Source organism: Delphinapterus leucas, chromosome 1, assembly GCF_059928025.1.
Source record: "Delphinapterus leucas isolate spDelLeu-1000000601 "Yukka" chromosome 1, BTC_Dleu_Yukka2, whole genome shotgun sequence".
NCBI lineage: Eukaryota > Metazoa > Chordata > Mammalia > Artiodactyla > Monodontidae > Delphinapterus > Delphinapterus leucas.
In genome coordinates this window covers 146,638,718-146,710,806 of record NC_143129.1, presented here as the reverse complement: position 1 = coordinate 146,710,806, position 72,089 = coordinate 146,638,718, and the positions used below count along the sequence as shown (strand labels likewise).

General features: G+C 43.3%; 3 protein-coding genes and 1 pseudogene across 11 annotated transcripts in view; 3 read left to right on the top strand and 1 right to left on the bottom strand.

The window, feature by feature from the left end:
- TUT4 (terminal uridylyl transferase 4) overlaps positions 1 to 723 on the bottom strand; it is a 149,590-nt gene extending 148,867 nt beyond the window's left edge. For 5 of the 9 annotated variants that reach the window (XM_089922638.1, XM_022575693.3, XM_022575696.3 and 2 more), the window contains exon 1: positions 579 to 723. The gene's annotated coding sequence lies outside the window, so the exon portion shown is untranslated. The remainder of the gene's footprint in view (positions 1 to 578) is intronic. The other 4 variants (XM_022575695.3, XM_022575697.3, XM_022575698.3 and 1 more) reach the window with 1 other exon arrangement.
- Positions 724 to 8,954: 8,231 nt separating this feature from the next.
- On the top strand, positions 8,955 to 9,982 carry LOC111175427 (HIG1 domain family member 1A, mitochondrial pseudogene; annotated as a pseudogene).
- A 36,570-nt stretch (positions 9,983 to 46,552) lies between these two features.
- On the top strand, positions 46,553 to 54,449 carry GPX7 (glutathione peroxidase 7). Its single transcript, XM_022575700.3, has 3 exons — positions 46,553 to 46,900; positions 51,192 to 51,453; positions 52,928 to 54,449. The coding sequence occupies exons 1-3, from the start codon at positions 46,607 to 46,609 to the stop codon at positions 53,089 to 53,091; spliced, it is 720 nt and encodes a 239-aa protein (XP_022431408.1). The 5' UTR covers positions 46,553 to 46,606; the 3' UTR covers positions 53,092 to 54,449.
- Positions 54,450 to 65,478: 11,029 nt separating this feature from the next.
- The window catches only part of SHISAL2A (shisa like 2A), a 23,118-nt gene continuing 16,507 nt past the window's right edge, over positions 65,479 to 72,089 (top strand). The window contains 3 exon segments of the mRNA XM_089911719.1: positions 65,479 to 65,492; positions 66,626 to 66,714; positions 70,446 to 70,569. Of these exon segments, the coding sequence (XP_089767845.1) occupies positions 65,479 to 65,492; positions 66,626 to 66,714; positions 70,446 to 70,569 (227 nt within the window).

Below are 72,089 nucleotides of genomic sequence, written 5' to 3'. Positions count from 1 at the left end.
GACCGGGGGGCGGGGGAGAGAGAAGGCGGGCGAGCAAGAAGCGATATCCTCACAGACATCTCTACGTTCTCTCCTCCCGACAAGGGCGAGCCCGGAAAAAAATGTTTATTATGTATTATATGCGTGTTTGTGTATTTACATGTTATATACGTACGTCTATATCTAAGCAGGGGTGAAAGAAAAGGCACACATGACAAGGAATCATACTGGACCCCAGAAAATGTTCACTCCTATCCCGTTAACTCAAAATCCGCTGCCCGGGTCTACAGGTTTCAGCTCAGGGGCCGAGCGCCCCAGCCTCGCTGTGGAGTTCGGCCCCAAAGCTCCCCGATGCCCTCCTCAGGAAGCCCAGGCCGCCGCCCCTACCTCCCTTATCTCTGCCTTCCCCTGGGACACCCGAAGCGCATTCCGGCAAAGAAAGAAGTGTCAGGCCCCAAGAGGACGGCTGACACGGGCTCGGGCCGGGCCCACGACACCTGCGAGCCGCAGCACCTGAGGGCGAAGAGGGGGCCGCCCGGCCTGCCCCGAGCACACCCCCTTGGGCGCCGGGTGCTGCGCCGCGGCCGGAACCTCCGTACCTGCGAGGCCCGCGAGCTACAGGCGCGCGCGGCGCCTCCTCATCTCAGTGGCTCCCGCTCCGCCTCCGCCTCCCGCTGCCGCCGTCACTGCCGCCGCCGCTGGAGGCCAGGACACGACGAGCTCAGGGCACCACCGCCATGTCCGCCGCGCCGCGAACTGCATTGTGGGGGGGAAGGGATGGGGAGGGGGAGGAGAGAGGGGGAGAGAAAGAGGAGGACCCGCTGAGGGGAGGGGGCCGAGAGAGAAGGGGAGCCGGGGGAGAGGGGGAGGGGAGAGAGGGACGGAGCCCCGAATGGAGTCTTGACCCGGGCAGGGGTAGGGAATAGATGCGCAGGAAACCCCGGAGAAGAGGCGCAGAGGGAAGAGTTTGGGGGTGCCCCCTCCCTCCGTTTTGGGGTCCCCTGGGCACTGGTTAAACCGGGGTGGGGGGTAGTAAACACCAATGGGGGTGGGGCTACGTTCGGGGCCTTGTGGTAGAGACGGCGAACAATGGGGAGGAGGGAAACAACGCCGAGGTGAGAGGGCAGCGCACTCACACTCACGCTGAGGGAAGGGGCGAGCGCGCGAGGACACTCTTTAGCCCGCGGAGAGGGGGCGGGGCCCTCTAGCGCTGGGGGAAGGTTGAAGTCACAACGGGCTCGCAGGGAGGGGCGGGGCCACCGAACGAGGGTCGCGAAGTCCATCTCCCCCGCTGGGCCCTCCTGGGGAGCGGCGCGAGGACGCTGGCGTGCTTGAGGAGGCCGGGGTCGCGGGCACTGCCGCGCCGCTCAGGTTGGCTTCCTGGGCTGTGGACCTCCCTACGGAGGCCCCCAAGCGGGAAGAGGGCCCGAAAGCCGTCCCCCAGGGGAAGGAAGCCCCGGCCTTGGACGTGCACCTCTGAGCCTGGCTTACGGAACTGACCCGGCCCGCGCCTCCGCGGACCCTTGGCGGCTAGAGCGGGCTTCTGAACACCAGCGAGTAGGTAGACAGGGGAATCCTCCCGGGTCGCCCCACCATTCCCCGCCTATTCACTTTGCCACCAGCCCACCGAAGCTGGAATCCTTTTCTTTTAAAGTGCAGCCAATTCTGGAGTTAAGGAGCTCGAGAGAAATCACAAGAGTATCCCACCCTCCACCCCGGTAAAAGATTTAAGAAATCATTTATTTAGTTTCACGTGGGTTTGGAATCAACTACCATCCATGAGCCTTCTCCCCCTCTTGCTTTTAATGTAGGTTCCTCCACATAGTAATTAAAAGTCCCGATCGGAAAGGATAGTTTGGTTAATTTTTTTTAAGATCCCAGCCTTGGAGATTATTCAACCACCCTCTAACCTCAAAGCTGGTCAAGTCACACAACTACAGTCCTTGCATTTGACACATGCTGAGGCAGGAAAAGGATATGATAGGTTGGACGTGGGGGAAAATGCAAAATCTTAAGTCTTTACAAGATGCTGCCTTATAAAATTTCTCATGATGTGACTCAGAGGCTGGGGCCTGTAAAAGTTTACAGAAGGCCTCTCTGCAGAATCCGTCTTCTTTGCACCCCAGAACTGGATATTTCTTATTTGTGTATTTATGCCTACATGAATCTGAAGCTTGGTGAGAAGGGACCACTAAGTGCTAGTCACTGAGCTAGGGAGTTCACATATTTTACCATTTAATTCTTATAACAGGGAATTCCCTGCCGATCCAGTGGTTAGAGCTCCGCTTCCACTGCAAGGGGCTCGGGTTCCATCCCTGGTCAGGGAACTGGGATCCCAAAAGCGGTGTGGCCAAAAAAAAAATTAAAACAATCCCATGAGGTCCGTGCTACTGCTCTCATTTATAAATGAGAAAATTAGAGCTCTGAGAATTAAGTATCAATACATTTTACTCTACCTGTCTCATGCCAGGGCGCTCCAGTGTAGTGCGTACAGTAGTGGATTTCAAGTCAAAAGAGCTCTACCTGGCTTCAGCACTTATCAGTTGTTTGACTTTGGCCAAATACACCCTCTGAGTTTCTTTATCTGTAAGTTTTCAACGGCAGAATACCTACTTGACAGAGAGGATGTAAGGAAAGTAGCAGGTCCCAAATTTAAAGCCTGTAGAGACATTAAGATGATACTAACATCTTAGTTGCAGAGGAGAGCATGTTAAATTCCACTTGAGTGAGGGTTTAATGGAAGAGGTAGAAGCTGAACCTTGGAGGTTTGCCTACTATGTGCCGGACACAAGTCTGTGATTCGGAGAACATCATTTTGTCTAGAGTGTACAGAAGATAATGAGTCTGAAAACAAAGGCTGGGGCCAGACTGAGAATCCCAGTGCCTCTCTGCTCTTATCCCTTCCAGCTAATGCTCTTCTACCACCTTTCCTATTCCTCAAGATCCAGCTCAACTCCTACCTCCTTTATTAAATCATCTTGATCACCACCCCTGCACACATCGCTGAATGTGATTCCTCCATTCTCTGAATCCCTACACATTACTTTTATGAGTCTGACTCCAATAAATTATCAACCTGAGTGCAAATACTTAGCATGTGTATTCCTTATAATGCCTACGTACTCATTGAATGGAATTTTGGCAACTATACTCTTGCTTATCATCACAATAGAACACACGTATAGAGCAAGTATTTCTACGCAAAAAACGAGGGAACTTAGGGTATAAGAGACTTAATTAGTGGCCAGGGTCATACAGTAAGTCACAGGCAGGCCTAGAATACCAGTTCTGTGTTCTTTCCATTGAATCACCAACATCTTAATGAGAAATTAAATGGTAAATATCTGACGGCTCTGTATAAATACACTAAGGACTTGTATCTGATACTGCGCTGTATATATATACTAAGGACTTATATCTGATACTTGCAAGGAAGACCTCATGATTGTGGTTAAGTCTCCAAATTTAGCCTTCCAGTTCAGAAGTTCGGGGAGCTCAATTTCACCCAAACTCAGGTGAAAATTACTTACAGCAAAAATCTTATTTCATCATATGTAATGAGGACTATAATTGCCCAATGGATCAGTATTCATATTCTGTTCTCTTCCTCGGTGATAGGAAAACGCAATCCAAAAATCATCATATTGGATGAAAAGGTGATTTGGTGAGTAAATTAAATCAGAACAAGAAAGGTACCTTAGAGATAAGTCTGCTGAAACCAAGATCTACTGGTAAATCATAAAGGGAACAAATCATAAAAGGCCATGTATGTTATTCAAAAAAACAGGTTTTATCCTGTAGTTAATGGGGAGTTACTGAACATTCATAAGTAAGGGAGAGATATGATCAGATCTGCTAAAGTTTTTTTTCTGAGGCTCCTTTTTTTTCTATATACCTGACTTCTTCAAGGAGAGAGACTTCAGTGGTTGGTAACCTTTTACAGACCCTGACTGATGATAAGCTCCAGTCAAAAAGAGTCTCATAATGTGGTCCTAACCATGTCTTCTTCACCTGTGTATTCCCAGCACCCAGAACAATTCTGATGCTCAGAAAGTACCTGGAAATTGCTTGTTGACACTCTAAGTTGTCTGTAAAGCAGATGATAAGTTCAAAGTTTAAAATTATTGTGATTCTTAAAAATAGCATGCATGCGGGCTTCCCTGGTGGCACAGTGGTTGAGAGTCCGCCTGCCGATTCAGGGGACGCGGGTTCGTGCCCCGGTCCGGGAAGATCCCCCATGCCGCGGAGCGGCTGGGCGCGTGAGCCATGGCCGCTGAGCCTGCGCGTCCGGAGCCTGTGCCCCGCAATAGGAGAGGCCACAACAGCGAGAGGCCCGCGTACCGCAAAAAAAAAAAAAAAAAAAAAAAAAAGAAAATAGGCAATACCAGAGCCTCTAAGGCTCACCTCAAAGATAGTGTAAAGGATCGATTTCTTTTTGTCTTTTTGCATTCTTAAAATTAAATAAGCTAAAATATGTTTAAATGCCTATTTCGTAGTAAACATTCAACAAAAATTAATTCCCTTTCTCCTTAAAATCAAGTTTCTTCTCAGCTGCCCCAGTGTGGATTTAATGTGCCCACAGACTCACACTAGCACATGTGAGTACTTGCTACCCATTGATTCCATTTAATTTGTTCTGAGGATTCATTGTGTGGAATTTTTAACTACAGCCATACCCTTTAGTGTACTTCCTTGAAGTGTTAAAAACGGTCTGTTGGGGCTTCCCTGGTGGCGCAGTGGTTGAGAGTCCTGCTGCCAATGCAGGGGAAACGGGTTCGTGCCCCAGTTCGGGAAGATCCCACATGCCGCGGAGCGGCTGGGCGCGTGAGCCATGGCCGCTGAGCCTGCGCATCCGGAGCCTGTGCTCCGCAATGGGAGAGGCCACAATAGTGAGAGGCCCGCGTACCGCCAAAAAAAAAAAAAGGTCTGGTTTTTTTTTTTCAAGGAGGCTTTTTCTTTAATGTGCATAAGATCTGAGAGTTAGAAAAGACATTAGAGTTCATATAGTTGGATATATCAAGAACATAGATACAGGCCAGGAAATGATGCTATAATTGTAGCCTAGGACCACATTATAAGAGCCACATATGCCATTTTTAAAAATGGCCTTTTTCCTGAAGTTAACGTCACAGAACATTTGCAAGCAAGGCAGAGAGATGATCAGACCTGCTTTCTACAGCAAAATTTACATGCTATGCAGCCCAGGTCCCAGGCACAGAAACTTGTTTTGTTATTTTTATTTTTATTTTTTAACCATACAAGCTAGTTGTATTTTATCAACAGGATGCCACAAAGGACCACAGTAAAACCAGACTGAAAAGGCTAGATCCAAGATGGTGGGCAAAGTAGGCTAAAGGTCACGCTTTCCTTGCCTTGATTTATCTCTGTGTTTCCATACCAACCCCTGAGAGCTGAAATACACTTGCCCTGATTTATCTCTGTGTTTGTTTCAAAATACCTCCTGGTATTGGCAGAGATGCTTTGCAGCTGTATTTTAAGAGATACGTGCTTTGAGAGATATACAATGGTCAACTGCTCCTAACCAGCTTTGACTTGATCACAGGAATGTTCCTGCTCAGATGAAACATGGAGGTATCTGAAAGTTACCTTCACTTCATTACGATGCTAAGATCTCCACCCAAAGTGGGGATTTGTACTCTTCTAGGGACAGTTGGTGCATGAAAAGGAACATGAAAGACTGTGCATGCCCCAGCTGTCCATGAAAATCTCTGCTCCTTTCCTAGAGCTCTGTTGACCTGTTTGCTTAAAATTCCCTTACTCCTCTCCCTTTGGAGAGAGGTGCTTTTAGAGCATGAGCTCCCCTTCTCCATTCTCTGGCCATTGAATAAAAAAGCCTGTCTTGCTTGTACCAACCTCAGTTTCATTATTGGCAGTGTGAAGCTGAGTGAGAAAGAGCTCCCTGATAGAGCCAGGGGATCTTCAGTTCAGCTAGGGCCCCAAGAGGGGGGCCTCGAATCTAATTCGGTAACACAATTTCTGTTTGAATATTTGTACTTAATAGAGAGCTCATTTCTCCCCACATTTATCTATGCTAGATGTTAGAAGTTTTTCCTTTACTGAGCTGAAATCTTTCTACTATAATGTCTTTTTTTTTGGTAATTCTTACCTCAAGAGTAACACCATGTCTCTTTTTCTTCATATATAAAAACAAGGATGTGAACTAGATGAACTAGGGCAGGAAAAGTGTCTAAAGGTCTTTAATTCTGACATGAACTCCCTTTAAGTCAGCTATTTTACTTTCTCTAAATCAAATCTTCTCCCCCCTTTTTCTCCAAAACAAAAATAAGATCCAACTCCATTCTAACAATTTCCTTATGACCAATTCTAGTGTGTTAGGACAATCTGCACTCTGATTCATCGTTGTATCCTATAAAATGTCATGCATTCTGTCCAGAAGTAAATCTTCACATATATGGTCAAATGATTTTTGATAATGGTGCTGATACCATTCAATGGGAAAAAGTCTTTTTGACTGGGAAAATGGTGCATGGATAGTCACATTGCAAAAGAATGAAGTTGGACCCTTACCTAACACCATATGAAAAAATTAACTCAAAATGGATCTGAGACCTAAGTGTAAGACCTAAAATAATAAAACTGTTAGATAAAAATATAGGGCAAAACCTTCACAACATTGGATTTGGCAGTGACTTCTTGGATATCACACCAAAGGCACAGGCAACAAACAAAATATGGACAAATTGGACTTCAAGAAAATTAAATTTTTGTGCACAAAAGACAGTATCAACAGAGTAAAAAGGCAACCCACAGAATGGGAGAAAATGTTCACAAATCATATATCTGATAAGGAATTAATATCTACAATATAGAGAGAACTAAAACTCAACAACAAAAAAACAAACAACCTGATTCAAAAACAGGAAAAGGACCTGAATACACATTTCTCTGAAGAAGATTTACAAATGACCGGTATGCACATGAAAAGATGTTCAACATTGCCAATCATTAGGGAAATGCAAATCAAACCTATAATGAGATACCATTGTATCTCACACCCATTAGGATGGCTACTATCATAAAACAAAAAACAAAAAAACTAGAAACTAACAAGTGTTGGTGAGTATGTAGAGAAATTAGAATGCTGTACACTGATGGTTGGAATGTAAAAAGATATAGCTGCTGTGGAAAACAGTATAGTGTTTCCTCAAAAACTTAAAAATAGAATTACCATATAGGAACTTCCCTGGTAGTGCAGTGGTTAAGACTCCGCCTGCCAATGCAGGAGACATGGGTTCAAGCCCTGGTCTGGGAAGATCCCACATGCCATGGAGCAACTAAGCCCATGTGCCACAACTACTGAGGCTGTGCTCTAGAGCCCGTGAGCCACAACTACTAAGCCCGTATGCCACAGCTACTGAAGCCTGCGTGCCTAGAGCCCATGCTCCACAACAAGAGAAGCCACTGCAATGAGAAGCCCGCACTTTGCAACAAAGAGTAGCTCCCACTTGCCACAACTAGAGAAAGCCCACATGCAGCAACGAGGAACCAATGCAGCCAAAAATAATTAATTTAAAAAAAAATAAAAAGACTCCATGCTCGCGATGCAGGGGGCCCAGGTTCAATCCCTGGTCAGGGAACTAGATCCCACATGCATGCTGCAACTATGGAGTTGGCAAGCTGCAACTAGGGATCCCACCTTCCACAGCTAAGACCAGCACAACCAAAAACAAAAATTCTAGAAACACTGACTCCTTCTTTTAAAACAAACAAACAAAAAAGAATTACCATATAATTCAGCAATTACACTTCTGGGCATATACTCCAAAGACTTGAAAACTGGGTACCAAAGAGGTATTTTACACCCATATTCATAGCAGCATTATTCACAATAGCTAAAAAGTGAAAGCAACCCAAGTATTCATTGACAGATGAATGGATAAGCAAATGTGGTATATACATGTAATGGAATATTATTCAGCCTTAAAAAGAAAGGAAATGCATACCTAGGAATAAACCTACCTAAAGAGGAAATGACATATACTCAGAAAACTGTAAAACACTGATGAAAGAAATCAAAGATGACATAAACAGATGGAGAAATATACCATGTTCTTGGATTGGAAGAATCAATATTGAGACAATGACTATACTATGCAAAGCAATCTACAGATTTAATGCAATCCCTATCAAATTACCAATGGCATTCTTCACAGAATTAGAACAAAAGCTTTTACAATTTGTATGGAAACACCAACAACCCCAAATAGCCAAAGCAATCTTGAGAAAGAAAAACGGAGCTGGAGGAATCAACCTCCCTGACTTCAAACTATACTACAAAGCTACAGTAATCAAAACAGTATGGTACTGGAACAAAACCAGAAATATAGATTAATGGTACAGGATAGAAAGCCCAGAGATAAACCTGCACACATATGTTCACCTAATTTATGACAAAGGAGGCAAGAACATACAATGGAGAAAAGACTGCCTCTTCAATAAGTGGTGCTGGGAATACTGGATAGCCACATGTAAAAGAATGAAATTAGAACATTTCCTAACACCATACACAAAAATAAACTCAAAATGGATTAAAGACCTAAATGTAAGACCAGACACTATAAAACTCTTAGAGGAAAAAGTAGGAAAAACACTCTTTGACATAAACCACAGCAAGATCTTTTTTGACCAACCCCCTAGAGTAATGAAAATAAAAACAAAAATAAACAAATGGGACCTAATTAAACTTAAAAGCTTTTGCACAGCAAAGAAAACGATAAACAAGATGAAAAGACAACCCTCAGAATGAGAGAAAATATTTGCAAACGAAGCAACAGACAAAGGATTAATCTCCAAAATATACAAACAGCTCACGCAGCTCAATATCAAAAAAACAACCCAATCCAAAAATGGGCAGAAGACCTAAATAGACATTTCACCAAAGAAGACATACCGAGAAGCCAGTAGGAGACTGTGATGTCGTGCCGTTGTCTGAAGATTCTTCAATCACTATGTCAAGTGACACAGATGTTTCTCTTTCTTCATACGATGAAGATCAGGGATCTAAACTTATCCAAAAAGCTAGAGAGGCACCATTTGTCCCCATTGGAATGGCAGGTTTTGCAGCAATCTTTGCATATGGATTATATAAATTGAAGAGCAGGGGCAATACTAAAATGTCTGTTCACCTGATCCACATGCACGTGGCAGCCCAAGGCTTTGTTGTGGGAGCAATGACTCTTGGTATGGGCTATTCCATGTATCAAGAATTCTGGGCAGAACCTAAACCTTAGAAGAGGAGATGCTGTCTTGGTCTTGGTGGTGCTTGCTTTAGTTAGACATCTCATATTGAGGTTATATGTTTATGTTGAAAATAAATTCTGTGGGTCGGACAATAACATGATAATTTGAATATTGGCTTCCTTTCTTGCAGGCTTGATTTGCCTAGTGACTAGTTCACTAGCTAGGTCTTTCAGGGGAGTCAGATTAGCACAAAAACATGTCACTTTTAAATGCACTTGATAGTGGTACACTGTCCACCTTCTTAAACTCTTCTGATAAAATTAGTTGTAAAGAGGACAACATGTCAAACCTGAAAATGCTCCCAGTTGCTGCAGAATATCATATGCTTTTGATGTAATGTAGGAATCCTATTTACCCCAGTTAATTTAACTCTTTCTCACTGCCTTGTGGACTGAGTACTGTTTTTAAGGTCTGGTTGGCTCTTGAAGAACCCTTTCAGAACAGTGCACGGAATACAACATTATAAACCTCCCAGCAACTATGTGTGTGTTTTTAAACCAAACCTAAAGAGCTGGTAACAGTTGCTTTGAAGTAGTATCTGTTTCAGAATCATAGTTGTAAACATGAGAATAACTTAACTGTAGATCCCCGTTTAGCTGTTTTGTAATTGCAGAATTATAGTTTGCTGCTGTTATCTTAGAATAATTTTTAAATGGCATTTTGAAATAGAAGTGTGTATTTTAAGTGCTAATGCAAAGGTAAATGAAAAATACTTTTTAAATGTGTGCAGTCTGTTTATTTTCTCTGAAAGAATCATAAATGTTAAACTAAATAAATTGCCTGTAATGGAAGTGATTTATGAGCAAGCTGGATTGGTCAGACATTATACAAACTTTGGTATACTACAGAATGCTTTGTTGTACTTGTGAGATTCTCTTGTCTAACCCGAATTTACATTCCATGGTGATAACATGGTAAATGTATTGTTATTAAAGTAAGTGAACACACACACACAAAAAAAGAAGACATACAGATGGCCAAGAGGCACATGAAAAGATGCTCGGCATCACTAATCATTAGAGAAATGCAAATCACAACTACAATGAGGTATCACCTCACACCAGTCAGAATGGCCGTCATCAAAAAATCTAGAAACAATAAATGCTGGAGAAGGTGTGGAGAAAAGGGAACCCTCTTACACTGTTGGTGGGAATGTAAATTGATACACCGACTGTGGAGAACAGTATGGAGGTTCCTTAAAAAACTAAAAATAGAACTACCATATGACCCAGCCATCCCACTACTGGGCATATACCCTGAGAAAACCATAATTCAAAGAGTCATGTACCCCAATGTTCACTGCAGCTCTATTTACAATAGCCAGGACATGGAAACAACCTAAATGTCCATCGACAGATGAATGGATAATTACTCAGCCATAAAAAGGAATGAAATTGGGCCATTTGTAGAGATTTGAATGGACCTAGAGTCTGTCATACAGAGTGAAATAAGCCAGAAAGAGAAAAACAAATATCATATATTAAGGCGTATATGTGGAATCTAGAAAAATGGTACAGATGAACCTATTTGCAGGGCAAGAATAGAGGCATAGACGTAGAGAACGTACATGTGGACATGGGGGGGAAGGGAAGGGTGGGACAAACTGGGAGATTAGGATTGTCATATATACACTACCATGCATAAAATATATAGCTAGCGGGAACGTCCTATAAAGCACAGGAAGTTCAGCTCGGTACTCTATGATGACCTAGATGGGTGGGATGGTGGGAGGGGGGACAGGAGGTCCAAGAGGGAGGGGATATATGTATACATATAGCTGATTCACTTCATTGTAGAGCAGAAACTAACACAATATTGTCCTCCAATATTGTACTTTTAAATTATACTCCAATTTAAAAAAAAAAAGGGAAATTCTACATATGCTACAACATGGATGAACCTTAATGACACTGTGCTAAGTGAAATAAGCCAGTCACAAAAAGACAAATACTGTGTGATTCTACTTACATAACGTACTTAGAATAGACAAAATCATAGAAAGTAGAATGGTGGTTGCCAGGGACTGGGGAGAGGGGAGAATGAGGAATTACTGTTTAATAAGTATAGCGTTTCAATTTTGCAAGATGAAAAAAGTTCTGGAGATGAATGGTGGTGATGGTTGCACAACAATATGAATGTATTTAATGCTACTGAACTGTACACTTAAAATGGTAAAGATAGGGCTTCCCTGGTGGCGCAGTGGTTGAGAGTCTGCCTGCCGATGCAGGGGACGTGGGTTCATGCCCCGGTCCGGGAGGATCCCACATGCCGCGGAGCGGCTGGGCCCGTGAGCCATGGCCGCTGAGCCTGCGCGTCCGGAGCCTGTGCTCCACAACGGGAGAGGCCACAACAGTGAGAGGTCCGCGTACCTCAAAAAAAAAAAAAAAAAAAAAGGTAAAGGTAGTACATTTTATGTTTTGTGTATTTTACCAGAACATTAAAAAATTGTTAAAAAAAAAATGACATGCACTCTGATGAGTTCTGGAGCTGCAAAGCTCTTTTCCCTCAAGGGGCTCTCAGAAATGTAAACAGGTACTGATAGAACATGATAATTGCCATAAGTTTATGTATGAGAACGCAAATAAGGGATAACTAATTTTGTCTGGGAGAGAATAATCTTTTGTTAGGAAAGAATGATCAACAAAAGTTTGGATAATAAATATTCTTGAAATATCCTTGAAGGGTGAGTGAAACAGCCATCTAAAGGAGAGGAGGAGCATTCAAGATGTAGAGAAGGAAAAGGGCAGGACATGTTTCAGGAATCTGCAAGAAGCTGGAATACTGGAGGGCAGGGTGCAAGAGATGATACTGGAGAGATGGGCAGGGACAGATCATGAGGCCTGCAATACCATGCTAAGCCCCTAGCCTTAACCTGAAAGGTAGTCCTTAAAGGGTTTCAACCAGGAGAATGATGTAGTCGTATTTCAATGTTAAAAAAATTAATTAGCAGTGGGTAGATAAGAATAGAGGAGCCAAAACTGAAGGCAGGGAAAACAGTAAGGGGATATTGTAGAAAATCAGGTGAGGGATTATGAAAGCTTGAAATAAGCAGAAGCAGTAGGAATAGAAAAAAGGACAGACCAGAGAGATGTTACAGTGATAGGATAACGAGACTTAAACGACTTATTAACTGTGTTGTGAATGGCAGAGATAAAAGCTCTCATGTAGAAGAGGTTATTCTTATCCAGGGAGGTTTCACTAGTGCCAACTCTGAACAACCAGTAGTGACTGCTGGTATGCAGTTTAGTAAAGGAGCCTAAAACTCAATCTAGGCGCAATAAGAAGGAATGATGAATTAGTAATTTCTGCCACGGATGCTGAATGGGAGAACACTAGCACATGACAGATATTCAACATTCCTATTCTCAGAGGAAACATTAAGATATACTGTGTGTTTTAAGGAATGTATATGGTGTGTTTCCATTTTTTTAAATTCAAGAACAGAAAATTAATTTTTGTTGATGGAAGACAGAATAGTTGTAATCTCTGGGTGGGGATGTAGATACAGACTGGAAAGTGGTACAGGGGAGTGTTTTAGAGTATTAGAAATTTTCTAGAGCTTGATCTGGGTGGTGGTCACGCATGTATACATCTGTGAACAACCACTGAGTTGTGCACTTAAGTTTTGTGCTTCTTGCTATATGAATCTTATATATCAATTTAAAAAAGTGAAAAAAGTTAATATGTGTTTAAGGAATGGCAAGTAGTCTGATATAGCATAGGGTAAGGAAGAAAGAAAAAGGTTAGCAGATTACTGGGATATAAAAGTTGGAGAAGTGGAATGGCAATAGATTGTGAAGGGTTTCGGGAGCCATATTAAAGAGTTTTGACTTGTTCCTACAGCTGTTGGAGAGTATCTAAAGTTTTAGATAATCCCATATCTCTGTTTTGGCTGTGCAGAGTCTACTTTGGAGAGAAAAAGGTGAAGAACAGTTTCTCTGACCCAGCTAGGATCTCAGACCCAGTATCTTCTTAGCTAAAGGTTTATCAATTTTATATCCATCCTTGTAAATCACGAAAGGGAGGGGAATTCAATAATTACCTGTGAAAGTACTTGGCAAGTGACTTTAATTCAAACTTTAAATAATAAACCTAACATAACCACATTGCAAAAATCTCAAACCTAAAGAAAAGTGGCATAAACTATGGATAATCCTACTACAGTACTATTAGTATTTTGGTATACTGGACTTCCTACCAGTCTTTCTCCTTTTTTTTAAAAAAAACAGTTCACTCTTCAGGATAAGGTAGCTGGCCTATGCTGATAGCAGAGTACCAGGGACTAGGTCAGATATGGAGAAGCATAACTAAAAGTAGTCTCTGAACATATTTTGGCAGGAGCAAGGCAGAATCTAAAAGAAAACCAAATCAGAAATATGCGTCTAAAATGAGACACAGACCTACTAGAGAACGGACTTGAGGATATGGGGAGGGGGAAGGGTAAGCTGTGACAAAGTGAGAGAGTGGCATGGACATATAGACACTACCAAACTAGCTAGTGGGAAGCAGCTGCATAGCACAGGGAGATCAACTAGGTGCTTTGTGACCACCTAGAGGGGTGGGATAGGGAGGGTGGGAGGGAGGGAGATGCAAGAGGGAAGAGATATGGGAACATATGTATATGTATAACTGATTCACTTTGTTATAAAGCAGAAACTAACACACCATTGTAAAGCAATTATACTCCAATAAAGATGTATAAAAAAAACCCAATAAAATGAGGAGGCAAAGGGCAAGAGTGCAAAGGGTGGAAAGGTTCAGGTGCTAGCCGCTGTAGGAGGGCAGTGTGTATACAGAAGTCCCTTTTACTGGGTGCCTACTGCACATTGTGAGCTGAATGTAGTTGCTTACAGTGTTGGACTGGATAGTTGTAATCTTGATGATTTTGTCTCATTTTCATTTAACCTTAAATCATATGCATTTCTCATGTTGTTATATAGTTTTCATAACCACTTGCATTTTAAGTTTTATTTTTAATAAAAAAATTTTAAATTAATATTTTTAAATAAAAGTTTCATTTTATTCTTTTTAACAATTTTGCTTTATTTCCTTTAACATTTTTTTACAACTTCTAAATCTTTTGTAAAATTATTTTTGACTAAGTGACTTATGTTTGTAAATATTTAGTCCCCTGTTTTCTTAAACTTTTAAAACTAAATTTTTATTTTTTCTGATTATAATAGAATTACATGCCCTTTGCAGAAAATCTGGAAAATTTAGGAAAACATAAAGAAGAAAATAACAATAACAATAGACCATACCCCACTGTCTTAAGACAATCAATCTAAACAACTTTTTGGCATATTTCCTTTCAGTCTTTTTTTTTTTAAATGCATTTTAGCATAGTTGAGATCACACTTTGCACATAATATATTTTTACTTAATATTTTATCATAAGTATTTCTCCCCATCATTAAGAATTCTTTGTAAATACAGTTTTAGCAACTGCAAAATATTATATAAGAGAAGGTGCCAGAGTTTGTTTAACCGGTCCCATATTGTTAGGCATTTAAGTTACTCCTAATTTTTTTCTATTCTAAATAATGCTTTTTGCATAAATGTATAAAGCACTATAAGATTATTTCGTCAGAGAAAATTCTCAGATGTGGCACTTCTATATCAAGTAGTGTGAAATTTTTAAAGATTCCTGATGTATACTGCCAAATTGATTTAAGAGGTTTGTCCTAAATTCCACTTCCACTATTATATGGGAGAGAAAACCAACCAAATATTTTCAAGCTTTAAAAATGATAGGCTTCTCAGAATCTCTGAGCAAAGGCTATAGTATCTACAGATATATTTTCCTTCAAAAAAAAATACTGACTGGAAACATAGACATGCCAGATTTGGGGAGAGGGGAGACTTGCCACACTTCACTTACTTTGATGTCTCTGAGAGCCTGAGAAACACACCTTCTAAATAGCTAAGTACCCCCACCTTGCAAGACAACAATATTTTAGAGAGAGATTTCCTTAAGGTTAGACAACATCAATGGAAAATCTTGCTGTGTCGCCAAAGTTCCCCAGAGAATATGACCCAAGATCACGTACCGCTTTGGAGCGTAGCCTGTCAAAGGGATCCTTGGAGGGATCACCAGTTCATCTTATATGCAGCTCTGATTTTTCTTGTTTAGACAGCCCTTGGTCCAGTTCCAGAATCCTTGCCCTGCCTTAGATCTCTCCCAACACTCCTCCAGGGGCCCTCCAGACTTCTACAACCTTGAGAGAAACCTCAAGGTTCCCCTTTGTCTCTCTGACCCATGAAGGCTTACTTGCTGTAGATCTCCTCTGCACATTCTCATTCCCTTTTCTCCTCTTGTTCTCCCTAGTCTTTCTTCTTTTCCTCCTCTCTCCTCACTTTCACTCTCCTGAGTCTTTTAAGTTTCTCTCTAAGCTTCTCTTTTAATGCTATCTTCTCCTTCTCCCTCTCCCAGTTTTCTCAAACTTTCAACCCTTTCCTCCTCTTCAACAGGGACACAGCTGACCTTCACTAGGAGCCGCCTCTCTCTGTTTTGTCCTCAGACTTCTCTCCCCCAGACTTTTCTATTCTCTCCAAATGGCACACACATCCTCAATTTTGCAGGAGTTTCTCCCAGCATTTTTCACACATAAGACAGCTTTCGTAACCCTGTTACCAAGGAATACTATTAGAAGAGCACTGTTACCCCTCTAACCCAAACATGACTTCCTTCCTTACCATAAAGTCCAAGAAAAGATCATTTATATTATGCCCATGTTTTCCTCTCTATCCAAATTAGGATACACAAGAGCACAGGTTTATAAGCCTACTTATAGTTACAATGTTTGAAATCTGAGCTGTCCTCAAAAATCTGGGACATAATGTTGCTATAAATTCCACCTATCCAGAATCCAGCTCTCAAGCAGTTTCACACGCAAGAAGAACTCTGAACATCCTCAGAGTTGTCAGGAAGTTTGTGTTCTATATATTACACTCAGACTAAAAAAGAAGCGTTCTCCTCTTTTCGTCCACTCTGGAAAACAGAATTTTGACTACATATCGAGTTAGGTCTAGCCTTCCAGATTGCTATCTATAGGTCATACATAGAGTGATTCTTTAACTGGAGATTTTATGAAAGTCACAAAAGGGTTCACTGAGAAAGACTGAGCCCACGCTCTGAAATGAGAATGTACAGTTTACCACCCATTGACTTACACGTAAATCTGTATAAAGATCTTCAAAGGTGGTTTATTAGGTTCTGGTTTAAACTTTCAGTTCTTTCTTTCTAAAAAACTTAGGGAAAGCTCTTAACCAATATGAATTCCTCAGGTCCAATTTGGACTTTACTTTTTGCACTATGCCATTTCTGTAAATTCTCTTCTGCCTGGAGCCCTTAATCTAAATCTCCATGGATGTATTTTCTCAAGGTTCACTTTAGGTATAGTCTTAATCGATCATAGTTCTGTGGGAGTTTGCTTCCTCTAATAAGCCTGCAAAACTCTCTCTTCTTATCCCTGATTGTCCCCTGAAATGTTACTCTTTGTGAATTAGTATGGCTCTGCCTAGCTCTAGATAAAATCCTAACTTTTTATCACATGTCTTGTCTGTGTTGCATTTTCTGCCCACTTTTGCCCTCCCCTACAGTGAAGGGAGTATTTTAAACGTTTTTTGTTTCCAGAGAGAGCAACTTGCTGGTTGGAGGATTCAAGTTTAAAATGGACCCCCAGAGAAACATGTGTGGCTTGAGACATCCTGTGTAATCCAATAAATATCCACCCTACCCCCAACCCACATTTGCTGCCTAAAGCAAATGTGAGAGTCAGAGACGGGAAGGAGTTATGTTCAAGCATTTTTATGTACAGTCTTGTGCAGTCTGCACATGCTGGAGAGTTCATGCACTTTTCTCCCAGAAGTGACTTTCAACTCTTTCTTTACATGCAGTTCCAACAAGTTTGGATATCTAGTTTCCATAACTATAGCAGATCAAAATCAACAACTAGTGGGTGGGAGTTGGGGGTGAAGAATAAGTTAGTAGTGATTAAGACCACAGATTCTGGAGTCAAACTGCAGGTTTGAATTTTGGCGCTGCCATCTCCTAGCTGTATGACTTTGAATAAGGTACTTCACCTTTTTTGCCTCAATTTCCTCATCTGCAAAGTGGGAATAATAATAGTACCTATTTCATACAGTTGTCATAAGGATTGAGTTAATATATACAAGGTGACTGCAACAGTAAGTACTATATAAGTATCAAGTAGAGTGGGTACATGTAACAGTTCTTATGAAAAGTAAAAGAAATAAATTTTTAAAAATGCCTAACATAGACCCTGGAACATAAAAGATTTCTAGAGTCCCTTGCCATTTGCTAAACATGCCTTAGGCTTGCATGCTACTAAACCTTTGCAACATGGTGCTTCCTTGGCCTGATAAGCTCTATTGCCTTTCTTTGCTGGCAAACTGTTCATTCTTCTTCACCCAGCTTAAATGCATTCTTCCCTCTGTATTCTCCCTTGGCTTCTTCAGAGAAAATGAGTCACTCCCTCTTCTTTAATTCTGTAGCACTTACTGCTGTCACCCTGCTTGATCATGTAGTGTTGTAATTACTTATTTATGAATCTTCTCCCTCACCAGACTTTATGGTCCTCCTCCATGGCTGGAGCCACATCTTATTTTCACAGCTGTCACAGTACTTTGTCCCTCAATAAATGTTTTGATGAATGTAGGAATAATAATATCGAACACACAGTGCTTAGTTCTAGGCTCTGTTCTAATGCTTTACATATATTAACTTAACCTTTAATCTTGACAACAATCCTATGTAATATTATTATCGTCTCTAACTTAAAGATAAGGTAAATGACACAAAAGCATTTATGTAATTTGTCTAGGTCACCTCAGCTACTAATTGTCAAAGCCAGGATTCAAATCTAAGTAGTTGGTGTCAGAAACCAGGCTTTTAACCAACCCAATACAAATGCCTTCCAGAGAACAAGAGAATAAACAACTGCACACAAACTTGGCTTTCCCAAAGGTCTCACTTCCTCAGGTAAATGAGCCATTCATCCAACAAATATTTACATAGTGCTTTCTATGTGTACACCACCATGTTAAACACTGATCTGTAATGGCTCCCCTCTTTCTCCCATCACCCCTCCACCCAATCGCTACAACCTCCCCCCAAACTCCACTGCTCTGTGAACTTCTTTCAGTTTCTTTAATGTGTTGTGCTCTTGCTCAGCTCTGGAACCTCCACTGCAGGTTTGCCCCGCTAACTCATGCTTATCCTTCAGTTCTCAGCTTAAATTTCTTCTTTCTGCAAGCCTTACATTATCCCCCTTGAGTAAGTTATGTGCCCCTGCTCTGGGCTCCCATGGCACTTTACACTTTCCTTATCATAGTATTTGTCATACTTACTGTTCTTGCCCATTTACTTGTTTGCCTTCTGCACTAGACTATAAGCTCTGTGAGAGCAAGGACTGAATCTTATCTGGGTTATCACTGAATCTGCAGCACCTAACTTGATGACCATCACATAGTAGGTGCTTGATAAATATTTGTTGAATGACTTGACTGAAGGATGAGCATGATGAAATCTCTATGCTTAAGAAGTCTAGTTGGTGGGGGGAAAAAGGTCTTGTGGGGATACAGAAAATAAAAATAGTGTATTATGATAAATGCTATAATAGGGACACAGAGGGGAAGATTTCTAACTCTATCTGGAGTAAAGTGGGAAGGGGACAGTTCAGCAGTCTTAAAGGGTAAGTGAGAGTTTATGAAAAGGAAAGAAAGAGGTCATAAGCAAGAACTATACTAGAAATTGCTTGGTTGCCTAAGTGGCTAAACCATTTTTCTGTGTGTCTAAAAAGAACATTAATCTAAACTTAATCCTACAACTGATTAATCTAATCTAATCTAATCTAATATGAGTTTGGAGGCAATATGCAATAACTCAAAAGGCAATATGATGAAATAATTTTATTCTTTAAGTACTTCTTCTGTGAATTCCCATGAAAATCTCTTCTTACCTCTATCATCATATTTGTCGTGCTGCACAGCCATTGTCAGAGTGGTTCTACCCCACCTAATGAGCTATTTAAGGCCTGGGGTTAAAGTACTTTAAAGTCTGGTTCAATTCTGTATATCCCTGGTACCCAGAACAAAACCAGTCCCAGCGAGAGGATCTATGAGTACTCCAACATGACCATAAAGTCTTAAATGAGCTGACCTCCAGCAGTCTCTCAGCTTTGTCTCACGTCCCATACTATATGCTCCAGTCAATATGCACTTTTTAGTTTCCTGAATAACATTTGGCTCCTAAAGCCTGTGGGGCTTTCCAAGTGCCAATGCCATTCCAACTGTCTCTTCCTGTTCATATCCCCAGCTCATCATCCAGCTCTTTTTTTTTTTAGCAAGTCCATTTTAGAAGTTATTTAATGAATAATTTGCATATGTATTCTCATGTAGAAATGAGTACAGGTTTCACATTTGAATTTATCAATTCATAGAGTCTAATATTAACATTATCTAACTGTTTGGTACATTTTAAAATCACTAATCATATATCTTAAGTTGAAATTGAGCTATAAAATAATATATATGATTTTTAAGTATGAAAACTTTACTACAAGGAAAATAGCACATATATTTGACAATACATCCAGCTAACTCTTATTTATTTATTTATTTATCTGGTTGTGCCAGGTCTTAGTTGCAGCACACGGGATCTTCGTTGCCGCGTGCGGGATCTTTATTTGTGGCATGCAAAATCTTTTTTTCTTTTAGTTGAGGCGTGCGAAGTCTAATTCCCTGACCAGGGATCGAACCTGGGCCCCCTGCATTGGGAGTCTTAACTGCTGGACCACCAGGGAAGTCCCTGCGTGTACCCTTTAGAATTAGTGTTTCTGGGTTTTTTGGATTGTTTTTGGACTGTTTTTGTTTCTTTCAGGAGTGGAATTGCTGGGTCATATGGTAGTTCTATTTTCAGTTTTTGGAGAAATCTCCAGACTGTTTTCCATAGTGGCTGCACCAATTTACATTCCCACCAACAGTGTTTGAGTGTTCCTTTTTCTCCACAACCTCTCCAACATTTGTTATTTGTGTTCTTTTTAATGATGGCCATTCTAACAGGTGTGAGGTGATATCGCATTGTGGTTTTGTTTTGTATTTCCCTGATGATTAGCGATGTTGAGCACCCTTTCATGTTCTTATTGGCCATCTGCATGTCCTTTTTGGAGACATGTCTGTTCAGGTCTTCTGCCCATTTTTTAATCAGGTTGGGGTTTTTTTGATATTGAGTTGTATGAGCTGTTTATATATTTTGGATATTAACCCCTTATTGGTTATATCATTTGCAAATATTTTCTGTCCTTCAGTAGCTTGTCTTTCATTTTGTTTATGGTTTCCTTTACTGTGCAAAAGGCTTTAAGTTTAATTAGATCCCATTTGTTTATTTTTGCTTTTATTTCCTTTGCTTTAGGAGACCAATCCAAAAAAATATTGCTACAATCTGTGTCAGAGTGTTCTGCCTATATTTTCCTCTAGAAGTTTTATGGTTTCCAGTCTTACATTTAGGTCTTTACTCCATTTTAAGTTTATTTTTGTGTATGGTGTTAGAGAATGTTCTTATTTCATTCTTTTACATGTAGCTGTCCAATTTTCCCAGAACTACGTATTGAAGAGACTTTCTTTTCTCCATTGCATATTCTTGCCTCCTTTGTCATAGATGAATTGATCATAAGTGCGTGGATTTATTTCTGGGTTCTCTATTCTGTTCCATTGATCCATATGTCTGTCTTGTGCCAGTACCATACTGTTTTGATTACCGTAGCTTTGTGGTATAGTCTGAAGTTAGGGACCATAATTCCTCCAGCTCTGTTCTTCTTGCTCAAGATTGTTTTTGGCTATTCAGGGTCTTTTGTGTTTCCATACAAATTTTTAAATTATTTGTTCTAGTTCTGTAAAAATGCTATTGGTATTTTTTAAAAGATTTATTATTTATTTTTTTATTTTATTTATTTTTGGCTGCATTGGGTCTTAGTTGCGGCATGCAGGATCTTCGTTGAGGCATGCGGGATCTTTCATTGTGGCATGCAGGCTCTTGTTGTGGTGCGTGGGCTTCTCTCTAGTTGTGCCATGCGGGTTTTTCTCTCCTCTAGTTGTGGCATGCAGGCTCCAGAGCACATGGGCTCTGTAGTTTGTGGCCCGCGCGCTCTAGTTGAAACTCGCAAGCTCAGTAGTTGTGGCACACGGGCTTAGTTGCCCCGCGGCATGTGGGATCTTAGTTCCCTCACCAGGGATCGAACCCATGTCCCCTACATTGTAAGGTGTATTCTTTACCACTGGACCACCAGGGAAGTCTCTGCTATTGGTATTTTATAGGGATTGCATTTAATCTGTAAATTGCCTTGTGTAGTATGGCCATTTTAACAATATTCATTTTTCCAATCCAAGAACACAGTATATCTTTCCATCTGTTTATATAACCTTCAATTTCTTTCATCAGTGTCTTACAGTTTTCTGAGTACACATCTCCTACCTCCTTAGGTAGGTTTATTTCTAGGTATCTTATTCTTTTTTTTTTTTTTTTTGCAGTACTCGGGCCTCTCACTGTTGTGGCCTCTCCCGTTGCGTAGCACAGGCTCCAGACGCGCAGGCTCAGCAGCCACGGCTCACAGGCCCTGTCGCTCCCCAGCATGTGGGATCCTCCTGGACCAGGGCACGAACCCGTGTCCCCTGCATCGGCAGGCGGACTCTCAACCACTGCGCCACCAGGGAAGCCCCTCTTATTCTTTTTGATGCGATGGTAAATGGGATTGTTTCCTTAATTTCTTTTTCTGATAGTTCACTGTTAGTGTATAGAAATGAAACAGATTTCTGTATATTAATTTTGTATCCTGCAACTTTACTGAGTTCATTGATGAGCTCTAGTAGTTTTCTGGTGGCATCTTTAGGATTTTCTCTGTATAGTATCGTGTCGTCTGCAAACAGTGACAATTTTAATTCTTCTTTTCCAATTTGGATTCCTTTTATTCCTTTTTTATTTTGTATTCTTTTTATCGTCTGATTGTGGTGGCTAGGACTTCCAATATGATATTGAATAAAAGTGGCATGAGTGGGCATCCTTGTCTTGTTCCTGATCTTAGAGGAAATGCTTTCAGCTTTTCAGCATTGAGTATGATGTTAGCTGTGGGTTTGTCATATATGGCCTTTATTATGTTGAGGTATATTCCCTCTATGCCCACTTCCTGGAGAGTTTTTATCATAAATCGTTGTTGAATTTTGTCAAAAGTTTTTTCTGCATCTATTGAGATGATCATATGGTTTTTATTCTTTAATTTGTTAACGTGTGTATCACATCAGAGTTGTATTCGTAAAACACATGTGACCACATCTCTCTCCTGCTGAAAACCTTTTAACGGCTTCTCATTACTCCAGGATAAAGTGCAAGCATTAAAGGTCCTTTACGATCTGCCCCCAACTCACATTTCTGCCCTTAAATCAAAGGCAGGAGCAAGGGGAGGGTAGCTCAAGTTTTGGCTATTGTTCAGTGCAAGGGAAGAGGGTAAGGCCTTCATTTTGGCATTGAACTATATATTCCATTTTTAATGAAATATTTCAAATATACAAAAAATTATACAAAATAATATACCCAAATTTCCATAATATTAACATATTACACAATCATGGTATCATTATCAAAACTAAGAAATTAACATAAATGCCATGCTATTAATTAAACTAAAGTCTTTATTCAGACTTTATCAGGTTTTCCACTAATGTCCTTTTTCTATTCTAGAATCCAATCTAGGACCCTACAGGCATTTAGTTATCATCGTGTCTCCTTAGTCTCCTTCAATCTGTAACAGTTCCTTAGTCTCTCCTCTTCTATCATGACTTTGAGAATTATGAAGAGTACTTATCTTGGTAGAATGTTCCTCAATTTGGGTTTGTCTAAGGTTTTCTCATGATTCAATTAAGGCTATGGATTTTGGAGAAGAGTATCACAAAAGCTATGTGCCCTTTTCAATGCATCCAATCAGGCATACACAATAGTGATACATCCTATTACTTGTGATATTTATCTTGATCACTTGGTTAACATGGGGCTGCCAGGTTTCTCCGTTGTAAACTTACTATTTTTCCTTTTCTAAAAAAATATTTGGGGAGATATAATTTGAAGCTACGCAGATACCTTGTTTCATCTTAAATTTTAACCCACTAATTACAGTATTTATTAGTGGACCTTGCTTGATGCAGTTAATACTTTGATGTTCTAATGTGATTTTCTAATTCCCTAATTCCTTCTACTTTTATTTACCGAAATTCTTCTGTAAGGGAGACTTTTTCCTTCTCCCTCATTTGTTTATTTATTCAATCATTTATTTATATCAGTAAGGACTTAGTGATTTTTTTTCATTCTTTGGGTTATAATCTAAACTATGATTATTTATTTTGTTGCTCAAATTATTCAAGTTTTGGCCATTGGGAACTCTTTTGGTTGGCTTCTGTGTCTTTTTGACATGTCTCTATCCTAGCACCACAAGATGCTCCAGGCTCATCTTGTATTTTTCCAGCCCTGGAATCAATCACTTCTCCAAGGAGCACTGATTCTTTTTATTGAAAACAGGTAATTAGAAACAAAGATCTGGGTACTAGATGTGATCATTGCTACTGGGGTATTACTGCTTCTAGGTGCTCTAAGCAGACAGAGCTAGGAAATATTTATACGTATACTAACCCACATATACATACACATCTATATTTATTTCTACATGTATTTGATAGAGATTTTTCAAAACAAGTGTTGATACTGATAACTTTTTTTTAACTTTATATAAATGGTTTCATCTGTAAATATATTTTTACCACTTGAGTTTTTTTGTTCAACATTTATTTTTCAGATGTAACCATATTGATACATATAGTTCTGGTTTGTTCACTTTAATAGTTATCTTACTAGTAGCCTTTTGTGTGATAAATCCTCTGTATTTTTTTCTATGAGTCATAGAGCTGCCAACTGTAAAGATTATTGTTAGTCACTCATAGTTATTTATAGGTTGCAGGCAGTTTCCCTACAAAAAGCAAAGTTGGTTGCCCATCTCATACTTTAGGGACACTGTAACTGTAGGAGAGTATTATTGAACAGCCAACCACTCAATTCCTCTACTAACAGTTCTTTGTGAATTATTCCTGCATATTGTGTAGCTGCATCAACATGGTAAGTTGTCTTTTTTTAGTTTATTTCTTTGTTCCAGTTTTATGTTTCTTAATTTCTAGTCTGCTTTATAATAATTGTCCTTTGCAGTTACTTTCTTTATAGTTTCATTTCCACTGTATGTATTTTTGTGTTGGTTTGTTATGTGGGTTTGTATGTATTTTATTTTTTGTTTGTTTGTTTTTGCCACTCCACGCAGCTCGTGGGATCTTAGTTTCCCGATCAGGGATTGAACCTGGGCCCCAGCAGTGAAAGCGCCGAGTCCTAACCACTGGAATGCCAGGGAATTCCCTGTAGTTACTTACTTTTGAGGTCATTTTGTAATCTCTTAATATCCCTACAGTTTTATTTGCCATTTGCCATTTTTCAAATTCACTCTGAATTTTCTAAATTTAGACCTATTCAGGAAATAATTTAGGTAAAACAATAAGTCTAGTAAACATTGTAGAAATTTAAGTGCTACAGTTTAACATTTTTTCTATTCATAACCATTTTATGATTTGTCACTTTACTGTTTATTCAAAAATTTACCCCCAATTCTAACTAAAATCCATCATCATAAGTGAGGATGAGAGTAGCTGTGAGAAGCTTCAAAGTGAAAAACTGGCCAGGTTGCATTGGGAGTCTTGAGGGCCTGTTTATCGCACTGCATCACATTTGCTTTTATTCCTGCCCTGGTAGCTCCATGAAAGTGTAAACATGACTGATTCATTGATGAGTCCCCAGCTAATAGCCTTGCACAAAGAAGATGTTCAGTGAGTAGTTGTCAAGTAAATGGATGACTGGTTGGATGGATGGATGAATGGATGGATGGAGAGGTAGGCAAGATCTCCTCAAACTCTGGCATCAGAAGGCTTCATAGAGGAGATGGAAACTGCCATTATAAGGATGGGTAGGACTTGAAAGGAATTAATGAAAGAGGAGGGCATCTGTCTACTTTCATCCTTTCTCCTCACCGTCACTTGAAATGTCCAGAGGTTCCCACTGGTGTCAGTTAACAATGGCAAGGCAGAGTCAAGGTAATGGGCTCATCTGGGGTCTAGATCTGCTCTAAGTCTCATCATCATACTGCATTGCAGAGGAGAAAGTGTAGGTTGAGAATTATAAAGTCTGAATTCCAGTCCTTACTGTGCCACTAACTCACTGTGTGACCTTGTACAAGCCATACCCCCTCTCTGAGCATCCAGTTGCTAATGTGTACAATGATAAACATTGGGTTAGAAGGGCTGAAAGATACATTCCTATTCTAAACTTCTATGAAACATCAGACTGTAGCCAACTGGGCCCCCAGTCACAGAAACATATCAAAGCATCGTTATTCAAGATTCACTCTAGGGCTGGAAAAGGACCTTGTACATGGTTGCTCTAGTCCACTTTCCCACAAGAACTTGAAGTCCTGCAATAACCTCCATAAGCAGCTCTTCAAACTCAGTTCTTACATATTTTTTGCTAACAACCCATAAAAGGAAAACTACCTGCTTGCTCATTCACGAATCCAATCAGAGGAGCATAGACTGACAAAGCTGAAAGGACTCATTATCTCCCTCATTGTACATTTGGGGAAAATGAGGCCCAGAGAGTGACAGGGTCTTAACCTAAGGTCATTCAGCAAATTACAGGCAAATAATAAATTCTCTAGTGATACTATCAAAAGAGAGATTAATACTGGTCAAATTGTTGAATTTCACAGATGAAGAAAGAACTCATTTTTCAAACAGAAAAAGCAAGTTATCTATAAAAAGGAATAAAATCAGATTCACATCAGACTTCTCCACAGCAAAAGTTTACGTCATTCTGAGGGAAAGTGTAACCCCTGAATATTTTACCCAACTATGTTGTCAGCTAAATTAAAAAGCAACAGGTGCTTTAACAATTTAAAATTGTTAAAACTATTATTAAAATTGAAAAAATTTAAAGAATTCAGCATCCTTCTTGAAAAAAATTTCTTGATGCTGAAATCCAGCTAATCAAGACACGAATGTAAATAAAGAAAAGAAGCTATCATGAACCATTGGTGATGAAGATTGCACCTATTTTTTTAAATAATTTTTTTATAGATTTATTTATTTATTTTTGGCTGCATTGGGTCTTCATTTCTGCTCGCAGGCTTTCTCTAGTTGTGGCAAGCGGGAGCTGCTCTTCGTTGCAGTGCGCAGGCTTCTCATTGGGGTGGCTACTCTTGTTGCAGAGCACGGGCTCTAGGCGTGTGGGCTTCAGTAGTTGTGGCACACAGGCTCAGTAGTTGTGGCGCACGGGCTTAGTTGCTCCGCAGCATGTGGGATCGTCCTGAACCAAGGCTCGAACCCGTGTCCCCTTCTTTAACAGGTGGATTCTTAACCACTGTTCCACCAGGGAAGTCCCAAAGATTGCATCTATTTAAATCTAGAGCTTAGCCTAAACAACTTGAGGAATTAGTGTAAACATTATGAATATTGGCAAAGTAAAAATAATAACAAAAATTAGACAGGAGGAGAGGAAATGGGAGAAGTATAGAGTATTAATCATCCTTATGATAGACAATAGTCAATATTGTCTAATATTAAAATCTGTAGTTTAAAAAAAGATGACAACTCCAATTATTTTCATAATCTTTTTTATAACTTATCATTCATCAATCCTTTCATCATTTTTTATTTGTTAAATTAACTTCAATAAGGCTTTTTAATTAAATATTTTATTTGAAACATCTTGCTCAGTGTGAGCCCTTTAAAATTACTTCTCTGTGTCAATTATCCTGTATAAATACATATAAAGATGTTCAGAATGATTTTCACCATATGTTAAAGATGTTATTTTGAGTGTTAGAATTAAGAGTGATCTGTTACTTTCTCCCTTGTGTTTTTCTGTACTGCTTGAATTTTTTATGAGCATGTATGACTATTTTTAAAGCATGATAAAATTACTATTCTAAAAAACTAAAGAGAGAAGGAGTTTGGTTCTGAGGAAATACTCCCCAACTTTTGAAAAACAGATTCCTTCAATAATATCAATATTAAAAGTTATTTTCATTGAGTGCTTACATCATGCCAAGGATTTTTCATGTGGTATATTTACTGCTCACCACAGCTCTAAAGCCTAGGCATGATAGGACTTTGCTGGTGGAGCAGTGGTTAAGAGTCCGCCTGCCAATGCAGGGGACACAGGTTAGAGCCCTGGTCTTCCAGGAAGATCCCACATGCCGCAGAGCAACTAAGCCTGTGTGCCGTAACTACTGAGCCTGCACTCTAGAGCCCGTGTGTCACAATTACTGAAGCCGACACGCCTAGAGCCCGTGCTCCGCCACAAGAGAAGTCACTGCAACGAGAAGCCCGCGCACCGCAGCGAAGAGTAGCCCCCGCTCACGGCAACTAGAGAAAGCCCCCACACAGAAACAAAGACCCAACGCAGCCAAAATATATATATATATAAAAAAAGCCTAGGCATGATAATCCACAGGTTACAAATGAAACTCAGGGTGATAAAGCCTTTGCCCAAGGTCACATACCCCGAAAAGGTCAAAACCTCTCTGATTGTTTCAATTGAGCCACCACTATGTCCATAAGGGTCAGAGTTAACTCGTAATTAAACTTTCTCTTTGAATTTCCACAGCCCCAGATTAATCTCTGGATGCTTGATGGCAATCAGTGGGACATCCTCAAAAAGACTGAGAATAAGGTTGCCCCTGAAATAAAATCTACTCTCCATAAATGAAATTAACCATCTGTAGGAAGCTAAGAGCCCCTGTGTAAAACTGTCAGAGAAGTTTGGGAGCACTCAAAACTCTCACCAAGTGGCCAAGGTGATCTGGAAGTATTCTTAAAGCTGCAGACCTAGAAACGGACTGCAATTTAATGAGTGAAAACCATATCAATTGTAACATATCCTGTTTGGAGAACATCTGTGTGAATAGAAGAAGGAGGATGGTCAACCATGGAAACTTGAAAAGGGAAAGTCATAGGTATCTCTCCAGACACTGCCCTGGGATGAGAAGTCTTAGCTAAGTAACATTAACATCATGATTTCCTTGACAAGACCTAGAAATCAGCCCTTTGCTTCATGTTAGCCTTGCCTCAGCTACTTTTTAAAACATTAATTAATAAATTAATTTGGCTATGCTGGGTCTTTGTTGCAGCACGCAACATCTTTTAGTTGCAGCATGTGGGCTCTTAGTTGCAGCATACGGAATCTAGTTCCCTGACCAGAGTTTGAACCCAGGCCCCCTGCATAGGGAGCACGGAGTCTTAACCACTAGACCACCAGGGAAGTCTCAGCTACTTTTTTTTTTTTTTTTTTTTTGGTGGTACGCGGGCCTCTCACTGTTGTGGCCTCTCCCGTTGTGGAGCACAGGCTCCGGACGCACAGGCTCAGCGGCCATGGCTCATGGGCCTAGCCGCTCCACGGCATGTGGGATCTTCCTGGACCGGGGCACGAACCTGTGTCCCCTGCATCGGCAGGCAGACTCTCAACCACTGTGCCACCAGGGAAGCCCTACTTTTAAAGTAAGATTCCCATTTGGGCTTTGCTGTGACCAACTAAATCAGAACCTCGAAGAGAGAGCCCAAGCATGAGTGCTTAAGAAATCTCCCCAGATGCTTCTAATGTGCAATCAGGGTTGAGAAACAGCTGAAGTGAGTAGAGTGTCTAAGTTCACTGATGGAGAGGTCTCTCTTGAGACTGACTCACACCCCTTGCTCTGATTCCAGGCCTACCAGGCTACCCCCAGATACTTGTCTTCCCATGAGAAAATGCACAGATCTTCTGATGTGTGCTCTGGTCTGCTTTGGGAATTAAATTGGCTTTGCAAATAGTGCTTCTTTTTTGCAAATTAATAAATGGACTTTTGGTTTATGCATCAGTCACAGTGATCTTTGTTAACGTGAGTCTGAGGGTATGTCTCTAATCTGAGAGATGCAGCCACTTTTCATGTGCCACAAAAATCAAGCTTCTGAGCCTGTCAGGATGCTGGACCATGGTAATGTACCAGTCTGTGGGAATGAGTCTGAGTGACCAGCAGACCTTCCCCAGGACCACATCCTTAGCCCCACTGCAGGCCTGTTTTTCTCCACAGCCATGGTTTCTCTTTTTTCATCTCCTACCTCTGCCTAGCACAGGGCTGGACAGTTCTAGAAATTTCCAAGAGAGATTGAGAATATTAATGAAGGAATGAATGAATTCAGTGCATATGGGGGTATGTCTCTGTATTGTGGAAACTTGTGTCCAATCTCTGTCCTTAGATCAGGAGGCTGGGGTACCTGGCCAATAGTGGCTACAGCTCTAGGTTGGATGCTAATGCCAAGCAGTGTCTCATTTCAGAGGCTTTGAAAACAGGCACCTGGAACAGTAGGAGGGAGATGTACTTCTTAGCTAGCTAGCACTCCTTTGTCCTTCAGGTCTCAGATGCCATCATCTTTCCCAGAATATCTTCCCTGATTTCTCCTGATGTGAGTCACTTCCTCTTCTCTGTAATTCAACAGCCCCCTCCTGCTTTCCTCCATCATGACCATTATCGCAGTGTATTCAAATTGCCCATTTACTCATCTGTCTCCCACCATACTAGACTTGGAACTCTTGAAGGCAGATGCTGGTCACCTTTGTATCCCCAAGGCATGATATTAAAAGTTCAATAAATATTTGTTAAGTGTAGTGGACACTTGTAATTCTGAGTGCCCCAGCTCTGAATCTCCTTATGTTGAGAGACTTCTTGAGTCTTGGTGGAAGGCAGAGCCTTATAGAGAAGGAGGAAACACGAGATGATTGTTTTTCCAGCCTCCTTTGCAAGTAAGCAAGGGCATGTGTCCTCATCAGATACAGCCACCTCAAATTTGAATCAGGAGCTGGTGACCCAGAGGAGTAGGGGCCGTAGAGAATCCATTCTAGTGGCAAAGTGGGAGCAGCAGCAGGCGTGCTGAGTTGCCAGTGGGGCAGTGGCAGCATGCAGGATCCAGAGACAGCAGTTCCGCTGGTCACAGCAGCAATGCCCTCACCAGACTGGTTTGGTGATGTGATTTGAGTCGTGGTCTAGTTACTCACTGCCTCACCTCTCTCATTCCTGCCTATTTTCCAAGGCTTCCCTGTGATTCTGTAAAATCCTCAGTGACCTTTTAATATTTTTTTTCCTGCTAAAATCAATGAGTCAATTTCTGTTGTTTACTACTTAGAACCCTGTTATGGGCTGAATTGTGTCTCCTTCCATCAAAATCCATATGTTGAAGCCCAAACCCCCAGTGCCTCAGAATGTGACTATATTCAGATATGGGGCCTTTAAGGAGGTGATTAAGTTAAAATGAGGCCATTAGGATGGGCCTAATTCAATCTAACTAGTGTCCTTATGAGAGGAGGAAATTTGGACACAGTCACTAGGGGCATATGTGGACAGAGGGACGACCATGTAAGGATACAATGAGAAGGTGGCCACTTGTAAGCCAAGGAGAGAGGCCTCAGGAGAAACCAAACCTGAAGACACCTTGATCTCAGAATTCTAGCCTCCAGAACTGAGAGAAAATAAATTTCTTTTTTTTTTTTTTTTTTTGCGGTATGCAGGCCTCTCACCGCTGTGGCCTCTCCCGCTGCAGAGCACAGGCTCTGGACACGCAGGCCCAGCAGCCATGGCCCACGGGCCCAGCCGCTCCGCGGCATGTGGGATCCTCCTGGACCGGGGCACGAACTCGTGTCCCATGCATCAGCAGGCGGACTCCCAACCACTGTGCCACCAGGGAAGCCCAAATTTCTATTCTTGAAGCCACCCAGTCTTTGGTGTTTTGTTATGACAGCCCTAGCAAACTAATACAAACCCTGATTGCATTTAGTGATTGATCAAATATTTCCTGGTCAGTTACAAACCAGGCATTGGAACAAAATTACTATATGCAAACAGAGCAAGATGAGAAGGAAGAGTCAAGATGTGAAGCCAAGCAGGACCCCAGGAAAGAGTGGACTAGGTGGTGCAAAGCAGCAAGTAGGAAGGGAAGCCTAGAGGAATTCCCTAACTCCAGTGGAAGTGTTTATATGGAAACCAACTGAGCCTCTGGTTCCAAGGTATAACACTAATAATGGTTATAATTTATTAGTGATTACTATGTGCCAGGTTCTTTCACATGCCTATTCTCTCTACCTCATAACAATCCTTGGAGGTGGAAACTGTTATTTCAAAAAAAAATTTATTTCCGCAAAAGAAATTAAGTTTCAGAGATGGTTAGGCAACTTGTGTAAAACTATACAGTCAATAAGTGGTAGGGCCAGGAGTCTGACATATTTCAAAATTTGCCTGCTGAAGAAGGGATTTTAAATTGTTGGTAATGTGAAGAAATTTCTAAGAAGGAATTTTCTAATATTACAACAGATCACTTACAAGCACAATATACCTCCTAGGATCTCGATATGCGGCCCAGCTTCAGACCTTTGATACTTCTACCAGAAACTCATATAACAGAGGGCAGCCCTGTGGAATATTTTCCACAGGAAACATCTGCCCAAATATTTCGAAGGCTGCAAAGTGTCCCAAGAGGGAGGAGGGAAAGCTGAGGCCAATCATAAGCGTGGTGATAAGTCCAGGTACCAGGTGGACTGAAGCAGAGAGAAAATGCAGGCTTCCTGCTTTCCGCTCCCTCTGGAAGCATGCTCTGGTAAAATAAACTCTTTCCAAGACTCAGGTTCCCAGGTTAGTGGTCTGGTTTTCTTCTAATGCGAAGTGAGCTGTCTCTCAATCAGGGAGTGGGGGAAGGGGAAATTATTGCCAATTATACTCAATACGTAGTAGGGGAGGTTCAGACATTTCGCATTCTTACAATTAAGAGACCTCCACTTTATTCTTTAGAGTCAATCACAGTCCAGCCACAGGACGGACCTTCTTTCTTTGAGTGTTTAGAAGAGAATCCATTAAAAAAGGTTTTTTAAATCCTTTTTTGTTTAAAGAAACTGACATAATAGAAAGGACTGAGTCCCTGCCAAGAAAAGGCTTTCTGAACCTTCTTTGGCTCACATCGACAGCACTTTAAGGTCTCTCAATAAACCAAGTCACTGGTCCCAAATAGAAAATTGCTACCAGGAAAGAAGAATTTTTTTAATGGGATGTCTTTGAGTTAAATTAGAGTCTGTAATCACCCTGAATGTATTATTCAACTCATTGTTCTTTATATTTCTCCTTCACATGTGATTAATGAGAAGCACTCCCTGTGTGCCAGGCATCGCACCAGGCACTGAGGAGCCAAGGTATTATTAATCCACCCTGATCCTTGCTTTCCAAGGACTTCCAGTCTGAGGAGGAAATGGACAGGTACAGATGGTACAAGGCAGTGAGCAAAAGGATGGGGAAAATGGGAAGGTCTAAGGGAAACTGAGCATGTAACACTGAGTCAGTAGGTTGTAAATTGGAATCTGGGGTCCCTGAGTAGGAGGGACAGCACTCCAGTCTTCTCCCAGTGATGAGTGGGAAAAAATCCCCTTTCATTTGGGGATATAAAGGGATAGTACCACTGTTTACTAGTTGCTGTCACAAAGCAGAATCAGACATAGTTCCCTGCCTTCAGGGAATGTATGGTCTTTAGGAGAAAAGACAAGCACAAAATATTACAATCCAGATAAATGACAATATAATGTAATGAATCTGCTAAGAAAAGACATTGTAAGTCTTCAGGGAACAGGAGAGGATGCGAATCTCCTTGGAATAACTGGGAACAGCTCCACAAGGAGAAGGGACATGTTTGAGTGGAAACTTGAAGAATGTGCAAGAATTTGCCGTGAGAAGCTTCTTCCAATTGTCCATGCTTTTGCCTTTGAACCTTTACACGTGTTGTTCCTCTACCTAAACCAGTTCCCTGTTTCCCCTTCCTGACCTGGTTAACAATACACATCTTTCTGGTAACAGTTTGGATGACACTTCCTCCTGGAAGCCTTCCTTCACATGCCCTTTCTCCATCCCACATCTAGACTGACTTACTGCCATGGTTTCCCATAGAACTGTGTACATACACAAACGTTGGAGAGACATAGAGCTTTTGTTTATTGTGTTAGGAGCAGTGAGTTCAGTATGACTAAAGCATAGGGTACATGGCTCAACCAAGAAATATTTGTGGAATGGATGAATGAATGAATGCTTGAAAGAACTTTAACTTCACCTATGAAAGTAGCTTCAACCAGATTATTAAATCTCTCCTAAACTCATACGTCTAGACCTTTTTTTTTTTTTTTTTTTTGCGTTACGCGGGCCTCTCACTGTTGTGGTCTCTCCCGTTGCGGAGCACAGGCTCCGGACGCGCAGGCTCAGCGGCCATGACTCACTGGCCTAGCCGCTCCGTGGCATGTGGGATCTTCCCAGACCAAGGCACGAACCCACGTCCCCTGCATAGGCAGGTGGACTCTCAACCACTGCGCCACCAGGGAAGCCCACATCTAGCCATTTGAACTGCCTTCATCACATTCCCCTTGTATCTACCTGATCTCTTACTCATTGTTCAAAATTAATCCCTTTTTCCTAGAATCCTTTCCTGGCAGCCCTACTCAGTCCTTCCAGTCTGGGTCAAGTGCTTACCACTATGTTATGCCTTTCTGGGGTCAGTGAGGTTAGGCAGAGAGGCTCTGGTGCCCTGATGCTGCTGTTCTCTGGATCAAAGCCCAACAATTGGAACCCCAGATACCAAGTTGGAGGGAACCATCAAGGTCATGCTTCTCCCACACAGAACTGGTCTCCCAGCCTTCTCGTTCTTACTTGTTGCTGAAGTACCTACCCCATTGAAGGCTTTGATGGGGTGGGCATCAATGTGACCCACGAACTCCTGAATCACTCCACCTAATGAACTGTGGGCACCCCAGATCCAACTTGTTCAAAATCAAAATACTGGAAAGGGTTTGGGCTTTAAAGCTCTTTTTTTTTTTTTAATTTATTTATTTATTTTTGGCTGCATTGGGTCTTCGTTGCTGCGCGCGGGCTTTCTCTAGTTGTGGCGAGCGGGCTTCTCATTGTGGTGGCTACTCTTGTTGCAGAGCAGGGGCTCTAGGCGCGTGGGCTTCAGTAGTTGTGGCACACGGGCTCAGTAGTTGTGGTTTGCAGGCTTTAGAGTACAGGCTCAGTAGCTGTGGCGCACGGGCTTAGTTGCTCCGCGGCATGTGGGATCTTCCTGGGCCAGGGCTCAAACCCATGTCCCCTGCACTTGTAGGCAGATTCTTAACCACTGCGCCACCAGGAAAGTCCAGGGCTTGGGCTTTAAAATCAAACCTGGGTTTAGCTCTGCACTTGACTTGTTCCGTGGACATTGGGCAAGTTATTTCAAATCTCAGAACCTTAGTTCCCTCAACTGAGAGCCCAAAGGTTTTGGAATAGAGCATGCTGTGTCCTATGCCTGTTTTAGAAAGATCCCTCCTGCAGCTGTGTGGGGGGATGGGCTGGAGGGGAGAAACCAGAGGCAGTTCAGAGGCTGCTGAATAGAAATGTTTCCAATTACCTCGGCCTCAGCCTCCTCCGCAGCATACTCTCCACTGTGACCCCGGAGCCAACCTCATGCTGTTGCCTAGCAACTCACCTGCATCACCCAGGGCTCTGAAGCTGGGGCCCCACCGAGGATGGGGAAGTGACCAGTTTAATTACAAAGTCTCAGGGGAATTATGCCTCAGTTCATTCCTCAAATACTCATTGGGCTCCCACCAAGTGCCAGGCCCTGTGCTAGGTCCTGGGGACTTAAAGATTAATAAAATCCAGTCTCTTTCCTCAAGAAATTCAAAATGTAGCAGAATGGACAGATTTCTTCATTTATTCAAGAAATAGTTATTGAGTGCCCATCAACAGTAGAATGGATAAAGTTATAGCGTATTCATACAACTTAATAGTATACACACAGTAGGACAATGAACAATCTACAACTATACACAAAAATATGAAATATTGAAGACTGAGTGAAACATATGATGAGTGAAAGAACCTAGATAGAAAAGAGTACATTCTATATGATTACACTTAGATAAAGTACAAAAACAGGCAGAAGTAATCTAAGCTGCAAAGGTCAGGACTGGGGACTTGGGAGGTAGTGACTAGAAGGCGGCATGAGGAGGGCTTCCAGAGGCCTGGAAATGTTCTGTTTATAGATCTGGATGCAGGTTATATGGTGTGTGCAGCTTTCAAAATTTTATTAAGGCTGTATGCTTAAGATATATTAATTTTGCTGTACATATGTTATTCATCAATAAAAAGTTTATAAAAAGGAATGTTTACTGAATACCTACCACGTGCCAGGCTCTATGTGTTTGGCAAACAGACACTTGAAGAGAAATTTACAACACGACAGGGGTAAATACACAGGGGTCTGAGGAGCACAGAGAAAGGACTCCCCATCAACTGCACCCCATCTGAGGCAAGGGGACTGAAGCATGACTTCCCGGAGAAAGGGAATTCTAATCAAGTGGGAGTCCACTAGGCAAGGGAGAGGAGGCAAGGCCTTACAGGCATCAGAAACAAGAAGGAAGAGGCAGGACATGAGACTGAAGGGCTACATGAGACCCAAACTGTCAAGAGCCTGGGAATGACAATCATGATATCTAAATGTTTGTGGTATAACAGGCATTGTTTGAAATACTTTACATATTTACATTTATTTAATCTTCCAACCACAAAATGAGTAGGTGCCTATTATTCCTATTCTATAGATGAGGAAATTGAGGCACAGTAGGGTTGATAAACTTGCTTAAAATCCCACAGAACATGGCAGAACTGGGCTACACACCCACTTCGACAACTCCAGCGTGCTCGATCACTGCTCCACGCTGCCTAGGTCATTTTGTCACAAAGCCACTGAAGGTATTTAAACAATGGAGAACCAGGATCAGATTTTTGTGTGACAAAGATTATTCTGGTTCCTTTATGGAAAACTGCATTGGATTGGATGGAGCAAGGGTGGAGGTCGGGAGATCAAGGGGAAAGCTGCTCCGGGAGTCCCAGTGAGAGAAGCTGAGGCCTAAAGGAGGGTAGAGGCCAGGGAGAGGAGGGAGATTTTTAGAAATCAATGACGGAGCCTATGTGCTTTGTATTTTACACATACTGCTAGAAATAAAACCCATGAGAAAGCAGAGGTTATTTTGTTTTATTTTATTTTTTGACTTCAAGTGCAGAGAGTTAAACATATTATTCAGTTGTCTTCTGTGGTCTTTCGTCTTATCTACTTATTTATTCCCTTCTACCCTCTTTCCTCTCCCAACCCCTACAGATAACTCTTTAATGTATTTATTGTGTAACTTTATATTGTTCTTGTAAATGTGTGTTTTCATATTGTGTACACACAGTTTACATTTATGTAAATGGTGACGGATTATGGTTCTCATTCTGTAACTTACTTTGTACACTTGGGTACATATTTTTTAAGATCTATCCCTGCTAATATGTGTACCTTTAGTTTGTTGTCTCTGTTTCCTAGGATTAAAGAATTGGATTGACAATACAGTGTCGTAGAAAGTGCCTTACTGTGGAGTGGAGAGACTTCAGCTATAGCCCCTGCCTCTCTACTAACTTGTGGTGTGAACTTGGGCAAGTCCCTTTTCTTAGTTGAGTCTTAGCTTCCCCACTTATAAAATCAGAGGTGCCTTCTACCTCTAACCTTCCATGCAATCTCCTTTACTTTACACACAGGAAGCTCCGGGCCAAAGAGTGGGAGTGACTTGATCAAGGTCACACAACTGTTATCAATAGTCCAATTCAATTTAGCCCAAATTTATTGAGTGCCAGGCATGCTGCTAAGTGCTTTGGGTACTTAAAATAAGTAAGACCTGCTGAGTCCCTCCGCCCAGGGCCTCTAAACAGAGCTGTGTTAATTTTCCAAGAGCAGGTGCAGAGATAGCCTGTGGGCACTGGTCATTTGTGGTGGAGATATTAATAGGACAGAGCCTCAGATAGAATCTAAGGCAGTACCTCCACCACCCCAGTCAGGCCCCACAATGTTCCTGGCCTCAAGAAAAGGAAAGAGCTTGAGTACACAGCTTCCTATTTGTAAAAGGTTATTTATTGCCATAGCATTTACCAATAATAACTGATCTGAAATAGTAAGACAAAAAGCCCTTATCTATCTGTATGCCTAATATTATACAGCAGTAATCACAGGATAAACAAAATTTTATATTCTGCTTTTTTAAAATGTTTTTGTTGTTGAACAATAAAACAGCTGCTGTTGATTATTTACTCTGTGCTAGACACCAAGCACTTTATATATGTTAGCTTATTTCATCTTCATTACAATCCCATGAGGTAGGAGGTACTATTATTAGCCCCATTTTAAAGATAACAAAACAGAAGCAAAGGGAGTTATATTACTTGTCCTCGGTCAGTGGATTTCAAGCATTTTGAATGCAACCCATAGTAGAAACATTGCTTACATTATAGTTTAGATCACACATAGCTGTTTCACAATATTATACTGATCCTTACTATACAGGACTCACTCAGTATTTTCTATTCAGTTCTTTTTTTTTTTTTCAATGCTGCTCCAAGCCACTAAATTGATTCTATGACGTACTAATGGATTGCAACACACAGTTTGAAAAACAAGGCCCTAGGCGCCTATATACCACAATCCTAATAAAATTACACAAAATATGAAGTCATCATACTCTTTAATGCCCTGTATCAGGTTCTGTGCTGCATGTTAAAGACACAGGTTTGAATCAGACACAGTCCTGCCCTCAAAGCACTCACAGACTCCTTAAGGAAACACAGGCAGGTAGGCAATGAAAGCACAGCAGTGGTTCTCAATTCTGGCTGCATCTTAGAATCACCCGGAGGATTTTTTTTTTTTTAAAAGCACTAGTTAATGTTGAGGCTCTATTCCCCGACTTTCTGATTCAATTGGTCTGGGATGGAGCCTGGATATTAGTATTTTTTAAAAGCTCCCCAGGTGACTCTAAGGTGCACTTGGGACTGAGGATCACTGCAATACAGCATAAGTGCTACGTTAAAGGGGAGCATAATATAGGGGCATCTAACTATCTAAAGGTATTGAGAAAAGCCTCAAAGAGAAGTTGTTTTTTGAGCTGAGTTTGTGTGCTGAATACCTTCTGTTTGGTCCTTTAGATCCACTGTCCACTCACTGTCTGCCCAGTACACTGAAGCTGTACAGAGTAACTCAATGGGCTCCTTTGATCCCTGGCTTCCACTTAGGTATGGGCCCACACCCTTGCAGGAGGTTGGTGAGAGGGAGGGGAGGGAGGGCCAGGTAGTAATTCCCTGGCTACCTCCCTGTAAGTTTGCCTTGGGCTGGCTGTGAACCTCCTCTGAAGCTAATTGCCCCTTTCAAGATGGCTTGATGAACAGGACTCTTTCCAGATTCTGTAATTTCTCCCCACTTCCCCACCCATTCAGGTCAAGGGGTGTTAACAGCCCAGATAGGTTCCTGAACTATCCCTTGTCTTCCTCTACACCCCACCCACAAGTTTGAAATTAGTCCCCTTGTGAATAAACCTTTGTCTAATTATCCCAATCTCAGTGTGTCATCTGTTTCCTTCTGACACTCTGACTGATAAAGCCTGGAAGCAGTAAGGGAGCTTGCTATAAGGATAAGGAAGGAAAAAAAAAAAACCAAAAACCCAGGCAGAGGGAGCAGCGTGAGTAACGTGGCAAAGAGGCATGAAAATACTGTATTTTTGTTTGTTTAATTCCCTTTATTGGTGGAGGACAAATTGCTAAATCCAATGCTCTGTTCTCAGTCCCATTCTTACTAGATTTATCAGCAGCATTTAACCAATTTATCGCTCTCTCCTCCTTGGGACAAATTTGTCACTTGGCCTCCATGACATTGCACTCTTTTGGTTCTTGTTCTTCCTCTGGCTACTCTTGTTCAGTCTCCTCTGCTGGTTCCCTCTCATTTTCCTGATGTCTTCATCTCCCTGAAGCTGAACGCTGGAGTCCCAAGGACTGTCTCTACACTAACTCTCCACCATCATCCAGTGTCATGGTTTTAAATACTCAGTGCTGCCCACTCCCAAATTTCTGTCTTTGACCTAGATCTCTCCTCCAAATCCAGACTCATATATCCAACCTAACTAGAGATAAGAGTGGTGTCTGGAGCTGACTCCTACAGCCAATTGTTACATTTTCAGGAATTTTTTCAGCCTCTTGTTAAACACAGCTATTACTGAAAAGGGCAATACGATCTGAAGAGGAACCAGAGTATTAAACACAGCCACTACTGAAAATTAAATTATGTAAACTTTAAAGATAAAATAAATTATATTAAAAGCAAAAGTAATATTAAAAACATCACTTTCTAATTATTTTACTATATTTTATTATTTTTATACTCTTGGGGTCATTTACATCTATTCTGTCTGTATTATGGAAATACTATACTACGGTGTGCTACTCTCGCATCCCTTCCTAACTCCGTGTTCAGTGACATCATGTTGGCAGCTCAAAATCAACCATGGTGAGAGTATTATACCACCGAAATTGGCAAATGCTACCAGTGAGAGCTTGATTTATTGTTTTGTTGACTGCCTATTACACTGTAAATAACATTAAAAACTTGAGGAAATATTCTTCTAGTATTGGAAAACTACTATCCAATTCAGCAAAGAAGACACTTGTGTCATTGACTAGTGAAGCTCCAACATGTCTTTATTGTTTCACTTTCATCTTACGATTAATGCAAATGAAAATATCAACAAACATTCATCCTAGAACTATCCTTGTTCAGCAGCGGCAGCCGTTAGTTGGCTGCCGATACAAGTTTGGCAAAAATCGATTCAAGCATTCTGTGAGAATAAATTGGCCATGTGGAATTCACAATAAGGAGTATTGTATATTTTATTATCATTTGTGAATTATTTGCTATGCATCATTTATATGAGTAAACTTTATAATAAACTTCTATGGGTACACGCACGCATGCATGCACGCGTGCACACACACATACACCTTTTTTCCCCTAGGGAGCCAGTCGTTAAACATTTACCAGCAAAGCACTGCTAATGGGCAACTCAAACTTAACATGTCCAAAACTGAACCCTTGGTGTCCCATTGCAAACCAGTTGTCCCTGCTGAATGAAGATGGTGTCTTCATCTCAATTAATGGCAGCTTCATCCTTCCAGTCGCTCTGACCAAAAACTTTGAAATCATCCATGAGTCTTCTGTTTCTCTCATACCCTACATCCAACCTATCAGAAAATCCTTTTGCCTCTACTTTCACAATACATTCAGAATCTGACTACATCCCACCACTTCCACTGCCATCACTTTGATCTAAGCCTCCATGCTCCCCCACGTGGATGATTGCAATCGCCTTCTGACTGGTCTCCTTATTTCAATACTGCAGTCAGAGTGATTCTGTTAAAATAGAAATGTCATTCCCCTGCTTAAAACTCTTCAATGGCTTTCCACCTCAATCAGATTCCAAGCCTATATCTTTAAAATGCCTTATAAGTCTCTGCCCCCACTCCCATCCCATTACCTCTCTAACCTCATCTCCTGCTACAGTTCCCCCCCCTCACTCCACTGCAGCTACACTAGCCTTCTTGCTGTTCTCCAAACACATCACTTCCTGCCTCAGGGCCTTTTACTTGTTTCCTCTATGTGTAATGTTACTTTTCTTCCAGTTTTCCCCATTGTTTTCTCTCTTCCTTTGATCTTTGCTCAAATGCCACTTTCCCAGTGAGGATCCCTGATCGCTTGAATTAAAGTTGCAATCCCTTCCCACCCTACCGCCACATTCTCTCTCCCTCTCTCTTGCTTATCACCATCTAATGTACTATATGTTCCATATTATAAATTTTAGTTATTATCCTTTCCTGTCCCCACTAGAATGTAAGTTCAAGAATTTTTTGTCTGTTTTATTGACTACTATATTCCTGGCCCTTAAATCAGTGTCTTGTACATAGTAGGTGCTCAACAATTTGTTGAACAAACAAAACATTAATAGGTATTCTAAATACCCATAAAAAGCTTCTTTGAGCTTATTATGGGAAAGAGGAGTATGGGGGGATCCACAACTGAGTCCTCTACTCCTCCAGGTGCTCAGCTGAGACTGTGTGTGCATTTGTCTGTGCCTGTAGGTCTCCTGTTTGTATAGATGGACCACCTAGAAATAGCTGTGCTCTTTCGGGAACACCAAAAATTCATAGTGGACTGAAAATTAAATGGCAAAATATACACTGTTGGCTAAAATCAACATTTCATATTAGATTCCAACATAGCCAAGTAGTAAAAGTCACCAGAGGGTTTAAGAAAAATGAGTATTTACTGAGTAGCTAGCACGTGCCTGGGAGCACAAAGATGATTCAGGTACAATCCTGCCTGCCCCCAAGGAGCTCACAGTCTGATGGGGAAGGTAGGCCATGGAAACAGACAACTATACAATATTATCATCATCCCTCTAACAGGAAAATGTCCTAAGTACGAAGGCAACAGAGAGGAGAGAATGATTACTTGTAGTAGCAGAGGGGGATGATATCTGAGCTAGGTTCTGAAGCATGATTGGGGAGGAGGGAAAAGCTCAGAGAGAAATTTACAAGTGAGAGACATTTTATTATAATTTTTTTTCCCCTTCTGCTTACTAGAAATGCCTACCTATCTGAACTTTAACAGGAAATAGCCTGGTCAAGCTTGCAGAACTCCAAGTTGCGTGGAGCAGAATTTGAGAACTCCTGGTTATTGGGACACCCAAGGAAAAGAAACCAAAAGATTCACAAGGGCAAAGCAGGGAAGAGCGGACCATTTAATTCCACAGGACCCATCAGAGGCTCAAGACTCCCACAGGAAAGGTGTGAGGAAGGAGTATGAAGGGCAGAAGTACTTTATTTCTGCCTTGGCCTTTGCCTAGGGTACCCTTTTTCCTATTCTCCACCTCTCCGAATGATGTTATCTGCTTCTGAAGAGAGAGGTTGCTTGGTAGTACAGAAACATCTCATGTTCTGAATCTGAAGTCCCGGGTTTGAGTCCTATTAACTGTATAATCTTGTGCCCGGCTTCAAAATCTTTGCTTGCCACAGTCTAGAGCAGGGGTTCCCAAGGCCCGGGCCACAGACCGGTACCAGTCTGTGGCCTGTCAGGAACCAGGCCGCACAGCAGGAGGTGAGTGAGAGGCCGGCGAGTGAGTGAAGCTTCATCTGTATTTACAGCCACTCTCCATCCCTCGCATTACCGCCCCTGCTCCGACTCCTATCAGATCAGCGGAGGCATTAGATTCTCATAGGAGCTCGAACCCTATTGTGAACTGCGCATGCGAGGGATCTAGGTTGAATGCTCCTTATGAGAATCTAATGCCTGATGATCTGAGGTGGAGCTGAGGCAGTGATGCTAGCACTGGGGAGCGGCTGCAAATACAGATTAACATTAGCAGAGGGGTTTGACTGCACAGAGACTATAATAAATCAATTGCTTGCAGACTCATATCAAAACCCTATCACTGAGTGGCAAGTGTAAACAAGCTCAGGGTTCCCACTGATTCTGCATTATGGTGAGTTGTGTAATTATTTCATTATATATTACAATGTAATAATAATAGAAATAAAGCGCACAATAAATGTAATGCGCTTGAATCATCCCGAAACCATCCCCTGCTCCACCCCCAGTCTGTGGAAAAACTGTCTTCCACGAAACCAGTCCCTGGTGCCAAAAAGGTTGAGGACCGCTGGTCTAGAGAGTGAAGTCCAAGCTCCTTGGCTTGGCTCTCAAGACCCTTCTCCATCTGGCCCCTGATGATCCCTCCAGCCTCATCTACCCCAAACCCCTTCTCAGCCAACAGCCAAGCACTTCTCTTGGGCTTTGTGTCTTCACAGACACTGTTCCCTCAGCTGACATCTTTCCCCTCCCCCTTCCCAAACTGGAGAATTCCCATTTCTCTTTTAAGACATGATTCTGGTGTGACTACCCCCAGGAGGCTTTTCCTGACGGCTAGTTTAGCAATGGCCACAAAACCCCAGAGCTTCCTCTGTCCCAGCATGTGGAGCACATCTGCTCTTGCCCCTTTACTATCCAGAGGAATCTTTCTACAACATAGGACTCACTGCCTCTCCCCTGCTTAAAAAAGGAAAGAAGTTTCATTTCTTGGCTTAAAGACCATAATCTTCACTGTGGCCTGCCAGGTCTGTGTGACCTCACCCCTGCGCTGCCTCTCTACCTTTCTCTTTTCACCCTTTGCTCTCTCTGCTCCAGCCAAACTAGCCTTTGTTTCTCAATGCACCATGTTTTTCTCTCAGGACATTTGCACTTGGTTTACCCTGGCTAATTTCGACTCATTCTTCAGAGCCCTGACTTCAGACTATACTACAAAGCTACAGTAATCAAGACAGTATGGTACTGGCACAAAAACAGAAAGATAGATCAATGGAACAGGATAGAAAGCCCAGAGATAAACCCACGCACATATGGACACCTTATCTTTGATAAAGGTGGCAGGAATGTACAGTGCAGAAAGGACAGCCTCTTCAATAAGTGGTGCTGGGAAAACTGGCCAGGTACATGTAAAAGTATGAGATTAGATCAATTCCTAACACCATACACAAAAATAAGCTCAAAATGGATTAAAGACCTAAATGTAAGGCCAGAAACTATCAAACTCTTAGAGGAAAACATAGGCAGAACACTCTATGACATAAATCACAGCAAGATCCTTTCTGACCCACCTCCTAGAGTAATGGAAATAAAAACAAAAATAAACAAATGGGACCTAATGAACCTTCAAAGCTTTTGCACAGCAAAGGAAACCATAAACAAGACCAAAAGACAACCCTCAGAATGGGAGAAAATATTTGCAAATGAAGCAACTGACAAAGGATTAATCTCCAAAATTTACAAGCAGCTCATGCAGCTCAATATCACAAAAACAAACAACCCAATCCAAAAATGGGCAGAAGACCTAAATAGACATTTCTCCAAAGAAGATATACAGACTGCCAACAAACACATGAAAGAATGCTCAACATCATTAATCATTAGAGAAATGCAAATCAAAACTACAATGAGATATCATCTCACACCAGTCAGAATGGCCATCATCAAAAAATCTAGAAACAGTAAATGCTGGAGAGGGTGTGGAGAAAAGGGAACACTCTTGCACTGCTGGTGGGAATGTGAATTGGTTCAGCCACTATGGAGAACAGTATGGAGGTTCCTTAAAAACCTACAAAAAGAACTACCATATGACCCAGCAATCCCACTACTGGCCATATACCCTGATAAAACCAAAATTCAAAAAGAGTCATGTACCAAAATGTTCATTGCAGCTCTATTTACAATAGCCCGGAGATGGAAACAACCTAAGTGCCCATCATCGGATGAATGGATAAAGAAGGTGTGGCACATATATACAATGGAATATTACTCAGCCATAAAAAGAAACGAAATTGAGCTATTTGTAATGAGGTGGATAGACCTAGAGTCTGTCATACAGAGTGAAGTAAGTCAGGAAGAAAAAGACAAATACCGTATGCTAACACATATATATGGAATTTAAGAAAAAAAAATGTCATGAAGAACCTAGGGGTAAGACAGGAATAAAAACGCAGACCTACTGGAGAACGGACTTGAGGATATGGGGAGGGGGAAGGGTGAGCTGTGACAAAGCGAGAGAGTGGCATGGACATATATACACTACCAAACGTAAGGTAGATAGCTAGTGGGAAGCAGCCACATGGCACAGGGATATTGGCTCGGTGCTTTGTGACAGCCTGGAGGGGTGGGATAGGGAGGGTGGGAGGGAGGGAGACGCAAGAGGGAAGACATATGGGAACATATGTATATGTATAACTGATTCACTTTGTTATAAAGCAGAAACTAACACACCATTGTAAAGCAATTATACCCCAATAAAGATGTTAAAAAACAAAAAAAAAACAAAAAAAAAAACTTCTTTCCTCTGGAAAGCCCTCTTTGTGCCCCCTCCCCAGGCTAGTTTAGGTGGCACTTACCACAATAGTAATTTTAGAGCTATTTATGAATGATTTGATAACTGTCTCCCCCATGCTGTCTTGTTCATCACTGTATGAGGGGCACCTAGAACAGAAGCTGGTGTAGAATGGGTGCTCAAGAAGTGTTTGTTGGGCTTCCCTGGTGGCGCAGTGGTTGAGAGTCCACCTGCCGATGCAGGGGACATGGGTTCGTGCCCCGGTTTGGGAAGATCCCACATGCCGTGGAGCGGCTAGGCCCGTGAGCCATGACCGCTGAGCCTGCGCGTCCAGAGCCTGTGCTCCGCAACGGGAGAGGCCACAATAGTGAGAGGCCCGCATACAGAAAAAAAAAAAAAGAAGTGTTTGTTGAATGACTGTGTAAGTGCTTAGCCTGTACCGCATTACATGAAAGCTCCAGTTTTCTCAAGCCAGCCTGTGATCTCCTGGAGAACTAGTACAGCGTCAGCACCCAGCACCGTGCTTGGCACTTAGTGGGGCTCCATAAGGGTTTTCCAAGTTTGGGAAACACTGTGAAGTGCTGCCCAGATCCCCCATCAGTGAAGACTTGTAACACCAGCTATTGGGAATGCTGTCAGTGAAGAGCCTTTAACTGTCAGCCCCCCAGGGACAGGGCCCCCTTAGCTCCTGTCATAGCCCTTCCCAGATGGCCCCACATCCCATGAAAGATGAAGGCAGGGATATTAGAAGCCCGGTCTGGTCATCTTAGCTCACCTGGGGACAACTCTGATGGGCCATTCTAGTTCCAGAGCCCCTGTGGGGTCAGCCATGACTGTCCTTGGGCCTGCGTGGACCTCTGGACTTCTTCTGCCCACTCCTGTTCCCTCCCCCTCCCTTCCACAGGTGTGGATCCCAAGGGCACTCCCTCATAAACACCCTTTACTGAAATCTCCATCTCATAATCTGCTTCCCAGGAACCCAACCTGAAATAGGCCCTCTCTCTTCTCTTCTCCTCTGTCTCATCCCTTTCAGGGGACGTCCATTCATTCACCTAAAGTTCGTAGGCACCATTCAGCTGACAAAAAAGTTTCACATCCATTTTTCTATTACTCTCATTCTGTACCGTCTAGGTGCATCAGGAAGGCAACAGATGGAGAAACTGGGGCCCAGAGAGGTGCAGCGACCAGCCTAAGGGCACTGCACTAATTAAAAACTAGCTAAGCTCCCAGATGCAGTTGTCCACCTCCCTTTCGCTACCTAGTCGCTGCATCCTGGAGCAAGAGGGAGCCTCATTGAAACGAATTCCGGTCTCAGTGGGCAGAATCCTGAAACCACGGCTCTAGGGTCCGGAAAGGGGCGCAGAGTCCAACGGTCCCGCAGTACAGATGGGGAGACTGAGGTCCAGAGCCCGGCTGTCCACCGCCCGCGGAGAAGGGGGCGCGTCCTGCCCGGCTGGCCGCTTGGAGCCGGGGCCGCCTCCTCCCGCCCCCCGCGCCCGTGACCCCAGCCCTGCCTTTGCCACGCCGCCTGCTCGGGAGCGAGTCATGGTGGCGGGACTGGCGGCAGCATGGCTGCTCCTGGCGGCTGCGGCCTGCGCGCAGCGGGAGCAGGACTTCTACGACTTCAAGGCGGTCAACATCCGGGGCAAGTTGGTGTCTCTGGAGAAGTACCGCGGCTCGGTGAGTGTCCGCCCGCCGGGCCTCGGCGCCATCCAGCCGGGGCCTGACGGGGGCGCCCGGCGGCCCGGGACCCTGCCGGGTGTGGCTCCGAGGGGCTCTGGCCGCCCGGCCACCCTGCCCTGGCTCCCCACCCCCACCCAGACATCCCGCCGGGCGCGGCGCCCCCAGATCCTGCGCCGGGTCTGTCCCTCGACTACGTGGCATGGTCCGGCGCGCGGTGAAACCCGAAACTCTCGCTGCCGGCGCCGATTTCCCTCCCAGCGATTTTGCGCAGCGGGGCCCAGCCTCTCACACACTGGTCTAAAAAGTAACCCTAGCATCCTAGGGCCTTTGTCTCTCCCATCCCCAGTTTCCACGTTCGGAACAGAGGGAGTTGGTGATAATCAGTCCAGTGAGAACATTGTGGAAATGAAAGCTCGGTGCAGAGGGAGTTACCATTTCAGACACACGGGGACCTTACACAGATCATCCTTTAGAGAGTAGTACATTAAGTCCCAGAGAGGGAAGGTCGCACAGCGCTAGAAAGCACGGAGCCTAGAGGAGAACCGCTTATCCATCCGTGGCCTACTCTAGACAAACTTTTTAGCTGGGAGCTCAGGCTGAGATTTAAGTGTCATCCAGTATAACTGCTACCTCCTTACCAAGAGGGAGTCTCAGCTCAGAGAGGACTTGAGAGAGGCAGTGTGCCTGGGTGAGTCTTTGAAACAAGAGTGAGTTTTAGTAAGACCAAGAAGAGCACTCCAGGCAAAGAGAACTGTCAAATGCCAAGACGCAGAACTAAACAGCAAGAATGGTGATGCTGGTGGGGAGGTCTTCAAGCAGTTGTGCTTGAAGGAGCATAAAGCATGAGGGTGAAAGATGAGGCTGAAGAGGGTAGGGAGGGACCAAGAGGGGCCTTGAACGCTACCTTCAGAGACCGAAATGTTGCACTGTGTGTAATGAAGAGCCCTCCAAGTTCACTTCTCAAGGTGGACCTCAGGCTGTGGTGTGGAAAGGGTGGGGAGTTGGTTTCTAATGGACAGGGAGGCCCAGCATCCAGATTTGGATGGACCACACACACACACACACACACACACACACACACACACACAAATGGCTGTTAGCATTCTTCTCCCAGGAGCAAGGCCATCCTTAGTGAAGAAAGTACTCTCTAAGCCTTGGAATTCTCAGTTATCCTGGGAGTACTGGGGATAGTAGTCCTTGTCCTGATTGCCCCCCGCCCCAAGGTATTGTGAGTTTCAAATGAGGTGACAATGTGGAAGCACTTGGTAGAGTGCTCTGTGCTTGTGTTTGTGGGGCCCCAGCAGGAACCTCATCCAGGACTCAGGGCAAAGGGCCAGTAAGAGTAGGGCCCATTGCCATTCAGGCCTTCCCTTCCCTCTGGTGCAGCTCACCAGAGAGCCTCAGGTTTAGCACTTGACCAGCTCTGCTACTCATTAATTCATTATTTATTGTTGAGCACCTACTGTATACTAAGTACTGTGCCAGCCCTGGGGATACAGCGGTGAACAAAACAGCTAAGTTTCCCCTTTAACAGAGCTTATATGCGGTGGAGAGGAGAAAGGCAATAAACAAGGAACGGAGAAATGAACAATGTAATTCCTAATAGTAATAGATGCTAAGACAAAAACAGACAAAGGCTATTTGTTTTCAGAAGTAATAAGGCATCCAGGATGTGAGGAACAGAAATCCTGGAGAAAAATTACCTGGAAAGTAGTCCCAGAATTCTGAGTGTTTTCATCCTCTAGGTCACTGGCAAATCCTAAAAAGCATTGGAGCAAGAGGCCTAGAAATCAATCAGAAAGAAAATGAAAAAAAAAACAAAAAACGAAGTCACACACCTGCTACGAGGTAGAGTTAGAATTTGAACCCAGGCAGTCCAGTTCCAGAGCCCATGTCTTAATTTCCAGCTTATTTCCAACTTTAGAGGGAAACCAGGAACAGTCAGTCCAGGGAACCTGTAAATGAAACTGTGTGTTAACCCAAGCTTCTTGGTTTGCCACTTGGGCGATATGGTCATTCATTCACCTGCAAATAGCTACTGGCTCATTATGTGTATTTTACCATGGGTTTTTTAAAAATTGGAAGCAAAAAACACTGGCTTCTTTATAGGCACTACATGCCTGCCACTGGGTCCAGCCCTGCAGACATAGCCATGAGCAAAATTGTATGGTTTGTGCCCTCACGCTAACAGGGAAGACAGTCATTTAGACCAGTGTTGAGTGTAGATAAATGGGTGACACTCAGGAATGCCCTTGGCTACACCGTGAGGTTATGTACATATAGGCCTGAGTGTAGTGTGTATGTGAATGGTTTATTTGTTTGCTTGCTTCTGTGTACGCATCTGAGTCTGCATCTGTGCTTGTATACGTATATGTAAATTTACTGTGTGTATTTAGGTGTATCTGTCTGTGTTTTGGTCACTTTAAAGATAAGCTTTTTGGATTCAGGCACGGAAATAGAAATAGGATTTCCCTCCTTCCAAAAGTATGGGCAGACACACAAGATGTAGGTTAGAAATAAACAACCTTTAATGCTCTCAATGCCCAAGGATCCAGTAAAGAAGAAAGAGGAAGACCTCTAACTAGTGAAGGGAGCTAAGAGTCCCAGTTTCTCACCACCAGAGGCGCAATATGGCACATGCTGACAAAATGGGGGAGGTTGTTCTAACAGCCTGTGGCCCCAAGGAATGGGTGAGGGAGATACAGCACAGTGGTTCTCATCGCCTAGCTCAGTCGTTCTCAGCTGGTGGTGATCTTTTTCCCCAGGGGACATTCGGCAACGTCTGTAGACATCTTTGATTGTTAAGACTAGGCGTCTAGTGGGTGGAGGCCAGGGACGCTACTAAACATTCTACAATGAACAGGACAGCTACCTCACAACAAAGATTATCCAGCCCCAAGTGTCAGTAGTGCTGAGGTCGAGAAACTCTGTCCAGCCTCAGCAGTCTGTGCCCGAGCATGTCCAGTGACCCAGGCTGCCGAAGGTGACCCTCTTTATGGAGCCAGCTGGTATAATCCTGCCTCTTCTAAAAAGTGGCCAGGACTTCCCTGGTGGCGCAGTCGTTAAGAATCCGCCTGCCAATGCAGGGGACAGAGATTCTATCCCTGGTCCGGGAAGATCCCACATGCCGCGGAGTAAATAAGCCTGTGAGCCACAAATACTGAGCCTGCGCTCTAGAGTCTGTGAGCCACAACTGCTGAGCCTGCATGCTGCAACTACTGAAGCCTGCACGCCTACAGCCCGTGCTCCGCAACAAGAGAAGCCACAGCAATAAGAAGCCTATGCACCGCAGCAAAGAGTAGCCCCCACTTGCCGCAACTAGAGAAAGCCCGTGCACAGCAACAAAGACCCAACGCGGCCAAAAATCAATCAATCAATAAATAAAATTAAAAAAATAAAATAAAATAAAATAATAAAATAAGAAGTGGCCAGAGAGATAGGGCTTGGCTACCTAAACACAGGGTGAGAATTTAAACCCTTTAATAATATATAACTAGAAGCTAAAAACATAGCATTTGTGCCAAAATTGTAACTGCAGTAATATAATCAAGTTCCATCAGCCAGATTTATATTTATCACCGAACGGCAATAAATAAATATATTATAAGGCAATCATAAATTTAAGGGTTAGTCTAGTGATAGAAGAAAGTGGTATTTGTTTGCTGGAGGGAGAGGGGCAAAAAGGGATTGCCCTGAGGTTCTTCGGATCCTTTTATCAAGAAAACCATGCCTGTCTATGTACCCGTTCAGGTGATCATATATATGTGCACACTTACTTATTCATTCAGCACATACTTTCTGAGACTTTTCCATGTGTCAGGCCCAGTAATGAAGTGAACATAGCTCCTGCCCTCAGTGGGTTCACATTCTAGAAGGAAGACCAACACATGTATAGGCAACTACAGTGTAGAATGATGAGTGCTAGTTGACTGAGCCAGAAATTGAACCCAGGTCTGCCTTTTCTCTCTCCTGTATCACCTCCTAATGTGCGTTCACCAGTATGTGTGCCTCTCTCTGTGATGGTGCTCTGTGTGTTTGTGGGCATGTGTGACGTGTGCTAATGTATCTTTGTGTCGAGGGGCACAGGCATACCCATTCATGTGTATTGTGTACTTATTCTCATGAATGTTTATGTATGTGTTTCACACGTCTGTAAGACCCTGCATGTTTATGAGAGAGAGCATTAATTGTTGAGGGGGGTCACATACGTGGGCATGTCAGGCCATGTACAAGTGTGTGCCTCTTCACTGGTTTGTGTATGTGTCTGGGTTTTGCTTTTGCCACCCAGGTGTCCCTGGTGGTGAACGTGGCTAGCGAGTGTGGCTTCACAGACCAGCACTACCGGGCCCTGCAACAGCTACAGCGGGACCTGGGGCCTCACCACTTCAACGTGCTTGCCTTTCCCTGCAACCAGTTTGGCCAGCAGGAGCCCAACAGCAACAAGGAGATTGAGAACTTTGCCCGCCGCACCTACAGTGTCTCTTTCCCCATGTTTAGCAAGATCACAGTCACCGGCACTGGTGCCCACCCTGCCTTCAAGTACCTGATCCGTGAGTCCTGAGCCTTTCCCTCACCTTCCCTCAGCCGGCTGAGGCTGTGGCTCCCTGGGCAGCAGAAGCTACTGGCTGGCTGGGTGACCTGGGGCCCCTTAGACCTGCACAGGCGGGTTGATGGTCTGTTCTAGCACTAATCTTTGAGGATGAGCTGAGGAGTATTCCTGCTTAAGAATATCTCCGTCCCTGCTGCCTTGCAGTTCTCCCTCAGAGTCACTCTTGCAGACTTCTCTGGGCTCCTGTTTCCATCTGCAGTGGCTCCTAGAAGGAGACTGGACCCTCAGATTTTAGTCAGTGTGAATTAGTTGAGCTTATGGACTTAGCTGCAGGCAGGGGATGCCACATGCCTGGAGAAGGCCAGCCCATATCTCCTGTCCTGAGTCAGAGACAAAGTGTGTAGGCCACAGGAGAGAAACCTTCTGAGCTAAAATACCAGATCTTGGGAATTCCCTGGCAGTGCAGCAGTTAGGACTCGGCACTTCCACTACCCGGCCTGGGTTCAATTGCTGGTTGGGGAACTAAGATCCCAAGCAAGCTGTGTGGCGCAGCCATAAAAAAACCAAACAGATCTTAATATTTGAGAAATAGATTCCTTCTGCAGAAGCCTCAGAACCACAAAATGGGGTCATTAGCCAAGCTTGTCATTAAGTACTGTTTCCTTTCTCAGGCCTCTCCCTTCCTTTGGGGACTCCATTTTTGCCTTCTCCCACCTCCTATTCCATGCTTCTGGTTGCCTTCATATCCCTCACTACCACACCCCCACCCCCCCCACCCCCCGCCAATCCATTCACCTGGAAGAGTAAATAACAAACAACAGTGTAGCAAACAAAAGGTCCCTTACTGAGGCAATTTGAATTTTGTTTTGTAGGTCAATCCTAATATTTGTTTTTTTTCCCCTGTGTGTTTTTATTAGTTCCTTCTCAGTTCCCGTAGTTATAGATCAAACCTGGCTGTGCTTTAGAAGCACCTGGGGACCTCTTAAAAATGCATTAGCCTGAGATCTACTGAAGCAGAGCCCAAGAATCTGTTTATATTAAACCCCCTCCTCCACCACCACCACCACCATGATTCAGATGCAGAGAGTCCATGGACTAACATTTGGAAACCATTGAGATTTAATCAGAAAATAGGATATAGACTGTGTAGTAGTTTGAGGTCATTAATAAAGGAAGGTCTGATGTTGCCTTACCCAGCACTTCACAGAATCATAAAGCAGTAATTCTCAACCTGGGCACCAGATTGCAATCTCCTGGAAAGCTTTTGAAAAATACTGATGCCTGAGTCTCACCCCCAGATATTCTTACTTAAGTGGTCTGGGGGTATGGACTGGGCATCAGGATTTTTAAAAGCTCTCCAGTTCATTCTAACTAATAGAACCACTACTTCAAGGGAGGGGTGGACACCAATAGTGGGATTCCAGGAGACGGGACACAGGGAAGCACACTTTGCTCTCCTTCTTCCTTTGCTCTAGAGACTTCTGGAAAGGAGCCCACCTGGAACTTCTGGAAGTACCTAGTGGCCCCAGATGGAAAGGTGATAGGGGCTTGGGACCCAACCATGTCGGTGGAGGAGTTAAGGCCCCAGATTACAGCGCTTGTGAGGAAGCTCATCCTGAAGAAGCGAGAAGACTTATAACTACTTTCCCTCCTCTCCCACTGTCCCCTCCCCTCACTGTTCACGAGTGACCAAAGCAAACTCAAATGGTGCTACGAGGGAGAGACCACTGACTCTCCTTCCTCCACTCTTATCCCACCTACCCCATCACTCCTGTCTGGGGAAAATTCTAGTAGTTTGATTATTTGAATCTTAGAGCAACCTGTAAGAACCCCTGACCAGTGACAGCTCTTGACCAATGACTCAACAACCAATAAGAACCTCTAGCCCATGAAAACATGTGGCAAATAGAGGTACAAGCAATAATCTCCTACCTGTTATGAACTCTCTAAAATGAGGCCAATTCCTACCTCACAGGGCTGTTGTGAGATTGAGGATGAAAGGCCTATGAAAGTGCCTAGGGCAGTGCCAGGTAACTAGGAGGCGTTCAATAAATGTTTTTTGCATATGAACCAAAAAATAAGTTGTGATCAATAAAAACTTGAACCCAACATGAATTTCCAGCCATGAGAATCCAGGCCAAACATTTGTTGTTGTTGTTGTTATTGTTTTCCTATGTATTTTTTTCAATTACAAAAGTAATACAAATTCATTGTAAAATAAGATGATACAAAATAAAAATGAAACTATCCCCCTCATTTCCTACATGGTCACTCCCTGGAGGTAAACACTGTTCGCAGTTTGGTACCAAGTCTTCCCAGACTTTTTTTATCAAGCCTATCATTATTGCCCAATAAGAATTCACTGACCAAAAGTACACTACAATTACAAACAGGCAAAGGATAAGAACAGATAATTCACAGAAAAATGGAGACGGATAATGAGGATATGAAAAGATGTTCAGCCTCATTCAAGTTGGGAAGATTTTGTTAAATGATAATACCTGTCACTGGTGAGGATGTGCAGAAATGGGCATTCGCATAAGCTGTCAGTGGGACAACAAACTGGCACAGCTTTTTAGAGGATGACTTGTCAATATCTTTTAAAACAAAATGTTTATATGCTTTGATCCACCATTTCTCCTTTTAAAAGACTCCCAAACTGTGCAAATATGTGTGTACAATAATATGTATGTACATTGTTCATAATGGTGAAAATTCGATGCAATCCTTGTTTCCATCAGTATGGTTTGGTAACAAATTATGGTACAAATCCAAATGATAATAATAACTAATACAGGGCTTCCCTGGTGGGGCAGTGATTAAGAATCCGCCTGCCAATGCAGGGGACACAGGTTCAAGCCCTGGTCCAGGAAGATCCCACATGCCGCGGAGCAATTAAGCCCGTGGCGCCACAACTACTGAGCCTGTGCTCTACAGCCCACGAGCCACAACTGCTGAGCCCGCGTGCCACAACTACCGAAGCCTGTGCACCTAGAGCCCATGCTCCACAACAAGAGAAGCCACTGCAATGAGAAGCCCGCACACCACAACAAAGAGTAGCCCCCACTCGCCACAACTAGAGAAAGCCTGTGCACAGCAATGAAGACCCAACGCAGCCAAAAATAAATAAATAAAATATTTTTAAAAAGGGAAATAATAAAAAATATATTAAAATAATAGTTATTCAAATGAATGAATTAATTTCTATGCTACCATAGAAAGTTGTCCAAAAGTGAAAAAATGGCAAATTGTAATGAACACATGCACACACAAGAAAACACCCAGTACAAACAAGAATAACATTTTTATTAAAAATTTACAATGTTAAGTGTGAGAGAGAGAGGGAGGGAAGGAGGGAGGGAGGGATGTAGACCAAACTATTAATGGTGGCTGTCCGTGAGGGCGTGGGGTGGGATAACAGGAGTCATTCACTTTCTTTGTTAAGTATTTTTGTAATGTTTGAATTTTGTGTGTAAAAATACGTATTTCACTTTTATATAAATATAGAAAAGAGGTGATGAGCAGAGTCACTGACAGATAATTTATCGGCCAATGAGAATTTCATGTCTACTTCTCCCAAAGTCACTCTTCTAGAAGAAGGAAACTCAGATTCAAGTCTTGGCTGTGCCCTTGACTCACAGACTGAGCAAATTGTTCCCTCTCTGCTGTCTTCCATTTTCCTACTGGACAGTGAAAGGGTTGAACTGTGCTCAAAGCCTCCCTTAATGATCCTTCCCAAAAGCTGCAAGAGTAAATGAAGGCTTTCTGTGGGCTGACCACATACCACCCTGTGGTGGCCTCCAGCCTGTCCGAACACACCCTCCTCCAAGCTCTGGCTCTGCACGTGGTCGTTTCCGCGTGTGTGCAGGTGCACACACATACACACACACAGTGAAATCCAGCTATCACAGAAATTTTTGTGATGAACAACTCAGAACCACATTCTCAATGGACATCTCTCTGACCTCACCCTACTTGACCTGTCAGCCGCTTCTGACATTGCTGATTGTATGACTCTTCTCCCTGACACATTCTCTTCCCTTCTTAGTTTTCCTGCCCCTGTCTTCTCTTGGTTTTCCCCCATCTCTCTGAGTGCTCCTTCCTTCTCAATGTCTGTCCATGACTCTTCCTCCTCTGCCCACTCCTTCCCTGTTGGTCTTCCTTAGGCTTCTAGGCGGGTCCCTTTTCTCACTTCATATACTCTTCCACAACCATCTCATTTTTTCTCATGGTTTTGACCACCGTCTACATCCTGATGATACCTAAATCTCTACCTTATATCTATGCTGGACTCATACCCACTTGCCTACTGGGCATGACTAGAGACACCTCAATTCAGTGTCTCCAGAACTAAAGTCATCACCTCTCCTTGACACACGCTGTCCATTATCCCCAGCCTTCACAAACCCCCTAAGCCTTTCCTTCCACACACCACTCACTCACTCACTTACCACATTCTCATTGTTTAAGCAACTGCCTTCCTTTCCCTCCTCAGCACAGTGCTTGGCCCTTAGCAGATTAAATTTAATTATATGGGAAGCATTTTGAGCACTGGCTCCATGCTGTCCCTGCCTAGACCCTATCTGGAAAACCAAAGACAAGCAAACAGTTCCCCCCAGCAGTTTAGGGTCCAGCTGAGGATGTTGCACTCCAAATTAGACCTTCATTCCTAGGCTTTATCAGCTTTCTGCTGTTCCCAAGTCCCCTCTAATGTGCAAGAGTCCTCCTAGGAAAAATCTCATTTTATGTTGTTATCAACTGTTACCTCAGTCATTGGTTAAGCAATATCTGCTAACAACTTAGTGTTAAATTAACCCCTCGGTAATCATCTAACACTTGAATAGTTAATATTTGATTTTTCTACTGATGCCTTAATTATCTTCTAACACGTATAAGCCAAAAAAAAATTTTTTTTTAACAAGCCTGCATCTGACGTTAATTAATTTATTTATTTTTGCTGCGTTGGGTCTTTGTTTCTGTGCGAGGGCTTTCTCTAGTTGTGGCAAGCGGGGGCCACTCTTCATCGCAGTGCGCGGGCCTCTCACTATAGCGGCCTCTCTTGTTGCAGAGCACAGGCTCCAGACGCGCAGGCTCAGTAGTTGTGGCTCACGGGCCTAGTTGCTCCGCGGCATGTGGGATCCTCCCAGACCAGGGCTCGAACCCGTGTCCCCTGCATTAGCAGGCAGATTCTCAACCACTGCGCCACCAGGGAAGCCCCTAAGCCAAATATTTTATTTATTAGGTTATGTCTTAGCACTTAGCAGTTTAGCTATTTGCTAACAATTATTAATCAATATTTTAGTTGTCTGCTTAAATCATATTACCGATCACTAAGCTCTCTGCTATTAGTTTAGAGGTGATAAGCAATGGGATCACCAGTTAGGAGTTTGGAGAAGGGCTCATTTCTGGCTGCCGATACAATAATAGCCTCTGTCTTTTGTTGAGCTCTCTTTTCACCCCCAGATGATTCTCATTCACCATCAACTGGTCCTAGGTCCTCAAAGAGAGGGTGGGCCCATCCTAATTGCTTATTTATTTCTCTGAGCTGGGCTGGAATGTGGAGGGAGGAGAGCGTGACTATGAGGGGAATCTCTGGAAAATTATGGTTGGAAGGGACTTTCATTCATCAACAAGTATTTCTTGAGCATTGCCTATGTGTCAAATTCTGCATTAGGTTCTAGGGATATATCAGTGAACAAAACACCCATGTTCCCAGCTGTCATGGTGTTCAGAGAATAGTGGGAAATAGTGGGAAACATTAAACAAACAATTACACCAATTATTATACAATTACAATTATGGTAAGCACCAGGAAGAAGTACAAGGAACCATGAGCATGTATAAAAGTGGCATTGGACATATTCTGGAGTGCAGTGGAGGCTTCCATGAGAAATGCCATTTAAGCTGAGAGCTGAAATTTTAATAAGAGTTAGGGCAGGGCTTCCCTGGTGGCGCAGTGGTTGAGAGTCCACCTGCCGATGCAGGGGACATGGGTTCGTGCCCCAGTCCGGGAAGATCCCACATGCCGCAGAGCGGCTGGGCCCATGAGCCATGGCCGCTGAGTCTGCGCGTCCGAAGCCTGTGCTACGCAACGGGAGAGGCCACAACAGTGAGAGGCCCGCATACCGAAAAAAAAAAAAAGAGTTAGGGCAAAGAAGTAGAGTGAAGGGTTTGTAAACAGAAGCAGTGGCTGGAGCAAAGACCCTAATGAGGGAAGATGCTCAACAGAATGGAGCCAGTGCTGCTTGGAGCGAAGTGGTAGGGAGAAGGGTCAGAGAGGTAGGCAGGGGCCAGATCATTCAAGGTCTTGTGGGATCCAGGTGAGAAATGATACTGACTTGACTTAGCATCACAGAGTCTGTCTTCAGTCCCAAACCTGAAGGTCAGAAATAAACCCTTGGCGCAGAGGCAGACACTGAACTACAGATAGGAGAAGTAGATGGCTCTGGGGCTACCAGGAGCACCGGTCAGCATGGAGACACCTGTGGAAGGCAGGCAGATCTGAAACCTCCCAGCTCCAGCAGGGCCAGCCTGGTGTTTGCTGGAGGGAATTGCTGAAGCTTGGTTAGCTACAAATCACCAAGCTGCTTGCATAGATTCCTGGGCCCCAGAGGGATTACATTGCAGGTGGTCAATAGGCTACATTTCAAGACAGAAACACTGCCTTGGGTATAACCAAAAAAAAACTCTGCAGCTTCCTCTCCTCCCCACATCTCCTTCAGTCCCTACATCTTAGCCCTTACCTGTGACTTTTTTTTTTTTTTTTTTTTGGCGGCACGCGGGCCTCTCACTACTGTGGCCTCTCCCGTTGCGGAGCACAGGCTCCGGACGCGCAGGCTCAGCGGCCATGGCTCACAGGCCCAGCCGCTCCGCGGCATGTGGGATCGTCCCAGATCGGGGCACGAACCCGTGTCCCCTGCATCGGCAAGTGGACTCTCAACCACTGCACCACCAGGGAAGCCCTTATCTGTGACTTTCACCACTTTGTGTCGGGATAGAGATTTGGCAGCTGTAACGAGAACCCAAAGTAAACACAGTCTCATAAAAGGTAGAAGTTTTTTCTATACCATGTAAAAATTGGACCTTTACCTGCTCCGTGAATTAGTCAGGGGCCCGGGCTTATGGCTCTGGCATCCCTAGGACATTGTCATCAGCTGCATGACCCAAGACAGCTGACCACCTCACCCCTATGCCTTTAAGGGCATGACTACATCACATTCTACAAGTCAGAAGAACTTAGTCTATAGCCATACCCAGACATAATTTATTTTCACTAGGAAATAAAGTTTTTATTCTGTATGGCCATGTGCCCATATGAAAATTGAGTTCCATTAACATAAAAGAAGGGGAGAACACATGTTGCAGGGGTCAGGGACAAATAGCCATCTCTGCGCTATATCTTAACATTTTTCAAATCTCTCTCCTCTCCTTTTTCCTGCTACGACTATCCTAACTCAGGATTTATCATCTTTCTGGCTCATATCCTTGGCCCCAATTCCCTCCTTCAATCCATCCTTAGTGTCACAAGCTGGATGATGTTCCAAAAAGCAGACCTGAGCATATCACCTCTCTGCTTCAGTGTGCCCCCCAACCCTTATCCTTGGAATAAAGGCTTGGTTCTTTAAACTGTCATTCAAAGCCCTTGTGCCTCATCCTCCTCAATTTCTCACCTTCGGTGTTGCTACAGCACCAAACTGCTTGCTATATTCTCTCTCATTTCTTCCTCCCATTGCACAGGTAGAAATTCTCTTCCTTTCCCTCATATTGCTGTGCACCTTATCTCTGTTGTGTTCTTTGAACGTAAGAAATGTCTGGTCCATAGTAGGTGTTCAAAAGTCATATATTGACTGACTACCTCATTGTCATCATCTATGTCTGTTTCTAAGTGTCCTAAAGACTGTCTCAGCCCCTGCATCAGTTAGGTTCCCCGTAAAAGGCTCAAATCCTCCCGTGGAAGGGGTGACCAATCTCAGTAAGATGGGAAAGCCCAGTCAGAAGGTCCCTTCTTCTAATCTCTTGGAATATGAGTGCCCCCTTCTGAGCACATGACCCATTGCGCCCTTCTGGTCATGCTCCAGAGGGGGTCCCAGGGCCACAATCGTCCCTGGTGTTAGTGATGATTGCATGGGAAAAACTTATATTTTAAAAATTACTCAATCTTCATATGACATTCAAATTTAACCAGCCATCTTGCATCTTATCTGGCAACACTAATCCAGGGTTGAATACCATGCAGTCGGAAGTTGAACTAGATAGCCTCTAGGATCCTTTCAACTCTAGGAAACAAAGATTCTAACTCTTCTGATTCACCTTGTAACTCCCAATGAAAGCAGAAACTCAGAATTAAAGTCAAAGAGCTAAGAACATAGTTAATAGGCTAATCAACAGAACAAATGACAATATCCCCTTACTAGATGTGTAACATTGGGACAGTCACTTAATCTACCTCAACCTCCATTGTTTCATCTAGCCAATAAAAGGAAACCAAGATTTTACCTAATAAATGCTGGGCACTGTGCTAGACACTTCTATCTATGTGCTGTCTCCCCTGGAATGTTCAGACAAACTAATGTGTGAAAAGGCCCTTTTTTTTTTTTTTTTTTTGCAGTACGCGGGCCTCTCACTGTTGTGGCCTCTCCCGTTGCGGAGCACAGGCTCCGGACGTGCAGGCTCAGCAGCCATGGCTCACGGGCCCAGCCGCTCCGCGGCATGTGGGATCTTCCCGAACCGGGGCACGAACCCGCGTCCCCTGCATCGGCAGGCGGACTCTCAACCACTGCACCACCGGGGAAGCCCGAAAAGGCCCTTTGTAAGTGGAAGTGGGCTGTAACAAATGTGAAACAGTATTAGCATTAGTGTAGCACCTATCTCTAGATGATTTCCCTTACTGAAACCTTCAGGGGAAAGAACTTTCCCTAGTTTGGTCATATTGTAGGGGAAAATCATTGTCTAGGACTCTAGTGTCTAGAGCAGTGATTCTTAACTAAGGGTGATTTTGCTCACCAGGGGACATTTGGCAATGTCTGGAGACATTTTGGTTGTCACAACTGGGTAATGGGTACTACTGGCATCTAGAGGGTAGAAGCCAGGGATGCTGCTGAACATCCTACAGTATAAGGACTGTCCCCTACAACAAAGAATTACCTGGCCTAAAATGTCAGTAGGCTGAGCAATCATGGTCTAGAGTACTACCAAGCAGAATTTATATCCCAGCTCTACCACTTAGCAGCTGGGCGACTCATGGACTTTACCTCTCTGTGCCTCAGGGTCCTCTTCTGGGACATCTGGGATATTAATAGCACTTACCTCATAGGCCTATTTTGATGATTAAATAAAAATACACCCATAAAGCACTGGAGTACCTGATACATAGTAAACATTCTGTAAATGATAGTTCTTCTTATAGTTATTTAAGTATTACTGTCCCCTCTTAAAAGATAGGAAATTGAGACTCAGAGAGGGGAACAGACTTGCCCAAGGTCAAGAGAAAAAGCAATTCTAGTCATGGGGTGGACAAACGTCACCAAGAATCTTCTGTAAACAAAGGCTGCAGTTTTCTTGTGTGTGGACCTTACATGAGACACCATCCTTGCACTCAGCAAAGTGGAAGGAAAAGGAGAACTAACCTTTACTGAGTGCTCACATAACCTATATCTCATCTCTTAAGGTAGGTATTATGATTTCCATTTTACAGATATGACTAAGTGAGAAGTCTAAAGTCTCCCAGCAAGTCAATTGCCAAGTAGCAATTGAAATCCAGGCTGACCCAGTACCAAAGCCCCTGCCTCTCCCTCTGTTCTCTGCTCCCTAGACTCTGGTAACACTCCAGCAGGGACAGGGAGGGTTTAGGGTTGGAGATTTTGATTCTGGGAGAAGGCCGTTCAATCCAGGGTGCAGCAGTCTTGGAGTAAATTGCAGAAGTGGCTGATCTCAGACTGAAAAAGAACTGTGAATATGAAAAATGCTTAATAACAAATAAAGTGCTGGGCTCATGTTGAGACCAAAGAAGGAGGTAGAAAAGGCAGCGTTTGCTTCCTTGAACTTTGGGGACTGGCAAACCCAGGACAAATCCTAGTTTCTGCCATTCCTGGCTGGGTCCTTGGGTGAGAACTTAACCTCTCTGAGGCTCAATATCTTTATATATAAAATACCCATTCAGAATCATTCGTTCATTTATTTTATCTTTTTAACATCTTTATTGGAGTATAATTGCTTTACAGTGTTGTGTTAGTTTCTACTCTATAACAAAGTGAATCAGCTATATATATACATATGTCCCTCTTCCCTCTTGCATCTCCCTCCCTCCCACCCTATCCCACCCCTCTAGGTGGTCGCAAAGCACTGAGCTGATCTCCCTGTGCCATGCGGCTGCTTCCCACTAACTATCTATTTTACATTTGGTAGTGTATATATGTCCATGCCACTCCCTCACTGCGTCCCAGCTTCCCCTTCCTCCTCCCCATGTCCTCAAGTCCATTCTCCACATCTGTGTCTTTATTCCTGTCCTGCCCCTAGTTTCATCAGAACAATTCTTTTTTTCATTTATTAGCTCTTCCTCCTCCCTTAACCTATATGGCTATGCAGATTTTGAAGGTGGCCAGCAGAAAGGACAATTAAGAGTTAAAATCTAGCCTGAACTCTACTTACTCAGCCTTGCCTTTGGCATAGAGCTATATAAAGCCAGAGGAAGGAACACTTTTTTTTTTTTTAATATTTACTTATTTATTTAGGCTGCACCGGGTCTTAGTTGAGGCACTTGGGATCTTTGTTGCCACATGTGGGATCGTTTGTTGTAGCATGTAGGATCTTTTAGTTGCAGCATGCGGGCTCATAGTTGTGGCATGCAGGCTTCTTAATTGTGGCATGCAGGCTTCTTATTTGCAGCATGCAGGCTCATGGTTGAGGCATGCATGAGGGATCTAGTTCCCTGACCAGGGCTTGAACCCGTGCCCCCTGCATTGGGAGCTTGGAGTCTTACCCACTGGACCACCAGGGAAGTCCCAAGGGGCACTTTTTTCTGATTCGCACAAAAGCGCACAAAACAAAGGTGGCACAAAGCAGCAGCTTGAGAACCAGCCCTAGACTAAGTGTGGTGAAGCCAGCACCGAGCAGGTATAACTTTTGTCCTAGAGGAGCCCATAGTCTGAAGTTGTGGTTCCTAAGTGAGATGATGGCACATGGAAGTGTTCAATGAATGGTACACATAGAGCAGACGCTGCAATAAACAATGGTGCTTTCGGGAGCGGGGAGTCTTCAAGAGAGTATAGAGGATTTAGATAAGCAAAAGAAGGGAACTACATAAGCAAAAACTTGGGAGAGGAGGCTCCCTTCCCAGGTCAGATTGGCTGAAACAGAGGCTTCCTGTAGGAGAGAAGAGGTAGGTATAGTTGGAGACGTATGGAGAGTTCAGATTTTAGAGGTCAAACTAGAACCACTGGGGCTACTTCAACTGCTCAGGTCAAGACTTCAGAGGACCTCTCTGTTGATAAGTGTGTGATGGGAGAGAATCAAATGCAGAGAAAAAAGAATCACATAACTCTGCCTCAAAAGTCAAAAGAATTCTCTTCAGCATTGTACTGGAAATCCTAGACAGTGTAACAAAACAAGAAAAAATAAAATGCATCAACTGGAAAGGAAAAGTAAAACCGCCTTTATTCACAAGCAACATAATATGTTGCCTGTGAGGAAATCATGTTTTTTTCATGTTAACATAAAAAAATCCTTAGTCTATAAAAAAGCTACTAGAACTAATAACTGAATTTAACAAGATCTCAGAATACAAGGTGAATATAGGAAAATAAGTTGTATTTCTATAAATTGGCAACAAACAATTGGAATATCACATTAAAAATGTCATTTACAATAGCATCAAAAATAAGAAAAAGGGAAAAATTTTATAAAATGTGTAAAAGACCTGTACATGGAATAGTATAAAACATTGCTGGGAGAAATTAAGAACTAAATAAATGAAGAGATATATACCATGTTCATGGATTGGGAAACTCAATATTAAGATGTTAATTCTCTCCAAATTGATCTATTGATTCAATGCAATCCTAAACAAAATCCAAGCAGGATTTTTGGGGGCAGAAATTGACAAGTGGATTCTAAAATTTATATGGAAATGCAAAGGACCCAGAATCATGAAAACAATTTTGAAAAATAAGGACAAAGTTAGGAGACTTATACTACCTGATTTTAAGACTCACTTACAAAGCTACAGTAATTAAGACAGAGTGGAACTGGCATAAGGATAGATCCAGATCAGGTCAATGGAATAGAATAGAGAATTCAGAAATAAATCCACACATACATGGTTAATTGAGTTTTGCCAAAGGTGTCAAGTTAATTCAATAGAGAAAGGATAGTCCTTTCAAAGGATGGTTTTGAAACTACTTTTACTTCATATTTGGCACATAAATTAACTCAAAAAAATCAGAGGCATAAATGTAAAAGCTAAAGCTATAAAACTTTTGGAAGAAAACATAGGAGAAAATCTTTGTTATCATGGGGTCCGCAAAGATCTTTTTTTTAAAACTTTTTTTTGCCCCCCCCCCACCACGTCATGTGGGATCTTAGTTCTCTGACCAGGGATTGAACCTGCACACCCTGCATTGGAAGTGTGGAGTCTTAACCACTAGACCACCAGGGAAGTCCTGGCAAAGATCTTTTTTAGATAGAACACAGAAAGCACTAATCTTAATAGAAAAAAAGTGATAAATTGAACTATCAAAATTCTTAATTTCGGCTTTTCAAAAAACACCGTTAAGAAAAATGAGAAAGAACACAACATTGTAAATCAACTATACTTTAATAAAAAAAAATTTAATGAGAAGTCAAGCTATAGATTGGAAAAGAATATTTACAATAATATATTGATAAAGGATTTGTATCCAGAATATATAAGAACTGTTACAGTTCAATAAGAAGATAACTCAATTTAAAAAGAGGCAAAACGGGGCTTCCCTGGTGGCACAGTGGTTAACAATCCGCCTGCCAATGCAGGGCACACAGGTTCGAGCCCTGGTCGGGGAAGATCCCACATGCCGTGGAGCAACTAAGCCCGTGTGCCACAACTACTGACCCTGCGCTCTAGAGCCCAGAAGGCACAACTACTGAGCCCACGTGCCACAACTACTGCAGTCTGCGCACCTAGAGCCCGTGCTCTGCAAAAAGAGAAGCTACTGCAATGAGAAGCCCGTGCACCACAATGAAGAGTAGCCCCCGCTCGCCACAACTAGAGAGAGCCCGCACCCAGCAACCCAACTCAGCCAAAAATAATAAGTAAATAAACAAATGTATTTAAAAAGATAATAGGCAAAACATACATTTTGCCAAAGAAGATACATGAATGGCTAATGAGCACATGAGAAGTTATTCATCATTAGCCATTAGGAAAAAACAAATTAAACCCACAATGAGATGCTACTTCACGTCTACAAGAATAACCAAAATAAAAAATACTGACAATACCAAGTGCTGGTGAGGATGTAGAGCCCTGACTCTCCTCATACACTGCTGGTGGGGATGCAAAATGCTTCCAACCACACTCTGGAAAACAGTTTGGCAACTTCTTATCAAGTTAAACATACATCCACCCTATTACCCCAAAACTCCACTTCTAGGATTCACCCAAGGGAAATGAAAACATAGCCCCTCCCCCAAAAAAAGCATATATGCAAAAAATTTTATAGCAACTTTATTCATGATAGTACCCAGCTGGAAACAACTCTAATGCCTATGAACAGTTGAATGGATTAATTGCAGTATTTCATATAATGAGTATATTTCCAGGTACTCGGCAATAAAAGGAAGGAACTACTCCTACATGCAACAATTTCTGTGTATCTCAAAGGCACTGTGGTGAGCAAAATAGGTCAGGCACAAAAGGGGACACACTATCGGATTCCATTAAGACAAAAAATTCAAGAACAGGCAGAACTAATCTATAGGAAGGGAGAGCAGAGCAGTGGTTGTCTAAGGCAAGGCTAGGGGTGGGGAGGAGGGCTGACTGCAAAGTGGCACAATGGATGGTGACAGGTGATGGAAATGTGCTGTATCCTGACTGTGGTTGTAGTTACATGAGTATAAAGTCACCAAGCTGTACACTTAAAATGGGTATATTTTACTGTTTGTAAAATATACCTCAGTAAAATTGATTTTAAAAATAAAAAATCACAAGAGAAACAGCATTATATAGTAATAAAAGAAATTGGAAGGGGCTTCCCTGGTGGTGCAGTGGTTGAGAGTCCGCCTGCCGACGCAGGGGACGCGGGTTCGTGCCCCAGTCCGAGAAGATCCCACATGCCGCAGAGCAGCTAGGCCCGTGAGCCATGGCCGCTGAGCCTGTGCGTCCGGAGTCTGTGCTCCGCAACGGGAAAGGCCACGAGGTCACAACAGTGAGAGGCCCACGTACCGCAAAAAAAAAAAAAAAAAAAAGAAATTGGAAGGAATCTGAACTTTGAAGAAAATGGATAATAAATTATCATATATTCACTAAGTGGAAAACTATATAGCAGTAAAAATGAATGAGCCAGATTGAGCATACACATCAATATAGACAAAACTCAAAAACGTAAGACTGAGTGAAAAAAATCAGGCTCCAGAAGAATACATGCAATGTGATGCTATTTATTTAAGATGTAATCACATGTAAAGCAATTTCATACATTGTTCAAAGATCCATACATATGTGATAAATGCATGAATAAGAGCATGGGGGTGATAAACACCGAATTCAGGAGAATACTTATGTGGGGAAGGAGGAGTATGGAGGGCAGGAGTGGGGCTTCAAACAGGATTGATCAAATTTTTCATTTCTTAAATTTGAGTAGTACATGGGTGGTTCTTGTATTATTCTTTATGTTGTTTGTGTGTTTTAAAGACTTCATAGGAAGACAAACAAACAGCAAACTAACGAAAACCTAAACCCCAAGAGTGACCACTCAGAGTTGGGAGAGAGCCTAGCTGGTATCAGGAGATCTGAGCCTCAGTCCGGTTTGTCCATGGATTTCATGTTCCAACGTGGCAAAGTCACTTCTCTCAGGATGAGAAGCAAGAGCCTCATTCTGGAAAAGAAGAGAAAGAATCAGTCTTGGGCAGCAGGGGAGTGGTCGTGCGAGGAACTGGCCTTGCGCTTAATGCACGTCAGCGTCCTTTCTTTGCTTCTCCAGCTGCGGAGACCTGCAAGCTGGCACCGGAGCCGGGTCGTGGATGGGGAGAGCCATCGGGGAGGGGCGTCGGGCGGTTACAGCTGGAGGCAGTAGGGCAAGGGGAGAGGGGGGTGCTCCACTGCGTCCAGAGTCCAAGGACTCCGGGCAGACCCCCCAGTGAGCGAACCGAGTCCTCACCGCGGGTTGTGCCCGGGTTCTCAGCCTCCGTGGTCTTCAGTCACCGAGCTGAGGGACCCACGACAGCGAGGGGCATTTCTTTCTGGACCCCTGAGGACCGGGCTCCGGAGCAAAGCTGCCAGGTCTAGAGCGCATTGTTTTGAGAACCACGCAGAAGGAGCTTCCAGTTACTGTGACTCACTGGGTGCCAGGCTTCACGCTCTTCCATCTTCACTACTGCCCTAATGCACAGAGGGAAAGTGACCTGCCTAAGGTCACACCGCAGGTGATTGTAGCTTATTACTTGTATATCCTTAAGCAAGTTACTTAACCTCTCTGGGTCCAGTTTTCCTATGGGTAGAGTGGGTGCAAAATTATGTGTGTACCTGGAAGACTCCATACCAAAGTATTAAGAGATATTTGTACCTGGTGAGGTAATGGGTGATATTTTTTCTCTGGGTTTACCTATATTTTCTAATTTGTTGTTTTATAATAAATACGCACATATTTAATTATTTTTATTTTTATTAAGAGAGTAACACTGCACAGAGTTGTGAGGACTGAAGGAGACTATGAAAAGCACAGAGCTCTAGTTCACAGTGTGCTCTCCATAAATGTGAGTTCTCCCTGCTTACTCTTCCCTCCTACACTTTCCTTCCCCTCTGGTTGGAGACTCTGGCCCCCAGACCTCAGGTTGGGAGGAAGGAGGGGTCTGTTTACTAGCTGTGTGGCTTTGGATAAATCACTTGACCTCTCTGAGTCTCAGTTACCTTCCCTGCAGAATGGGAAGAAAAACACCTACCTCAAAGAAAGTTTTCAAGGACTACATGACATGCAAGATGGGAAACTGCCTGGCACATAGTAGGTCTGCAGTAAGTGTCTGTAGGAAGAAACATGACCCATATGATGAAGGAACAAGCATTAGAGTAGGTTCTAGACCAGAAGAGGTAGAAGATTTTCGCATAGATTCCAAAGAGCCCAAGGGGTCCATTGATAGAGTTCAGCATGGGAGAGGTCCATGAAGTTGTATTGAAAAAGATTACATCCTTGTTTTCACTACCCCTAAGTCAAATTTAGCATTTCCTTCTATCATGCATGTAAGCAACAAATCACAGTAGTATTAGCAGAACCTGTGACTTTGTCACCAATAGAAATCAGTTATTTTTGTATTGCATTACAGTAGCAATATCTTGAAATACTGTTTACACTCATTCACCATCTCAAAGTTACAATAGTTAATAGACGAATCTCTCTATCTCATTATTTAATATGTTAAAAAAGAACTAATTCACAAAATAACTATTTTGATAATGATTCTACATAATTGGTATCCTTTGTAATCCTAAGTAATTTACTTTTTGTAGTTAAAAATATTCTTCTGAATAGGGGACCATAGTTTTCATCAGACTGCCAGAGAGGACCCTTGGCTAGACAGACATGGATACTAGTCCTGCCTGGGCCACTGGATGCTTTGTGACATTGGCCTTGTTATTTCCCTCAGGGGCCCCATCATCCCTGCTTGGCTCACTCCACAGGGTTGCTGGAGGAACAAATTAATTCTTGGCTGGAAAAGGGCTTTGGAAACTGTCGACAGCTTCCCAATTTTGCCAAAAGCCAAAGCAGAGTGCTTTGCACCTCACAGCTGAATCCCATGTCTCCAGGAGACCCCAATCCTTTCCACAGGACTCCACCCTTTCTCTTTGCTCTCCATCTAATAAAGAGGCCAAAGTGCACCTCCGTCAAAGTAGTCATAGAGTTCCCAGTTTCCAGAGATTCACAGCCTAGGGGAGGAATTTTCTGGAGGATAATAACAATTCCTTCCCGTTTTCATATTTGACCTTACAGTGACCCTTGAAGACACTACCCCCTCAAAACTCTTCCCTTCTCCTTCAGAGGGTGATCCCTCTGTGGCCATGGTTCCTGAATTTCCCCCTTCACTGCCGTGTCCTGTCATCACCTGTCCGACTCCCCCACTATACAGTGTTTCTCAAGGGCAGACCCAGATCTGACCTCTCTCAGGGGCCCCAGAGCCCAGGTCAAGGGCATGGCACACATCAGTATCTGAGGAGCTGACCTGGATGAAGAAAAGGAACCTGAAGCACAGAGAGAAAAAGCAGAGAAGGGGTAGAGCTAGGGCTTGAGCCCAGATCCCCTGATGCCCATGATTTATCCCATACACACTGAAAGCAAGGGATGGAGGAATTAGGGACTCCCAAGGCATCACATTAGCTATTTCCTACTCTACCCACTGCAGTGAGAAATGAGGAGAGCTAAATATTTTGTAATCTTGAGTGAGTCCCTGCCCATCTGTACAATGGGAGGTGTCAGATTCAGTGGCTTTCAAACCTTTTTGACCTGACTCAAAATAAGAAATGCATTTTACATTGTGATCTGGACCACAGTACACAGAGACACATGTAAATGAAACAAGCGTTTTGTGGAAGAATACTTAACTTTGCTATTTGCAGTGTGCATTTTCTATTCCATTAATTTTTTTTTTAATGCCAGCTGTAACTCAGTAACTGGTTACATGACCCATAGGTCCTTTTCAACCCCAACACTCTGTGATTGGCTGAATGGGAAATATTGACAACTAAAGTTCAGCAGTCCCTAGTCCTTGTTCGGTGTAATTGGGCCATACTGTGCACCTGTCAGAGCCTGGGTTTCCCCAGTGTACCCTGAGAGGACAGACAGGCAGGCTCCAAAGGCTTCATACAGTTCCTTCAGACTGTGGTTCTCTGATCCTAGTGAGAACACCGACCTTGTGATCTGGAAATGATGTTTGAGAACGGAGAGGTGTGTTGGCTTTGCTTCCTGCTGGGTGGAGTTACCATCTGGACATCCACTAACCCCCTTGTCCTAGGCCAGTGTGGCAGAGGGTATGAACAGGGGAGCGTGAACACGTCAGTGCATGAGTTAGCTGCTCAGGGAAAGGAAGTGGCAGGCAAGGAAGCCAGATGATGACAACATATAAAAGTCACTGGAAATGAGGCTCTGCAAGAGCCCCAGAAAGAGCAAGGGCTTGGGAACAAGACAGACCCACGTTAAAATCCCGCCCTGGAAAATGACTTTAATTTGACCCTAAGCTCTCATTTATAAAATGAGTATGAAAATCCCTGGTCCCCTGGGTTGTTGTGAAGATTAAGTGAGGTCGTGCATTGATCATCCCTATACTGACCCTACTGTGTGGTCCATGGCAGGTCCCTTGTCTGTGTCCTGCACTAGCCTGGGGCTGCCCCGCACAGCGCCTAGCACAAGGGCGGGTGCTCAGCGCAGATGTGGAATTCAAGCCGGTGGCCTCGATTCCCGCTCTGCCACCCCGGACATGCGCTGTCTCTCTGAGCACCTAGCGCCCTAGTGTATAAACTGGGAACGTAGTGGGGCCGGTGGGGGACGCTGGCAGAGACGCAGGCGGCTCCCTTCTCCCGGCTCCCGCCCGCCTTCCCGCCGCTCTCCACGCCCTCCTCCTCCCTCTCTCTCCCTCCTCCATCTCCCCTCCTGACGAGCCCTGTCGGCGTACCTGGTCGCCTCCCTCCGTCCTCGGGGACTCTAGGTCTCTAACCGCTGCGTTTCCGCGCCCCTCGCTGTGTCTTCCTCGTCTCTGCGTCAATCTCTGTCTCTCTGCTTATCTCTGCCTCTCTCCTTGTATCTTTCTCGTGCTTAGTTCTGTCTCCGTCCGTTCGTCTCTCAGCGGCCGTCTTCTGCTGCGGCTTCCGCGACCACAAGCACTGCAGCGACGACCCGCACAGCTTCTTCCCCTACGAGCACAGCTACATGTGGTGGCTCAGGTACCGGCCCTGGCCCTAACCCCACCTAGAACCCCACTCCAGTCTTAGCCCCCGTGCTCCATCCTCGGCCCAGCCGCCTGCTAAAGTCTCAATCCTCATCCAGGTGCCCACCACAACGTCAGCAACGACACCCACCCAGTCGTTACACTCTCAGGCTCTCGCCCTGTCACCAACCCAGCTCCCCCTGCGGCCGCTTCTCCGCTCCATTCCCCCATTTTGACCCAACCATTATTCAGATCCATCCTTGAACCTCACACCAACTCCACCCTGAAAAACCTTCACTTCATCTCCACTCCAAACATCGTCATCCACCACCCTCAACCCAACCTCAAACTACATAACAAGCCCCAGCCTAACAGCAAACTCCCATCTTGCAGCCTTCACAGGATACCCAGACTCCTCCCTTATCCAAGTACCCACCAGGGTCCCCTCCCTAATGCCATCATCAGCCTTATCCCTGACCTAACCCACTCCCCAGTACTTACTCTATCAGCAGCCCTAACCTCCGCCTCAGTCCTCCCTGCAAGCCCACCTCAGCTCTCTTCCTCACCCCAACGCCAAACATTATCTAGACCTACATTCAAACCTCACTCTCAAGCCTTAATACCTCACCTGATGCTACACCCCAACTCAACCCGAGCCTCAGCCCAACCTCAATTCTTTTGTTCCTCCTCATATTTAGTCATTCTTTCAGCCACCCCTTCCTGAGGCCTTAGCAATGCCAGACCCTGTGGTGAGTTCTGAGCTAAGGCAGAAGACCAAAGACTCAGAGTTGCCTCCAACTTCATAATGAGACAAGGACATGATGCCACAGCAGAAGCCAGATCGGTGTAATTTGGGTGAATCCCCACCACAGGACCTCAGTTTCCCCACTAGTTCAGAGAAGCAGGTGGTTAGGCCAGTGCTGACATTCCTGGAACCCAAGTGTGGGACTGAGAGGGTAACAGGTCTCAATCTCTGTGGGTCTCCAAAGGCCTCACCCAGAGAATAAGAACTGACCCTGAGCCTGCTCTGGGAAACGGGCATCAGCGAAAATGGAGTGGGCTGCCTCAGTAGACAGTGATCTTCCTGTCTCTGGAAGTATGTGACCAGAGGCTGTATGCCTGCTGGGTGGGAAAGGACAGTCTGCCTCTGAAACCTCTCTGAGCCTCTCTCTTTTCATCTATCAGATGGGGAGGATGATTTCTGACTAGGGCAAGGACCAAATGAGATCAAGAGGTAAAATCAACTTGGCATATGCCACTAACAATTACAGATATTATTGGTTTTCTAGACTGCTCAATCTGTAATTCCAAAGGATTTTCAGATGGCCAGGTTTTCAGATCCTGCACATTTGGCTGCTGTCACCTGGGGAATTATATTCATATATTCTCTGTTCATCCATATTTTCATTCATTCATTATAGCCTTTGCTTTGTGCCAGGTGCTAGGCTAGGCATTAGAGACACAGAAATCAATGATTCCCTCTCTGAGGAGTTCACAGTCCATTTAAAGAGATATGACGTGCATCTAAAATATAAC

Coding starts and splice junctions, on each gene's coding strand:
- GPX7 (XM_022575700.3), top strand. CDS start 46,607: ATGGGGAGACTGAGGTCCAGAGCCCGGCTGTCCACCGCCCGCGGAGAA. Junction 46,901..51,191: donor TGGAGAAGTACCGCGGCTCG/GTGAGTGTCCGC, acceptor TTTGCCACCCAG/GTGTCCCTGGTGGTGAACGT. Junction 51,454..52,927: donor TGCCTTCAAGTACCTGATCC/GTGAGTCCTGAG, acceptor CCTTTGCTCTAG/AGACTTCTGGAAAGGAGCCC.